Genomic DNA, 71261 nt, shown 5'->3' with positions numbered 1-71261 from the left:
ATTATTAAAATTACCCTAAAATTTGAAATTCTCGTGAAAAGAATGAAAACAGAAATGTTCGAATCTCAATTTCAAAGAAACGAACAACAATTAATCTGAATCGGAGAGAAATTGGGCAAAGAAAAATAAAAGAGAATAAAGAGAAAATATCCGATACAGAGAAATAGCTGGTGGTAGTGTTTAAAAATGGAAGGATAAGAAAATGCAGGATTGTTTATATAATACCTGGCGGACCCGAAACAGGTTGTTTAGATCTAATTGAGCGTTTAGGCTTTCATGTCCGGGTTCGGTCATTGCGAAGGGCCACGTCAGCTTCCTCATAGTGGGCCCGCAACAGAAAACTTCTGGGGCCACCGTACTGAAAGTTTAGGGGGGACACGTCAGCAGAGTAGCCGACTTTTTGAGATCAGTGCTAACGTGCGCAGCGGAAGGGAAGGTTAGCAAATTTATATTATACATAATTAAATAAATTATGCGTCGCTATTAAAATTATAATTGATTAATTTTTATATTTTTAAAATTAAATATTTAAATTTTTTTTATAATTAATTCATTTAAATTAGAGCTCTTTCATTCAATTTTTACTTTTAAAAATATTAAAATATTTTTATTACTCTTTTAAACAAATAAATTATATTTTAATTTTTAAATTTTAATATAATTAATAAATAATTTTTATATTTTTAAAATTAAATATTTAAATTTCATAATTTAATTTTTTCATTTATTTTTTACAATTAAAAATATAAAAATATTTTTATTATTTTTTTTAAATTAAAAATATTAATTTAATCATTTCATTCCTTTTTTACAATTAAAAACATAAAAATATTTTTATTATATCATTTTTAAATTAAAAATATTAAAGAATTAGATTTCATTTTTTATCATTTATTTTTTATTTCTAAATCTCCATTAATTTTTGTCCCGAATATCCATTCAACTAATTTTTAATATTTTTATTTTTTAATTTATATCCATCAAAATATTTTAACACTGAATAACTTTAAAATTTTAAAAAAAAATTATGACTTTAGCTATTTTTAAGTATGATTTAAACTTTAAAAAATAGTATTTTAAAAAATTATACTTTTAAAAATTTGATTATTTACTAATTTTGGATTAATATTCATAATGAATGAAACAACGATAGTTTTAAAAATTATATTTTTAAGTAATTTATCTTTCATTTTAATATATTATTTTTTAATATTTATTAATTATAAAATTTTCATACTAATATAAAATTTAATATATATTAATAAGTTATTTATATTTATAAAATAAATATAAATATTATAAAAACAACTATAATAATTATAATATTTTTATTTTTATATAATAAAAATGCAAGATTTACTTAAAAAATATTTTATTAACCGTCATATTATAATTATTAATTTTATACCTACTTTAATAATAAAAATATATAATATATATTTTTATTCGTCATTTTATACCCTAACAACAATAAATTTATGAAATATTTCAAGTTTCAGTTGCAATTGACAATCAATTATTAGTGATCAACTATTAATTATCAGATATATTTAACTTTTAAATTAAACGAACTCTAAATTTGAATGTAATTTAAAAATATTAAATTTATTTTTTGATTTAAATTTTTTTAAATAATTATTAAAAATTCACATAAAACAACTAAGATAATATATGAAGTTATAAGATATGCTAATTTTATTTGACATTTTAATTTTAAGTCTTATTTGGTTGGATAAGTAAACTAAGCACTTCTTAGAGAGTGCAAACAAAGTTTAAGGTTTTGTATGTTTCATCAGCATTTTTTTTATTTTTTGAAAAATCAAAATTATTTTTTTTTATTTACTAATCCAGTTGAGTTATTTTAAGTGAAATTTTAGAAAGTAACTCATTTAAATTAAATAATGTCGTAAACTTGAATAAAAAAATAAAATTTAATATTTTTAATATGTTGTATAGTTTATAAATAAATTTAATTTTTTTAATTAAAAAATAATGGATATAAAAATATAATCCAATAACACTAATTCATTCTTAAAACTAAGAATTTTGAGTTAAAACTGAATAAATGAAACAAAATAAGTGGATTTTGCCGAATTGGAGTGAGTTTTGCTGATATAACTATTTCAAGGATGGAAGGGACCGTTTGTTTTAAGAGTTTGAGAACTGAATTATTGGTGTGGTCATGTAGGGGGTATGATTTGCTTATTGTACTAACTCTTATTTTGGAAAAAAAAAATTGAGGAAATGGGTTATGAATAAATATAATGGACAATGATGTCATATTGCAATCAAGTCTAAAAATTAATTAAACAAATTGATAGGAGATAATTAATATTGAGAGATGTGACCATCGACTCGAGATGAGAAGGCTGAGCTTGCTCGCAGCTCAAAAAAGGTTAAATTACGGGATGACATGACTGAGGAGGCTTCTACGTCTTCTTTTGTGAAAGGGTTTGCTCCTGATTGATTGGATGTCGATGGGCGACATAAGTTGTCCTTCAAGGATGCTTTGCAAAACCAGCCAATCTTAGATTTGGTTATGAGGGATTTGGATGATGGACTAGCTGATCTATCTGACGATGAATTTGACTGCGAGGACGATGATTCTGTTCATAATAATTGTCTCACCAATAGGGTTTTCAAATATGAAAAGCTGCTGCGATGTCCGTGACAATTTTTCCTAATTATTAAATTGCTTGGCTAGTCCATTGGTTTCAACTACCTTCAAAAGCGATTGCCCGCTGTTGTGGGCGCTTAAATCTCCCATTGATTTAGTTGATATTGTGAATGGTTTCTTCATAATGTGGTTTACTAATGAATCAGAGTATAGAAGATACTATTGGATGGTCCCTAGGTAATTAGGATCATTATCTGACTGTGGCCAATGGCAACCCAATTTTGATCCTGAGACTACTACTATTGACAAAGCTTTAGTATGGGTTTGTATAATTAATCTCCCAATTGATACTATGATAAAGGCTTCCTCCTATGTGTGGGTAGTAAGATTGGTCGCCCGGTTAAGGTGGATGAGGCTACTTTGCAAGCTGCTCGTGGAAAATATGCTCATATTTATGTGGAGGTTGATTTCTCTAAGCCTTTATTATCTAAATTTCGTTTGGGTAAGCAAGGTTCAACGTATTAAGTATGAAAGCATTCATTTAATTTGTTTTTCCTGTGGATGTTATGGTCACATAGTTGACAATTGCCCTAGTAAGGAAACAACAAGTAGTGGGGCTATACCAGATGGTGTTAAGCATGATTCTGCTCATGGTGTGATTCCAATGAATATGAGTGGGGTTTTTGTCCCTAGTCCATCTCCTTCCCCATAAGGATAGTGTAACAGCCAGGCCCTTTCACCGGCACTGTTACCGTTCACAGCCCAGGGCTATCCCTCACCTGGCCTCGTGCCACCTCGGGCTTTCCACTGGCGTCGTGAACAGCTTTTAACATCCATTCACCCTCACAGGTTCCTGGCAGGATTTGTCCCCTTGGGTTCTTGCATCGCATCCTTCCCCAAGTGGATTTGGCCCAAATTTCCCTTTGGAAATTAAGTCGCCTCCCCCACTACTCGAACCCTTTACCTCCCACTTTAAGGGAATAGTCTGGTGAGAGTGAGTACCAATTGTTCCCATTTCATGGCTTTTCATATACTAGTGACTGTGTGTTGGCAGAGGTTCTTGATCGTTTTGGGCCTTGGATGCTGACTAAGAAATTACTCGATCTATTCCCCGTATCTGTGGTGGTCCAATGGTTATAAAACTTGTTGGGTTAGCTACTATAGGTGCTCAAAATTACAGTCAATCCCATGTTTCTACCCTGCAGGTAACCGGTTTACTGTGTTAAATAATACTCAATTAGATGGTGATTTTAGCAAAATGGTTGATGGTTTGCCTATGCCTATGATTCCTCTCATGGAGAGTCCCCCTCATTTCAAATCTCCAGATGGTTTATCTCCCGTTGGTAATGTTGCGGTACAACAGGCGCCTTCTCCACCCATTTCTGGCATGTGTTCTTATGTTCATGTGGCTCCTATGGAGCCGATTTTGGTTGATACTAGTTCTACTACGACGTTTATTGATACTTTGGTTTCCATTCATCAGGGTAGGAAGTCTATTTTGGCTACTGCAATGGATGATCATATGGTGGTAGTTGGTAAGGCTGGTATTGGGCCTCTAGTATACCGAAGGGTGACTAATAAACCTCTACTTGATGATCCGAGTGATTGTGTCCTTCCTTCCTATGATTCAAGGATTTTAAGGGAAATCTCAAATTTTCCAGCAACTTCTTTTGGTGTTTGTACTCAGATTGGTCATCCTACTCCATTGGATCCATGTGTGCTGGAGGTTGCCAAGGATTCTAATCAGAGTTCTTTATAACTATTGCTTTTTGCTGTCTGGGTATAGTTTGTGAGTTGTTTGCAACTTTTCTTCTTTTCTTATCTTTTATTGGGTTATGTCCATTATTATCTAAAATGTATATAGGATATTAAGGGCAAGAAAAGCCAGCGTATCCTTTGTAATTTATGTTTTCATTATCGGCCTACCATTCTGATGCTAGTGGAGACAAGGGGTAGTGGTTTTCAAGCTGATGTAATCTACCACAACTTAGGGTTTGATCATTGGATTCAAGTGGAAGCAACTGGTTCAGTGGTGGTATATGGATTTTTTGGAATACTTCGATTGGGATGGTTTCGATTTTGTCTACACATCCGCAGTTTATGTATTGCCAGGTAGATAGACAGGGTGGTGGATCTTGGTGTTTTACTACTGTGTATGGTAGCCCAAAAGACCACTTACGGCATAAATTGTTTTCAGGTTTGTCTCCTATGCACGTCTCTCCCAATACTCCTTGGCTTCTTTTGGGGGATTTCAACTGTGTGTTGGCTTTAGATGAAACTACTAGTGTTTGTCTGATTATTGCTGCTAAATGCGATAGATTTTGATCCTGGATAGGTTTGCTTGGTCTTATGGATCTGGGTTTTGTTGGATCCAAAAACACTTGGTGGCGTGGGCGTTCTATGAAAAATGCCCATGCAGCTCAATTGAATAGAGGTTTATGTAATGCCTCTTGACATCTCTTATTTTCGCATGCTGGTATCAAACATTTGGAAAGAGTTTCATTTGACCATTGCCCTCTTTTGCTTACATTTAATGCTTCTCAATAGTTTTTTAATTGTGATTGATTTAGGTTTCAGGCTGCTTGGCTTAAGCATTTGGGTTTTCTATCTTGTGTTTCATAGACCTGGCTTTCTCATAGATCTGTTTGTGACAATCTTCATGCTTTATGTGATAATTAATAGATATGAAAGCGGCAAATATTTGAGAATATTTAAGTTAAGAAGAGAAGACTCTTGGCTCGTATTAGTGGCATTCGGCGCTCGCTTACCACTAATCCTTATATGGGGTCATTTCATCTTGAACATAATTTGAGAAGGGAACTGGATATGGTTTTGGATCAAGAAGAATTACTTTAGTTTCAGAAGTCAATGGAGAAGTGGATTATGGATGGAGACAGAAACACGAGATACTATCATGCGTATGTGATCCTTAAAGGTAATAAAAGCACAATTTAATGCCTTAAGGATGCAAATGGGGTTTGGTGTTGGGATCAGATTGAGCTGGTAAGTATGGCTTTGTCTTTTTATAAACATCTATATATTGATGATGTAACGACCCCAAAATGGACCGTCACCGGCGCTAGGATTCAGGTCGGCTTAAGGCCGCCAGAACCCGTAGCAAGCCTGCTATATTCTCTGTGTACCTGTAAATCTCATACATGATCATACATATTCTGTGAAAATAAAAACTCTTTTCTAAACCAAGGCTTAACCTGTGCATGCACTATCTCTGTACTCTGTACTCTGTACCCCTGACTAGAGCTTGCTCTAGATGGGTTAACTCATACCTGTTAAGCCTGGTTTTTCACATACTCGGGTCTCACCTCAGAAAGGGAAAGAAAACGGCAAGCCTTATCCTTTCAACCGACTGATGGCCTTTTATAGGTGGCTGGCCAGACCACCTTCGACGGCCACACGTGAAACCGAAAGCCATGCATGTTCGGCGGCCGAATGTCACCTTCGGCGGCCGAACCTGGCTTTTCTGCCTTGGTTCTTTTCTTGCAAAAACTCTTTTTAGTTTAGCGTAAAAACATTAAAACATATGACATTACTTTAGAAAAACATAAAGCTTACCCTTCTAGAGATTTCCGACATCCTGGATTTCACCGGACGATAGGAATTCCGATGCCGGACTCTAGCCGGGTATTACAGATGATTCTACTTCTGGCTCTTTTACTTCTTTGGTTAATCTATTTCCCACTTTGTCTTTGGAAAATAAAGAGTTGCTTGATTCTCCATTTAGTGCTGATGATGTCAAATCTGCTTTTTTTTGCCATGGATCCATTTAAAACTCTTGGTCTTGATGGATATCCAGCATGTTTTTACCAGAAGACATGGGGAGTGGTTGCTAATTCGATGGTAGCCCTGGTTCTTGATGTTCTTCGTGGTAAGCCAATTCCTAATGATATTTGTGATATTCTCGTTACTTTACTTCCAAAAGTTCAAGGTCTTGAGTTGATTTCTCAATTTCGTCCCATTAGCTTGTGTAATGTTGCTTATAAAGCTATCACAAAAGTACTCGCGAGTCGTATGAAGTGGGTGTTGCCTTTCCTCATTTTGTCGACCCAATGCAGTTTCATTCCTGGGAGGTAGCTTCATGATAATGTGATCATTCTTCTAAGAAGGGGTTCACTCATTAAGGAGGCTTTCAACTGGTGATGGTTAGATGATTTTGAAGATTGATTTGGAAAAGGCTTATGATAAACTTCGATGGGACTTTATCTTTGAATCTCTGTTATTGGCAGGTTTCCCGAATAGCTAGGTGACAATTATTTATCATTTCTTGTCTTCTTGTTCTATGTGGGTTCTTTGGAATAATAAGTCTTCTCCTAGTTTTTAGCCTTCTAAAAGAGTTCATCAGGGGGACCCGGTCTCACCATATTTGTTTGTGTTAGACATGAAAAGGTTTGGGTTATCTTATTGCTCATACTGTTTCAGAGGGGCATTAGCTTCTTATTTATTTATCTTGTCACTACCCTCCTTTGTTTCACCTCCTTTTTTCTTATGATCTCCTGTTATTTGCCAAGACTTCTATTGAGTAGATTACTTTGATTAAACAATGTTTTGATGATTTTGGTGCAATGTCTAGGCAAAAAGTTAATAATTCCAAGTCTCAAGTACTCTTCTCGTCGAATGTGGAACTTAGGTTACAATAGAGCATTTGTGAGATTGTTGATATGTTTGTTACTTATGATATTGGTAAGTATTTGGATGTGTCGATTATTCATGGACGTCCACACAAACACCTCTTTGCACCATTGTTTTAGAATATGGATGTTGCTCTTGCTAGTTTAAAAACACATATGCTCTCCTTCTCGGGTATGGTTGTTCTTGCTAAATCTGTGTTAAATGCTTTGCCAATTTATGTTATGCAACTTATTTATCTACCTCGGGCAGTTTGTGACCAGTTGATAAACAAATTCAGATTTTATCTAAGTTAATCAGGTTAGTAGATAGTATGTACATGCAATAAATTGGGATATAGTCACTCTGCCAATGGACCGAGGTGGCTTAGGAATTCACAATTATCGAGATATGAACATTGCCTTACTTGCTAAATTAGATTAGCGTCTTCTTCATGATAATAATAGTATGTGGAGTCTCATTTTATAAGATAAGTATGGTGTAACTTGTTAGTGACTTGATACATTCTCACCAAAGATCAATTCCTCTATTGTTTGGTAAAGTCTTGTTCAAAGTGTTCCCTTGCTTTGGAAGGGGTTGTCCTCTTTTGTTTATAATGGTGTATTGACCAGTTTTTGAAATGATTATTGGATTGGTACTTGTCCTTTAATATCTTTAACTACTAATACTGTCCCTACATCCATTCGATTTGACATGATTGATCAAATGTGGACACTGGAGGGACGAAATTGCGATTTAATAAGATATTTTATTACTGAGGATGCTTGCCTGTTATTAGAATCTATCACTCTTGTGCAAGATGCAAATGATTGTGATGTGGTTGCTTGGAGATACACACCTTCTAGTCTGTTTTACGTTAAATCTGCCTATGAGTTGGCCGATAAGTTTGCCTTTAGGCCTAGGGACGACCTTTGAAAAACGGTTTGGAAGATTAAAGTGCCACAATGGTATCGTATGTTTTACTGGCTGGTTGTCCATGGTAAGATAATGACTAATACGGAAAGGTTTAGACGTAATTTTACTAACAATCCGGCCTGTAGTATTTGTGGGTCTTGTGAGAAATCTGTTAGCCATGTGTTATGAGATTTCCTTTTTCGCTTTGGTGCTAGTTTTGACTCTTTTTTGTCAATTAGTTGCCACCCCTTAGAGATATTATGTATTACTATGTGGTGGATTTGATGTTGGCAATATGCCATGATTTTTCAATAGGTTCATGATGGTGTTTCTCTTGCTGAAAAACTATGTTCTCTAGTATATTATCTTCGGTGTAATAAGGATGCTTGGCTAAAGGGGTCCAATACGCCTTGTAAGCATGGACAGACTGTTATCTCTATTTCTTGGTAGCCTCCAGTTAGCGATTGGGTCAAGTTTAACTGTGATAGTGCAAATAAAGGGAATCTTGGACATAGTGGAGCTGATGGTGTGATTCATAATCATCTCAGAGCTGGCTTGTTAGCTTTTATATTTGTTTGGGAGTGTGTAATGCACTAGTAGCTGAATTAAAGGGGCTAATCCATGGGTTGACATATGCATGGGAGCATGACTTTCGACAGGCAAAAGTGAATGTTGACTTTCGCCCGGTATTAGATCTGCTGAATCAAGGGATGACATGGAATTATCAATTACAGGATTTAATTTTGCAATATCAAGCCTTACTAAGAAGGGTCTGGAGAATTCAGCTGGTTCATTATTTTCAGAAAGCCAATAGTGTGGCAGATTATTTTTGCTAATTTTGCTATTTCTACGTTTGTTGGTTGTCATTCGCTTGACTCTCTATCCAAAAAACATACTTGATTCTTTACGCCGGAACAGAGAAAGTATAGAATGGCTTAGAGTACTCCTTTTGTCCAGTTAGTTTTCTTGTTTCTTTTGGAATTTTTCCACTTCAACTATAATAAAAAAAATATTGCAATCAAGTCTATTGAATTTTTCATTTTCATTAAGAGAAATTTATATATTGCAATCAAGTGGATTGAGTTTTTCATTTTCATTAGGAAAATTTTATTATTTAATTTATATCATACAAATAATTTTATCAGATGATATCTCGACTTTAAGAAATAAATAAAATTATATGTAAAATTTTAAAATTTCCTATTTAATTAAATAACATTTTAAAAAAATTATAAAAATATTAAAAATGTTGCTTATAAAATTTTCAAATTTACATTCTCTCCCTAATGCGTAAATTTTTCAGATCTTTCAATAGTATGTAAATTTTTCGACTTCAAATGTAAGTAGGGGTGAATATTTTGAATAAATTAAAAATTAAAATTTTAGTATTATAAAAATTAAATTAAATTAATTTTAAGTATAAATTGATTGAATTGAATTGATTTTATTCGATTCAGTTTAATTGGTTTAATTTTTTAATAAATTTTTTATTTTTTACCCTCTATTTTTTATTTTTAATTTTATAAAATTTAATTAAAATATTTTAATTTTAATTATAATTTAATCTCTCCCTATTATCAAATGATAAAATACTATTGATAAATTTAATTTAATTTAATTTTATTAATTTTTTATTAATTAAAATCAAATTAAATGGAAATAGTTTAATTTTTTAAAAATAAAAATTAAATCTAATTAAAAAAATAAACAATGAAATTGAATTTATAAATTAATTTGTTTGAATGACCTTAAAGTACCACTTAATTTTGATTATAAATTTAAAGCTAAAAATTGATAGAAAAAAATAGTTGAATTTAATTTTAAAAATTCAAAAAGTGAGTTGATTAAACTTTCCAAACATTCGAGATTATAATTAAAGATTTTAATTTAAACTTAAAATATAATTATTATTTTTTGTTTGTAATTATTATTTTTCTATTTCTCAAATTCTTAATCTCCATTTTAAAAGAAAAAAATCACGCAAATCAAATGGTATAATATTCAAATATAATTTGTCAAATTATTTGAATATAAACATAATTTCATTAAAAAAATTTTAAATATTTTGATAATAATTTAAAAAATTATTATTTAAACAAAAAAAAAAAGAAAATGAGATATTAAACTGTTAAATCTAAAATTTTCTAATGTATAACTAAATCCGCAAATGCGAGAAATGTATATACAATTCGAGATATCACAAAAATTTTTTTTTTTGAACGATAAATAAAAGTTTAATGTACAAATAAATTATATAATTAGTGGTAATTTTCTTTCTTTGGAAAAATAAATATCTTATAAATAAAAAGATTCAAATTTTAAATCTCACGCACTCTAACGGCGAAGAAGATCACCTAATTCTAATGGGCATCTTATTTCTTATTGTGTAGGCTCCACATGTGTTTTTTTTTTTTTAAATATTTTTTAAAGATAGAATATTCATCTGTCTCAAATAGAGCCGTACAATTATTATTATTATTTTTTATTGAAAAAAATACAACTGCAATTATTTGCAAGTGGGTCCTTTTACAATTTTTATTAATCAAGTGGGTCCTTTTGCATTTATTTATAAGTTTTCCCGAAGATAAATGAATAGCAATTTGCGAAGGAAATAAAATAGCCAATGGCATATTCCAAAATTCCATATGCGGGACCCATTTAAGGGAAAGTAGACATCAAATTCTCAACCATGGAGATTCTTGATCAAAATCTATAGGTGAGGAATAATTAATCTTCAACTCATAAATTGATTACTAAAAAAATAATAATAATTTTACAAGGTGATAGGTAGGTTAATATTAGCCCCGAATTATTAAAATAAAAATAACATAACGAACAGTTTTGATATTTAAAGAAGAAGTAATCACAAACTTTTTTAAAATAATTTTTTTTATAGACCATAAACAATAATAATAATGAAAAAGACTAGCATAATTTGATCATTACTTTCTGATGTGGAAGATCTAAACTCCAAAAACTTTCAAATTTTCAAAACTCCTGTTTAAGTTTCAAAACTTTAAAATAAGGGTAGAATTCATGAAAAACTTAAAATGATGGATAGAGAAAGTGTGAAAACGACCAAATGAGTACAAAAACTTGCCAGTGACAAATTTTTCCATGAAATTAAATACCTCAGTGAATCAATAGTTGCCATCATTCTTTTACAGAATATGGAGAGAGCCGTTGATATTTATAAGCATTGACATATTGGTGGTGTTAAAAAAAAAGAATTTACGAAATGGTATTGGACAAGAAATAAATTACAAAATGGTGGTAAAAATTAATAAAGCACTATTTCAATCTGGGGTTTGCATTTTTTCGGAAAGGAAAAAAAAGTCCCTCTAATTCTGCAGATGCATCTTTAAGACAGTTGCATCTGCAAGTCGAACATGAGTTGATTCAGGTCCTACTTGTTGGATGCGTTGTATCAGCAAGCTGCATTCGGCTTTCAATCGCATCTCGTGCTTATATTTGCGACTTTCAATGGCATCTTGCGCTTACTTTTGCGCCTCTTTCACTTTCGACAATTTTCAGACTCTTTTAGTTACCAACCCAATAGCATCAACCTGATTTGATACTCTTAACATATGCGATGACTCTGTAATCGTGAATCAGTAACGTGAATTACTCTAGTTAGGACAGTTTCAATTCAAAATTCAGGGGACTAAATTTTGAACTACTACAATCCATCAATTCAAATTTAACGGTTGCAATTTTTAAATTACTTTCTTTAAAATGAATTTTAGAAAATGGTTTCAACCCAAAACTAGAATGAACCGACCAGTTCCAATTCAGACCAAAACTGACTTCAATCAATCCGATTTTGATGAACCATAGCCGAGTCTTAATTCCAATGTAACAGAAGCAGAAAGAATAAGGCATAGATCAGCCTGAATTCTTCGCCAAACAAATGGAGTGAGTATATTTGTTGAAAATGACATACTGAAATTATCCCAGTTGAGCATCAATCAAGGTGTATACCAGTAGCCAATATAAGACTTGGACATACCTTGTGCCTTCCAACAGAAGACAAAGCCATTGCTTTCCAAGAGGCAACACCATATGAATGACATTAACAGGTCTAATCCAAAATACTCGTGAAGTCGATGTTCATTTAGTTTGGTTCAAAAATTTTTTAAGAGAATAATCATAATTGCAAGGAGCATCCATCTCAAATCTCAATTTGCTAACTTTCTTTCTGTCTAACCATTGAACTATCAAACAATTTAAGGGGAGCAGCTCACTTGTTTTTCTTTGGTTCTCCTGCATAATCATTTATTAGAGCTTCAACATCTTTCCAGAACAAACCTTCCACTAAAACTCCATCCTTGGTGAACCTGCAAACAATTTGAAAGGTCAGAAATGCATGTCATCGCGCTAGTGCACTTCATAAATCAAAAGGCTGGATTTGCACGTGCATGCATAACTTTGTGTGTGTGCTTGTGACTTGTGTATGCATGAGTTTGTGTGTGTGTGCAAGGGGATGGGGGAGAGACAGACCACTGGGTGACGCTCTTGGTAAACTGCACTGGTTTTCCTGCAGAAATTGATTTCGGATCTGCACTTGCTATGCTAAGTGTGTAATCATCAGAAAATCTGGGCAATTTGGAAGAGACCACCAAACCAGTGCTGGTGTAAGATCCCTGCATTTTAAAAAAAAATCATTAATAAAGCTGTCTTCTGTGAACCTATGTCTGAAAGCATAATAGGAATCATCTGTCGTTAGAAGAAGAAGGAGAAAAAAAAAACAGTGAATAAACAGAGGATCAACCAGATTTTTTACATCATCCAATGGGCTAAACTCTTATCGCTGATAATAAAATTGGCATTTTTCTGTAATATGCACCTTTTAAGAATATGATTAGAAAAGAATTTCAAAAATATGGTTCATGCTTTACACATGATAGACATATATAGAGAACATACAACTATGTCCCTCTTTCACAACAAGCTTGCATCCATTAAGTGCCAATCAGGCTATCAACTAAATAGATCATTTTTGGGAGACCAAAAACTCTAGAGGACAGACTATGCATGCGTAGGGCTGTGCAATCGGTCGGTTCGGTTCCGAACCGAACCGAACCGATAAAACCGAAAACCGATTTGTTAAAATTTGTAAAACCGAAAAAACCGATTATGAAGGTATAACCGAACCGAATCGAACCGATAAAATTCGGTTCGGTTCGGTTCGGTTCGGTTCAAACCGAAATTTGTATTTTTTTTAATTTTTTATCTCAAAAAATAAAATTAATAAACAATTAAGAAATAAAATTAATAAACAATTAAAATGGGTTGTCCCCTTTCTCTTCTTCGCATCTTTCAGACATGGCTACGCTCAATAAGAACCCAGAATAGCGAAGTTGCAGTGAGCAGGACCTCTCTTTCTTTCACCAAAGGTGATCCTAACCCATACTCAACCCAAGACAAACAAATATTAAAAGTAACACAAATTGCCAAACTGCAAAACCATATTCAAATCCACTGGTACAAAAAGAAAAAAGAAAGAAAGAAAGAAAACACAGGGAGGAAGAAAAAGAAACCATATTCAAATCCACTGGTACAAAAAGAAAAAAGAAAGAAAGAAAACACAGAGAGGAAGAAAAAGAGAGACCTGAACGGGATTGCAACGGTGAACAAAAACGAGAAGCTGAACGAAGTCGCTGATGTGAGAAGTTACTTTGGAGAGATCGATGAGCGGTCCATACTAGTATCTCTGCTCTCAAGAGATCAGTCCACGGAGTCGACGGGAAAGAGGTTGATGGTCGACGGTCGGCGGTCGACGAGAAAAAGATTGACGATCGGGGGGAATCGGGATTGAGGAGAACAGGGGTTCGGGGGGGGGGGAATCGGGAGATTGGAGAATGGGATTGAGGGGTTCGGCGAAAGGGATGGACTCAGAGAGTGCTGGGTTGGGTTGGGTATAATAGGTCTCACAGAGTGCTGGGTTGGGTTGGGCAACTAAATCGGTTTTTTCGGTTTGATCGGTTATTTAACATGTTTAAACCGAACCGAACCGAAAACCGAATAATTTTAAATATACTAACCGAACCAAACCGATCATCTCGATTAACCGAACCGAAAAACCGAAATTAATCGGTTCGGTTCGGTTTTTCGGTTTAAACCGAAATCTGCACAGGCCTATGCATGCGAAGTTTACGGGGCAAATTCCACATGGAACACCCATAAAAAATTTTCAGCTCCAAAAAGAAATTCAACTAAGGGCCAAAGTCCAGCAGCACTCAAATCATTTGAGGGAAAGAGAGAAGAAAATATGCTTTAGAGTTTAGTTTCATATCAAGTCCAGCAGCACTCAGATCCTGTCCACTATTATCGCAGGTTTTGATGATGTGGTTCTTCCTGTCATCTATTTCAGCAAGCATCAGGAGTTGTACGAGTTGCTGGTATAGATTCTTTCTGACGGGCACAGAACCATGAAATCCTCTCTATGAAGGACAATGGCTTCATCCCATTGAATGAGTAGTCTCCAACTCAACCTTGATATGGAAAATCATATGCTCCTTTCTGTTTTGAGTGATGTCTGGTTTTAGTGTGATTAAGGCTTTTCCTTACTTTAGAATTTAGATGGTTCCAAGGATGGAGGACTGGCTGTGAAAACATACTAACTTGATTGGGGACTAGCCCCACAAGTTCATAAGATGTAAGCTTCTAAGAATCCAAGATTCTATCAGCAACATCAGGCATTGCTTGTGCAATTGCCAAGCGTAAGCATTCACTTCTTATACGACTCGGAGTAGAGATTGATCAGATGCAACCATGAAAATCAATATTTTTAAAGGACTGAAAACTCTTCAAGTGAGTTCTTTTCTCGTATGCATAAGCTAGCAAAAAACATATCCTTGATTTAAGCTCATGCATAAGAGCTTCTTCTCCAATGTCCTATGTTGTTTTTCCTATTTACTTTGTTGTTTAATTTAAGCTACAATCTTTCCTTCTGTGACCTTAGGACATAAAGGAAAACACTTTACATTGTTGTCCTGATATCTCCAACTCCAAATGGATGAAAATATTTGACAGCACATAGAAGGGCAATAAAAAAATATTTATGTGAAATTTGATAAGCCCGTCAGACCCCAGCTAGTCTATAGTCATGTAAGTTTCTCCCCGTCTGTGACATAATATCAGGCTGTCAGGGAGATTACAAGTTGGAAACATACACCAAACCTTCAACGGATGAGGTTTTGTTAATTCTTACGATATATGGACTGAAATTATCTTTTTATTTTCATCGATTCTTCCAGACAGAATGGAATTGAAAAGAAGCATCTTACCCAGATCATATGAAAATTCAAAGGTGATATAGTTTGTAGGACTGTTCTAGAAGCACTACCGAAAGGGCAAGATGGTAAAAAGAAAGTTGTGATATCATAACTCAAAACAACTACAGTGACAAGGAGAGAATAGGGCCTGCAAAAAATGTCCCTTTAACTCATCAAGATATAGAGGGGACCATATATAGACAAATACACACAGACAGAGATTATATGCGGATATTTGTTCTGAACAAAATTAAAAATAACATATTAACTTGAATAACCATCAACCAAGAGAATGTGAGATTTGAACCAGTATACACATATGCATCCAGGTGCATGGTGATATCAACGATGAAAGAGAAAGATATAAAGAACAGGCAGCAATGCAGAAGGTATAGACCATAGAACTCCAAGAGTTAATATGAAAAAACAGAACACCCTAAATCCCCATAAACCCACCCTAATCTGGAGATGAGAAACCCTGCAACATTAATGAGGACAATGCTAAGAGTTGGAAGAAGATTATGAAGAATGGAAAGGATAAACAGAAAACCTGTGATACCAACAGCTATTGGCATCAAATAAAGTAACACCAGAAAAGCAACTTGTCAAACAGAAATTCGAGCTTCGTTGATGGCACATGAAAAAATATTTACTTATCCAAATCCAAAGAGAATGAACACACCAGGCGACTGCTTTCAGATTCTGTCTAACAGCATCCCAACCAACATATTCCTGTGTGACAGCAACTACCCAAGAAATGCACAATTTCGCTTACACTCACAAAAATATTAGCTCTTAAACCTTAATTTAGATGGATGAGATTCTTTTACATCCAATATCTGTAGTTGCTGGGATGTGGCAAAAATATTAATGCCGCTTCAATTGATAACAGTTGTGATTGCAGTGGAATAACATGCCTAAATAAGCACATTGAGGTATAACTTTCTAATATACAAAAAGTTACCAGGTTAACCCATCACTTAGTGGTGCAAGATACATTAACATAATAATATACCAGTACTACCACACAAATACCGGTTACAATTGCCAAATGAATCCCATTTCAGAACTGAAGAACTTACATGAGGAGGATATGTGAACATGATTGCATTCTTCTCTTTTGTGTAAGTAATCAGCTGCAACAATCCATTGAAGACTATATACTTGCCAGAGTCAAAGATTAACAAAATCTGTCTTTAACTTGCAAGTATTTCCTTCAAACACTGAAAGAAAAATAAGTGGGCAAAACCAAATTTCAAATAATTTTCTCACGCTCAAGTTAACCAAAACCTGAATTAGGATTGGCCCATATAACTGCAACTTTCACATTCAAGGGAGAGGAGGAAAAAAGAGGCCGATCAAAAAATACTCTCTTTCCTGATATATAATTTCAAATCTCACAATCTATGTCATTTTGGCTATGAAACTGACAAGTTGACCTGCTGGAGCTCATATGAGCAAAGAATCTTATATCCTCACCTCATAAAAGCTGATAATTCATTAAATAAAACTCAAACAAAAAAAATCAACGACCCACAACCGACAAGCAAACTGAGACAAGCTTGCAGGACCTTGCAATCATTCATCTAAGAAAAATTAAAACCCAATCAATGAAAGTGTGCGAAGCAAATAGAATAATCAAATTGAAGAAAAAAAAACGTTTCAAAGGATATAATACGATACAAGCGATCAAAAAGTCCCTGTTCTCAGGAAACTTCTTCTTGTAGAACTGAGCAACAAGCGCAATAACTATGATAATGATCCCAATCAATAATCTTATATTGCTTGTCCTGAAATCTTCCACATATCCGCGACTGGTAACAATCTGGAAATTGAAAAAAATAAAATAAAATAAAACTGAAACCGATCAATTGATCTAGAGAGAGAAGAAGGAGGATTTAGGGCTTTTTGTGCGTCACCTCAGAGACAGACTCGTCGAGAATGTGCTTGATAGAGTGGTGATCTAAGAGATTAGCCTTCTTTTGGTTCTTGTTTGCCATCTGTGGTTCTGTTCTTGCAATTGAAATTGATTTTCAGACGTTGAGAGATTTGGGAGAGAGTATCTGTTTGTCTGTGTTACGGGGGATGAAGATTTCCGCTTGGAGGCTTTGTGATTTGTCAGGTAAGCGAAAGATAAACGACACCGTTTCTACTTAGTCGCTGGTATCACAATGAAGACACCTGTTAACCCAACTTTTGAACGCTTAAGCAGGCACATAAACTTTTTTCTTGTTTTCAGAAGAAAAGAAGAACAACGAGGATCTGGTATGTCAAATAGTAGTGATATTTTCAGAATAAATATTCTAATTTAAAATTTCTCACTTTTAAACCAAGCCATATAAATTTGTATTAACTATTAATCCAAATAATCATTAGGTTTTTGTTGATTCATATATATATATATACTAAATTTTTAATTTTGTATAATTTAATTTAATTTTTAATATTTTTCACAATTTTAAATAAAAATCTAAATTAATTTAGACTAAAATATGAGATTCGTTTATTATCCTACTCGGTATATTTATTATTTTTAATTATATTTTTGACTTACTACTTATAAATAGTCTAAAATTTTAAAAAATTCATATTATATTTCAATATTTTAATTTTAAATAATTAAAAATAAAATTGTTAAAATATCTAGAAAATCAGCAATAACATTCTTAACTAAAGCATCAATAAATTGTTCAATAACTTTTTTTCTCAACTTTAGTTGTATTGAAAATAATTAAAAATAAAATATTAAAATATCTAGAAAATCAGCAATAACATTCTTAATTAAAGCATTGATAAATTATTTAATAACTTTTTTTCTCAACTTTAGTTGTATTGGAATGATATAATCTAAACAAATAAAAATAAGAAAGAAATAGTGAGTATAGAAATTAACATTTGAAAAGTTAAAATATTAAATATTTGAAATTTCATTTCAATCTATCTTTTAACTTTAATTATTAGTGCAAATTTTAAATTTGAAATTAAGAAAATATAAAACATTTGAAATTTTATTAGTGGAATCAGTTTTATTAAACAAAAAAACTGACGGTGACTTTTTTAAAAGTAACCTTTTGGCCTTCAGACCACAATCCCAAATAAAGATCCAAAGAAGTATCTAAGAAGGTCCTTTGAATATACAATAACAACAGCATCTCTGTCTAAACATACATTGTGCCTGTGGTTTACACGAAATATCCATGAAGTAAAGAGCCTTCAAAAGAATTCACTGGGTATACTAATAAATACTAATCCATATGCAAATCCTAATACATCCCTCTTATTTCAAGGAACATGCCTTAAAATGCTGGCATAAATTTTAAATTAAACTTTGCCAAATTCAAGAAATAACAGGAGGGAAGTAGAGAAGCACAGATTAAGCAGTGGTCAAGGAGGCTTTGATCTCACTGTATTCACACCTCCCTTAGTAAGCAACAACCGAGCACCTCTGACAAGTTCTTCCTTAACCATAAACAAAACAGCAGCTGCAAGAACACTTTGTACGATTTTTGTGCTCATACCTTTGTAAAACCCATAGAACCCTTCATAGCGAATCATCTTGAGGATGGCATCCAAAGTACCTAAATTTTGAAGGAATTGGAAAAAAAAAAAAAAATTTAAAATTTTGGAAAATAGAATCAGCTAGTCAAGAAAATAATTCAAATGAATTCTTGTAAAATCAGCAAAATTTCTACTTATTTTAAAATGGAATTTTTTTTTAAATTAAAAAAAATAATTGAATTTTTTCATTTCAAACAACAAGATTGTTATAAAAGAAATCAATTGAATTAAATTCTCATAAAATTATTGATTCCAAATAGAGTGTTAACAAAGCATTTGCATGATATCCACCTCAAAGGGTGCAGTGATCAATCATAATGGCCAAAGTATACAGCATGCAGCTATTGCATCTTTGTTCCAGTAAATTTCTAATATAGAAGGACCATTAGAAGGAAAATACAATTATTAGATGGTTGCATATACTGTTTAATATGCAAAAGTTATGCTATAAGCACAACCTGGAAGCTAGTGCTTCCATTCATTATATTATGAAGTACATCAAAATATTTCAAACCTTCGTAATGGTGCCTTATGTCTCCAGTTTTAAGCTGTTTTGCTTGAAGCCTCGACTGTCAAAGTAAGCAAGTCAATCAGGAAGCTAAAACAGTAACCATAGCAAGATTAAAACAGATCTAAAGGATTGTCTTCTGCACATCAATCTTTCTATGTAAGGCTAAAGATTTTTTCAACTAAATTGAGGACATCCAGTATAATGTTCCTGTTCATTTTTCTACATCTCCCCTGTTATAGGTTATAGGAAATAAATATTGATGGATGGATCAGTTGCTTAATCTTAGGATTGTATAATCATAGATTTGATTTTCCTTTCTGTTTAGATATCGTATCTTATGTATAAATAGGTTGTAATCTCTATCGTGAAATACAACAAACAAAATATTAAATTTCTATATGGTATCAGAGCCACCCTGGGTCAAATAAATTGTGCGTAACTAGTGGGCCTGCGAGGAAAGGGCTATCCGTGTGAGACGAGGTGGAGCCGCCCAAGGTACTAGCGAACCACAATACCCGAAGGTCTAGTATTGGTTTAGCAATTGTATTCAATTCAGTTGCGACGAGAACGTCACAAATTAATTTAGCAGGAATTAATTTAGCAGGGGAGAGTGTGATGTCCACCTGCTAGCATGTGGATTTCTTCCAATATTGGATTATCGATAAAGGGTAACATTTGGAGACTTAAAGCTCTGTTCATTTGGGTTACCCATAAAGGGTAACGACTCTGTTCATTTGGATTACCCATAAAAGGTAACGACTCTGTTCATTTGGATTATCCATAAAGGGTAACATTTGAAGATTTAGAGTTCTGTTAATCGGGTTAACCATAAAGGGTAACATTTAGAGACTTAAGGCTTCATTTGGGTTACCCACAAATAGTAACATTTGGAGACCTAGGACTTTGTTTATTGGGTTACCCATAAAGGGTAGCATTTGGAGATTTAGAATTCTGTTCATTTGGGTTACCTATAAAGGGTAACATTTGGAGACCTAGGGTATGTTCATTTGGGTTACCCATAAATGGTAACATTTGGAGACTCAGGGCTCTGTTCATTTTGGTTACCCACAAATGGTAACATTTGGAAACTTAGGGCTCTGTTCATTTTGGATTACCCATAAAGGGTAACATTTGGAAACTTAAGGAAACTTAAGATTATGTTCATTTGGGTACTTAGGACTCTGTTCATTTGGGTTACCCATAAAGGGTAACATTTAGAGATATCGGGTTACCCATAAAGGGTAACATTTAGAGATATCGGGCATGGTTCATCGGGTACTGTTCACAGTATTGTTCACGGATACTGTTCATCGATTACTGTTCATGAATATTGTTCACAGGTTCTGTTCTTCTAATCTTTTGTTTATTTTGATTGTTTTGGATTAGTTGTCCATATAGCTGAAATTGATTATATATGTAACAAGTTGGACATGATTAACATTTATGCTCCAACTTGAGGTGGAGTGTTATAGGTTATAGGAAGTAAATATGTTAATATAGAAAGTAAATATTGATGGATGGATCAGTTGCTTAATCTTAGGATTGTATAATCATAGATTTGATTTTTCTTCCTGTTTAGATATCGTCTCTTATGTATAAATAGGTTGTAATCTCTATCGTGAAATACAACAAACAAAATATTATATTTCTACATCCCCGGTACCAATTAGTCTATACCAAAGTTTGTGCTATGATGGTTTAATCCTGTCCTTCAATGCTGCCACTTCCAAGCACGGATTTTTGCTGCAGTTTTTTTTTTAACATTTTATTTGATAGCATACTTGATGCTTTTAACTTGAAGTAATTTCCAATTCCAAAGCTATATTTAGCTCCTAGCTTGTCCATATATGCCAAGATTTCTTTCAGAATGGGGGGATGGTTTCTCACCCAAGTAAAGCTTTTTTTGCAACCTATTCCTATCTTTCACTCTTAAAAGGATTTTTTTTTTTTTTTTGAAATAAAGAAATAAAGGTTACGTTGCTGGATAAGCATTTTATGCACCTTTACAACAAGAAGAGGATATGTTATGACGGTAGCTCCAAGCTTTGCTGATGCTCCAAGAAGAAATATCTAGCAAAATTAAGGCAATTGCTTTAACCATTAAAATAAGCAGAAAATCAAATGGTCGGGCAATGCCATGAAAATATTTGAATAGGAGATTTGAGGATAGATAACAACAAAGTTCCAGAGCTGAAAAAGCAAAAACAAACCTCCAAAGCGGTGATCACATTGTCGCCCTTCTTACTCGACGCACGTTGTTTTTTCAGCTTCTTCAACATGGTTTCATAAAGCATGAATTGCATGGAAGGATTGCTCACCTTTAAGCAAATTGTAGAAGGATCAGTAATAATCCTTGACAGATTTAAGAGTCAATCATCACGTACCATGATCAATGTTGGGATTACACCATTCCAAAAGCCCCTAACTCCAGCTTCATTATAAACCTCTAGAATCTGTATAAATTTTTCTGCCATTAAAAACCATAAAGGAAAAGCTCTACCACTGTGACTCACAGCAACAAGGTAACACGCTTAAACCACAAACACACTGTTTTTACAGGAAAACTTATGACAAAGCATCCAAGTTCTGAGAATTTCCACAAAAAAGAAAATCACCAAGAAAATCCTACAAATTAGCAGCCCAAATATGTGTTATAATTATCTGCAATCATCGCATATTGAGAAATATAAAGAAGTCCAACAACACTCTGAACTGACAGCCAACTTTTTTTACGACAGGATTTTTCTATTCTCCCTTCTCCTCATTCATCCCCACCCCATTAACACTTCTTTTAATACTTGCAGTGAGGCAATCAAACAACGCCTATTTTCTTATTAATATTCAGCAATCACCAATAAATCAATGAGAACCAGTTTGGTTCTGGACTTATAAATATTGGCATTCAAATTTCGCTGGTGTTATCTTCAATGTTTGATATCAGAAAAGGTCTTGTAAATCGGCACAATGACAATTAAGATCCATTTCATTATCCATTTATTGCAGCCCTTAAAGATCAGTCCAGTGCAATCTTGCAAGCCATTTCTCATACATCATAAATATATAGCCAGTTACAAACTTAATACACATACCAAATTTTCTCAACACCTGGAGAAAACGTTTCCAGCTGTGATTGCCAAAAATTTTTCACACAAAATTAACTTTCTTAATATTGCCTTCAGAAGAAATTCTCTGAAACTTATGCGGTTATGTCAAGAGAAAATTACACAAGAACCATAAAAATGAACATTTGACTGAACATACCACACGGTTAGTTCCATATGAAGGAGGCTCATTTGCATCTAGAACAGTCTCGTCTGCAGCAACCAACAATGAATTATTTGGCTGGGATTTCTTTGACACTTTTGTATGAGTCTGCAGGATAAAGTAGTGTGAAACATGAAACTAAGAGAGCAACAAAGCTCATCCATTAGGCCCATAGAAATAGGACATATGCATATAGGCACACACACAGCAAAGGAGAGGAGACATATGCATATAGGTTAAAGTTGCATAGATTAGGCTAAGTAGAAGATAAGCAGATGGCTGGCACTTTTGTGTTTTGGAATATATTTCAGGGGGAAAATACACCAGTGTTCTTAAAGGCTTAGTAGGTCAGCAAAAGAACATGAGATGTCAACTAGCTTTTACCTGCATCCTTGTAACAACTACCCAAATGGGATTCGTCAACAGCACATTTACACAGCTGCAGAAAGAATGCATCAAATGTTTTTAACTATCAAATCACAAGAATCTCAAAGGTCAAAGGAAGTAAAAAGCTAATGATAATAACAGGTTGGTAGAAGTTCAAGAGAAAGTTTAAGCTAATTTGACTTGATCATGTACAAATGCTATCTACAGTGAGTGAAACCAAATTTTCTTCCATAAATATGTTCCTGCTAAAGTTAGGACCTGTTGAATTTGAACTGATAAAACACTGAGGAAAGGGAACATATGAAACTATTATTATTATAATTATATATTCAAACATTCCGCTCTAGACACTAGCATACTATATTTGCTAGAAAATATTTGCAATGTTGACTACCAGTTGAAAATTTTTTTAAAATGAAGACTGGGCTAGAAGATAGAGCGAAAGGATTTATTTATTTTATGCAGCAAGAGTAAATCAAATATTACTACATTACTGTAAATATTTTTCTTTCACCATATCAGAGAAAAAGCTTTTAGTTTTGTGCCACTATGTTGGCCCCCAAATCCAGATTAACAAATTTGAAAAATATTAGCCAAAGAAAAAAAACCATGTTCAGGGTGAAAAAGCCTTTGAATAGCTGCAAATTGAGGCACACTCAAAAACCAACATTTGCTAATTATAATTGTAGAAGGTCACCAGAGAGCCTGGTTACTTCAGTTGATTTTGGGAAGAGTTTTTATGAGCATCTATTCATAAGATTTGACACAGAACATTTGAAAACAAAATACTAGTCAAATTCTCAAGAGGAGGACATGATACAAAGAGATGACAGTTATGTGGTCCTCCAGTGTATTTAGCATTTTCAGATATAATAAACAGGGTTCTCTAAAAATAGAACAAAGTAAAATTACCCAGACAAAGCAGCCACCACAAGTGATGAGAACATCCCAACTGACCCATCACCAAATCCTTTTCTTTTATGTTCAAGCGCAACAGCTTCAGCTTTGTCCCTGAATATTTGATAGAAATAATAGTAAACACCCTGTATCATAAAAGAATGCCAAGCATTATAAGAAATCACAAAAAGCGGAGTAAACTTACACCACACACTATTGAGAACTTCTTTATGATTATGCAAAGTTGCAAACCATGGTTAGCAAGCAGAACTAAGGCATTCAACCTAGGAAAATGAAAAGCAAATGTTCAACACAGCAAAAGCTCTGAGCTAGAACTAGAAAACATCTTGACATATCCCAATAATATCATACTACCTCCATGAATAAAGAATATAAGTTTGACCTCTCGTCAGTGCTATCTTCAAAAAATTTGTAATTCACCATAGCTATGGTTGTCATTTGAACAGAAAATCTAACCTCGGAGGAAAATAAAAGCAAATGTTCAAAACAACATATATAGCTCTGAGCTAGATCTGGAATACATCTTGACATATCCCAATAATATCATATTACCTCCATGAATAAAGAATATAACTTTGACCTCTCGTCAATACTATCTTAAAAAAAATTTGTAATTCACCATGGCTATGGTTGTCATTTGAACAGTAAATCTAACATCAGAGTCCAGAAATAGAACAAACTTAAGAGGTCATCTCTTCTAATTCTTTACCCTCGTTATTAGGAACAGAGTTATAAAACAAAGTGAATCAGGAAAAATGTCACAGAATTGAGTGCACAGATTTTACTATCCTCAGGAGACGATACCAATTTCATTGAAAATCCCAATACATCTACCTACAACCAAACCATGCCATGCTATGCCAAGTTGCACTATAATTGAACACATTCATGAATCTGCTAAACCACCTTTCAGTTTCTCCTGTTAAACAAATTAAACCTATAGCAATCCATACTATCATATTCATCAGTAACTAAACAAAATTATTAACATCTTACTTTTCCAACAAAAAAAAAAAAACAAATAAGATTGAAAATTATAAGCAGCAGTTAAAAAAAATTCTCACTTGAGATGCAGCTGTTCCTACAAGAGATGGCATTAATCCCCCATACAGCCGTTCCCATCCTTCGTGTTTTACAACCTACAAATCATCCAATCCGAAAACAAACAGCAAAACCACAAAACTAAGAGCCCATAATTCTCAGCATTCCAAAATCTTAACAAAAAATAGCTATAAAATAAATAGAGAGAACCTGACACATTTGCTCTATGGCACCAAGCTTCCTCTTCACTTTCTTCGGATCACGGTCCGTTTGTTGCCGAGTATTAACCTGCAAGATCAAGCCACTGTTTAAACCAAAAGAAAAAAGAAAAAACAGTTCCAGAACAAGCATAGAGATCACTTAATATCCTACAGTTTGAAGAGGATATGTGATGAGTTGAGCGATGATCCCGCCGCCAGCTCCGGCGAGTCCATTGATCAAAGCGTCTGACATGTGAAATGTTCTCGGGAAAATCTCCAACGTAAGCTCTTACTTTCTCGGGATAGTGCCGAGAAAATGAAAAACAAAAACACACAGAGAATATATGTGGGATCGGCGGTGGCGGAGTAAATTACAGAAGGAGACGAAGGCACTCGCTTTCAGAGGACTTTGATGCCGTCTTCTTCCATCACTCCTCTCTCTGATAGTTGTTCCGTTCAAGAAAGCTGGAAGCTGTACAATTACGTTGGTTGTTGGGTAGACTACATAATTACCATATTGTCCTTATGTGTCCTCTTCAAGCCTATCAACTTTTTTCCAATTCCCAAGAACAAGAAGCGAAATCCAATTCTTCATTATTTTTCTAAAAATAAATAAATAAACAAAATATTAAATTTGTAAAGAGATATTAAAAATAATATTTATATCCTAAATTTTATTTTTTTAATAAAAACTCAAAACTTAAAAATTTTAGTTGAATTTGATATTTAAAATTTTATTTATTAATAAATATACATTTAAAAAATTATATTAAAATTATATTTTTATTTATCATTATTAAATTTACTCATATTATTTTTATTCCCCATTTATTAGTTAGCAATCGATATTCATTTCGAATTAAATTTAAAAGTTTTATACGTTAATCTACCTTTTTTAATTGGAACTTCTTTAATATAATAATAAAATCATAAATATTTTTTTTAAAATAAATTGTGAAATTAATTTCTAATTAAATTTTAAATATTAAATTTTTATTAATAAATACTAAAATATTATAATAATTTTGATTTTTAATAGTATTAAAAGTTTTGAACTCTAAAAATTTATGTAGATTATTTTCAATATTATCGAGTATCAATAATATAATTTGTTAATAATTTAATTAAAATATTTACGCCTAATATTGCATATTTAATAATATTAACAACTATACACATAAATTTAAAGAGTTAAAAAGAAGTTTTAAATATTATTAAGATTAATTTACAAATATTATATTTATTATTTTAATATATGGTAATAAAAAATTAATTATGATAGATTTAATTTAAATTTAATTTTTATAAATTTTAATTATTAAGGAGAAAAAATAATATACTTAAAAAATGATATTGTCAAATTTAATATATAATTAAAATTAATAACATTTGAGACAATCAAAAAATTAATAACAAAAAATATTAATTAAGTTATTTTCTATCGTGGAGAATCTTATTAATACATCTCTATATAAAATTATTAATATATTTTATTATTTAAATTAAATTAAAAAAATTATTTTAGTGAAAAATTATTTTCAATGGAAGAAATTTTCAACAAAATATTTTATGTAAGAAAATATTTTCCAAGTTCTGCCAACACATAAAGTCTAAATAACTTTAGACACGTTAAAGATGTGCTTATTAAATCTATATTTTTTTCCGCAAGGAAATAATTTTTAAAAAAATATCTTCCTCATTTTAAGACTATTGAAGCATAAAATATTTTTCATGAATAAAATTGATATTTTATATTTTTTGAATTAAAATAAAATAAAAATTATTTTTTCAAAATATATTTCACATACAAAAGCATTCTCCACATAAAACGTTTACATCTAATTTAATTATCATATAAATAAATAATCCTAAAATAATTGATCTTTTCTCAACTAAATTAATTAAATTAACTAAAGATTATTATCTATTTTCAGATCATACGATAATATTTTAATTAATTTTTCTAATTAATTTCAGAATCAATGATTATTTACTCCTAATTTAAATCTTTATTTCCAATTCAATTAATAATTCTATAATATTTAATTACCAATTCAATCTTAAAACACCACCCTCCACCTTTCCCTAGATATAATTATTGAAATATATTGTGTATTAAAAATATTAATTTCAAAAATTAAATAATAAATAAATAAATAAAATCAACTCAAATAATTTATCCAAATTCCATCGAGTCTCCTTGCAAAGACGAGCGCAGAAGAAAAAATATCCTAGCAAAAACGGGCACAAAGGAAAAACAATGATGATGTAAATATTTATACCCCTTGAGATTCCTAACAGGCACAAAGGAAAAAAATATGAAAGAATTAGAACTTTTTGATAAAAACATTTTTATTCTAAGAGAAACATGGGGTAGAAAGTCAAAACACAAAGTAGAGGCAGAAATACAAGAGTACCCCATATTTTTATCTATTTCTTTAAAATCTCCCCAAATTTTCTCAGATTTATTTTTAAAGTGTCTCCTCTGTTTCTTAACTTATTTTGACATGTAAAACCACTCAAATGAAGTGAAAATATAAAATAACAAACTAAAATTAAAAACCCGAAAATTAAACATAAAAATCTAATAAGGCTAATGAAATTCAATCAAAATAGGTGGATGTATTTTCCAAACTATATGAGTACATGGGTAAAATTTCACTAAATCAAACATCTTACATGAGCAAATTATTTTCCGCAAACAAATGGAGAAATAGCTAAACAAAGACTATATATATACACACTTCCAATAGATATGAAAGCTGTTCATATATAATTATGAAACAAGTATTTCCATGTACATAATAGATGAGCTTTCACCTTAATTTGCCAACCTCACAGACTTGATTTCTGTAAGTTCTCCATACCCATCAGACATCTGATAGGCAAGTGTTTTATTGGAGGAATAGAGTCCGCACTACAATTTCTTCTCATAAGCTTCAGCCAAAACACCTTCCACTTGAAGCACACACAATCCTGATGAATTTTTAAACCAAGAAGAACATGCATATATTTCATCTATAAAGAACTCAGGTGCATGCAAATGCATAGCATATATGCATAAAGGCACAAACAATTCTTGCAATAAGTTTTTCCCGGCGGTAGTGCTCAAGTTTGTGCAAGTCTTAGGTTCTGTTTATTTCAGAGAAAATAACTTGTGTGAGTTGAAATATTTTCTAATTAAATAATTTATTTTCTATATTTGATTGCAATGTTAAAAAATAAAGAATGTCATTAAATTTATGTAATGAAGATTTAGGCTTCATCTGGAACAAATTTTGTAAAAACAGAATCCAACATGAATCTGCATGATTTCTATATCTTTTAAAGTGAATTCTTTTTTAGTTAAAACAAGAGACTAATTGGGTTAATATGATTTTCAAAATCCACAAAATAAATTTTTGTTCTTGAAAATGGATTAATTTTCTCTTTGACTAGAAACTATTTTCCTTTGATCAATTTTTCTATCTGCTCCAAACATCAAAAAATGCAGAAAATATGAAAAATATTTTCCAGCAACAAATGAAACTTGGTTCTTTTAATTATCATCCAGCTCTAATCACAGAAAGCACACAAGAAAGCATAAACTCTGCACCGTTAAATCTAAGAGGCCTAGTAATGGAAGGCTTTGGTGCCACATAGACATCCTGTTTCTTCCCCATTGAGACAGAATTGAGAAGCAAGCTAAAGCACCTAACTGTAAGTATTTAAATCATAGTTGTCAAATGGAGATTCAAATCAAGAATGAAAATCTTCCTTTTGTGATTCAGGAATCAAACATACAATCTAACCATAAGATCCAGCATGAATTTTACAAACTGATTAACAATAATAGATAGCTGTGTAGAACAAGCCGAATACAATATTTTTTCATCACGAGTCAACTTATAGGTCTTTCTGCTGAAGTAAAGTGGTTTGAAGTCTAGAACTAATGGCTAATCTAAACTAAATTCTAATTATATATATGTGTGTGTATGTTTGTATGTATGTATGTATGTATAGATCTATGTATATGGTCGGAAAACTTAAAGAGCCACATCACATGGTCAGGAAATTAAGGTGAAAATGACATCGGCAGTTGAATGAATGCTAATGCTAGGCAGGAAACAAAGTCTTCTATTTGCAAGCAGTAAACAAGTCTTCTACTTGCAACCAAACTTGCCAATATATTTACAGTAAAGAAGATGCTATTCCAAAATATAAAGTGTTAATTTGCAGAAAGGGGTGATGACCGATTAGCATGCAAAATATTGAACTCACTTCAACGTGAAGGGAAAAAGAAGACCGAATAGAGAAAAACTTCAGCTAATCAAACATTACACCTAAATCCTACCTATACAAACCACTCAATATGTTGGTTGGTTGTGTGACCTTTGAGGTCTTAAAGAACGTGCATACAGAACCAAACGGCTACTCTGAACAATCAATCCTCAATAGTCATCAGTTGATTTGGTTCCATTATACTTCAGTCTTTACTTGATCAACCTCAACAACCCCATACCCCAAAAATTCCCCTTTTTTTCCCTCCATATATGCATACGAGCCTAAAAATGCCATTCATGAGCTACAACTGCCATGCCATTGGATACTAAATAATCACTATTAACTAAAAGACAACTAAGCAAGGTAAACGATAAGTTATTTGTTTATAGGCTAAAAAACTCAGAAAAGTCGCACACTTTTAATACTATTCTTAAAAGCATAAGAAGTTGGCTGTAATGATTTTACTTCTTGGTACCTTAGCTTCAACACGTATGAGCATTTACATTTTATTTGCTCATAAAATGTACTGTACACATAAGAATAGAATATCTTATTCTTGTAATTATCTTAATCTCTACGTAATTACCTATTGTTATCACATAGGAACTCCAATTATATTAAATAGGATTGTTGGGTTTCCCTATGTGTTGTGTGTGTGTGCATGCGCAGGTGCACACGTAAATGCAACTCTTTCAACCTCTTATTCTAATTTCTCTCTGTCCTCTTTATTACCTATTTTAGCTTTCTAAATCAGTAAAAAACTCGTAAGGCTTAGAGGTGCACAGAGGTCAACCAACCTAATCCAACCAAATTGAATCAAATCAATTCAATCTAGAACAAAGTTCATGGTTTCTTATCTCTATGGTAGGATTTGGTTTGGTGACATGGAAATCTAATAAAACCAAACCAAATGAAATAATGTTGCATACAAAGTTTGAACTTTTATGGGCCTTTCTTGTTATTTTGGCCCCCCAACTCATATAGTTTAACAACATGCCATAATGATATGTTATTATAAAAGATCAAATGTTATTTCAAAAGGTGTTACGCATTGTTTTCATAGATAATAAGAACTAACCAAAGGTAAATGGCTTGGGGTTAGTCCTCACTGAAGAGTCAGTCCTCTTACCATTTCCCAATTCGAATAAAAGATATTGGGTTATTCTGATGTGAGCCACAAATTGAATGTTTTCGTAAGTGATAATGATTCCCAGTCTAAGTAGGAATATAGTCAGTAATTCCTATTTTTCATCTAAATAGGAAGAATGAGACATTCCTTGTAATATGTAAGAAAGAGCAGCCTATGAACAAAATTATAAGAATTATTTTTCACCAAAAGGCTTGAGTCCTTACAACTCCTAGGACTAGGGTTCTCACTATGGATTTACATCGTGGTTGCGGCCATGTTTACGGTTGCAAATGCTGGTAATGAAAACAGGCTTGCAAGACCATTTTTTTTAAAAAAATTGCATAACACACGAAATAGTCATTTAAATATATGAGTACAACTAAGATACCCAATCAAATAATAAGCATCAATGTATCAAAGAAAACATTCAATCTATCATTATTAAACATCTTTAACAATAATCACTTTATAGCTAAAATAACAATGTAGATAATATACATAATAAAGAATAATTCTTCATATCCAAATTTGACAAACAAAACTTGGCATCCAATATTATTTTCTTTAACAAATAAGTAAAAAAGAAAAACTAAAACAAATATAAATAACTCAAATTTTATAAGGGACAGATGTGTAGAATTCGAAAGATAGTTAATAATCTTAATTTAAGAGAAAAGAAGTGAGATATTTGTAGATATATAATTAACACACAACAAAATAAAACTTCCCAATCTAAAAGAGAATAAGTTGCTTCCCCCATTTCCCTTAAAAAAAAGTGAGGTAACGGACCATTACTATTACTTAACAGTAAATAACAGTCGTTACAAGAACAAATTTTCCTCAGCCTTAAATAACGGATCTAATGGTAACGGGAGGGTCAAAAACCTATAAAAAATAGTCATTATGTCTTTAAGCAAAATAATGGTTCTCACTAACAGGCCCAACTTCTTTCACCATAGGCCAAAAAAATGAAAGAGCAAAAGTTCTCAATCCTTTTATTCAGTCCACTGGTCCATAATCAGTAACTCAATCTCAGACTTGGGGACCATATCATAGTCCTTGTGACGAGCTACATAAACAAATCTGTCTGAACTCAAAATCAATTTAGTAATTAAACAAATCTACCAAGAAAAGGAAATGATTTAATCTACGCGTAGAACTAAATATTCATAAACTCAAATAAAAAAAACCTTCAACTTTATCTTAACGCCATTAAAAGACAAGTGTCATCTAGAAACAATTGTCTTTTATATGTGACAAACTAGTCAACATTGCCAATATAAGAAATAAAATTCAAGCAGATACACACAACTAAAACCATTTATTACTGGGGATTTGCTTGCCTTTTTTTGCACTAAACTGAAAATATTTACTATGATAGTTACCTAATATCATTTTAAGTTTATTTATTCATTATGCTTATATTCATTTTTCAATTTTTAGAGATGTCAATCTCATTAGAATAGCTTAGGCATTGTTAACACACTTTTAAAAAGAAGCCATGTCTATTTTTCTTTTTTAGCTGTTGTTTTCTCCAAATGTCATTAATATGGTATTTGGTTCATAGATTTACTGTTCCAATAGAAATCTCCTCTCATTAATTCCATTCTGATCATTACCAATTTTAGCTTATAAACACACTTAAAATAAGGCCCTTATTAGTCACCTTCCAATTACACAGACTACTAGATTATAAATACCCTTGACAAAACAACTATTTCACCCCTCTCATCGTCTTTCTTCTTTATCAAATTATTTTGTGCTTGATACACCGGTGTAAGGTTCTTCTATGTCAATTCTGTAGTTCTATCAAAATAAGAATATAAAATTCTCCCTCTCTATTAATGTAGTTTATTTTCCTGCAGACAGGCTGAAATGGAAAGCATAGAAAGTACTGATTGGGAGAGTATTGGAAGCAATCAAAAAGAAAGTGTTGGAAGCAATTTTGCGGACAGTTATAATTCAGGAGTGGAGGAAAATAAAAGAACAGATGAAGATGATCACAAGATTTTTTTACTTCTAACCATCTTCCATGCTCAGGGGATAGACCGTCCCAAGAGCAATACTGCTAGGATTTACAAGGTTGAATCTTGGGTAGAAGGAATTAGATTCCTGTGCATGACACCAGAAGTTTTTGGATTACCAGACCCTAAATGGGACTGGCAATTTTGCATCCCATTGGAAAATCCAAAGGATTGTAAGTTTTTGCACCTGGAGGTAATTAGGACCTATCCCAAGACTGATCCGGGAACCTCCACTGGCGAGGCCTTGGTGGGCAAAATACAGCTGGCTCTGCCCACACTCTCAACAAAAATAGAGGGGCTCTTTGGACTAATGAGGCCTGAAGGGCCATACTACAAGGCTGAGGGGCACATCTATCTCTCTATGCAACTGATTAAGTTTCAATATATGCCTAACCAGTTGGGTTAATTTCAATCTTTGTTTTCAGCAGCTTTTAGATCCCTTTAATTAATTAGAAATCTGTATTTCCTTTCTGAGTTGAATGAGAATATATATGTTTGATTTCAAATTTCAGCTTACTTTGGTTTTCATTATCTTATCTCCTTCTAAATCTCCTGCAATCATGTGCAGAAATGTCTCTATTTTTTATTCATCACAATGCAGTTAGAGGAGAAAAAAAATATGGACTTGATTGACAAGCCAATCCACATTACCCTAAACTATTAGGTGAAAGGCCATCCACAAACCTACTCTACTCCTGAGATGACCCCAAAAAAAAAATATATATATATATATATATATAAAGAGAAGCTAAGAGGCCCATAAATTTTTTGATCAAAATAAATCCAATAACTTGAAAATAATTTAATTTTTGGTAATTAGAAATTGCAAACAAGAAAATCTAGTCCTTTTCACTTTTGGTCTTCATTTTTAAAATTTAACAATAATATGCAAAGACTACACCCACAAAGAAAAATAGCCAAAAAAAAAAAACCTCAAAAAATCTGGAAGAGTGATGAATGACTCAACCTGATTATCTCTACTTAAATTCATAACTGTGTAATTATAGCCAAAGGACGAATCAATAAAAGAATTCTTATATAAATCTTCAGAAGAATCCATATGAACAATGAATCATATAAACCCAATACAGTATACATTACCCCCTTCCAATTACAATTGCTTTTTTATTTCCTCATGCTCACAGTACACTGTTCTTGTGCTAAGAAGCCTAATCTAACATCAGACAAGGAAAATTTCCTGCACAACTTACTAGACTCCATCAAACCCAACACGTCTGCCTTAACAGATTTCTTCAGCTTTTCTCTAATATAGTTTTGCTAAATTATACATACAAAGATACGTAAGCTATTATTACCTTTTCAACGACTTGTCTGAAGGTAATTGACCACTATTTTTATGGATAAATGCTTGATCTTTCAGTAGACCATGAAAGAAGCCAACTAAGACTCGTTGAGAAAAAGACATGAAACAAAATTTTATATAAGAATAAAAAACACAAAAAGACAAATAGATCTAAAGAACTAGAAAAAAAGTTGAAGATCCATATACTCGTAAAAAATCCAGAAAAACAAGTTCCACATATAGCAAAAGCAAATTAGCAAAGAATAATGTACACTAGCACATGCATGCATAAACAATCAAACAAGAATAACAACTTATTCAAGTAGGGGATACAATGGCAGCACAAAAAGCAATATATATCCAAGCAGGCAGTCAATATGAGGCCTGTGAGTAAAGCTCAACTTATTCATAATCCATAAATATGCTATTAAGACAAACCAGTGGAAATGGTCCTTCAGTAATATAATTGGATCATAGATTGTATTGAATTTGTACTATCCTGAAACTTCATTTAGATAACTGCTAATTTGCACAAGAAAAATTTTCTCTTTATGAACAAAATAGAGTAAGAATAACATAGTTCCTCAATGCAAAGTGTTACATTCTTTCATTGAAACAACATAACGTCTAAAAAAGAAACACTCAGAATAAGTAGTTGGAAAAATACATACTTGAGGGAGGAAGCTCCATGGAGGACACAAGAATTGATTAAGGGATTTCAGTCAAAGTGAGCTTCTCTTCTAATTGAGCACCAAATATTCGCAAAAGAAAAGAAAAATGATTTGAAAACCACATTTATAGTCATTGAAAGAGAGGAAATAAAAAATAAAAAAAAACCATCTAGCTCAATCAACCATAAAGGGTGACCTAGTGCATGAAGTATCCCACCCCCTGCTTAGCAGAGAGGCTTTTTTTGGCTCGAACCTGTCATATTTTATCTAAATATGATTTTATTTATTTTTGTGATTAGTAAAACAGCACAATATATATTTATAGCATTATAAGGACCACATATGAAGCGAAAAGAACAGCACTCTGAATCAATAATTCCACGGGTGACTAATATGATTTAACACTGGGTAAAAAGCTATTCAAATTGCAACGCAACTACATAAGCTATTGAGACAATCAACATAAGTATGCAACTGATATATTATGCAACTGACAAGCTAAAAGATTATCTAGCTGGCAAACAACTCGACTAGTAATGGTTTTCAGCCTAGAAATTGTACTAATGAACGACATGCGCAATATCAAGATAGGTATTGATTGAAAGCTTCTGAATATGTTGCTTGACATTTTCCGAATAATGAACAAAAGTGAAAATTCCAAATGACTTCACAAATTTCATTTAAAGTGCCAATCTAAATATAGATCCATTTTTCCACTTTTTTTTGGTTGTTGATTTGGGTAGAGCACTTGGTACCCCCACATCACTAACTAACATAGGGTCTGGTAGCATTCAGCTTTTCATGCATGTTTGTAAAATTTTAAATATCTCAGAAGATAAAAAAAAAAAAAGAAGCACTAATGTGGTACTGTAATACACTTCATATTCAAAACTTCTTCCTAGGGGAATTTGAGGCATGAGTTACTCATTTATTCTTAAATAATTGTACATCTACTTAGCTTGCTGCTATTTCATCTTCATTTTTCATTTTCCTTTTCTTTTACAATAACCAAAAGGCAAGGATGCACTCCTTAACAAGTTAACCAACTGATGCCTTAATTGATCTTCCAAAGAGTCATTACTGCATCACATAAAATTCTGTGATACATGTCTAATGCAGTGGTAAGTTAGACTCCAAACCCGCAGTTAACTGTATATCCTCCACTTCCTCTATCCAACGTAAAATTATTTATGTTACTCAACTCTGTGAATGCTCAGACACACAGCAGATAAGGGAGGTCTATTTCACACATGTAGGTGGGTTTATTTACATGTCTTTTAAGTGAGATCGTTGATGTTAAATGTTGTTTTAGCTATAAGTCTGCGAATGTGGTTGCCCATTTGTTAGCAACGGGTATCCATTCCGAGTCAGGCTTGGGAGTTTGGTACGTTAATCGACCTCCTTTTGTTGTGACTTCTTTAATGCGATAATAAAACCACAAATGTTTCTTTTCAAAAAAATTTACATGTTTACTACGAACTTGCCACTATTTTTTTCACTTAATCTCTTATAGATTCCATAGAAGGTGAAATGTACTAATGCACTTTAGATGTCATAGCAGCCAAATAGAGCTCTCTCCCTTCCTCCACAATTCACCAACTCCAGTATCCATGTCACAAGCATCTCAACGTTTATTAATAACTGCTCAAATCCTCGTTTATATTTCACTTACTGCATCAACATTTAATTTAGCAACTTTATATATCATGTGTCCTTGAAAAACTACACAGGCCATCACCAAGCCGATCCCTGGGAAATTGTACTAGACTCCTAGGAGGGTGATTTGAATGTTATAACCATCAAACAGCTCAAAGAGAAAATCAGCTTTCAAGATGCGATCTTTTACGCTTGTAGCCGGAAGTTCTATGTTTCCACTATATAAATTTTCCATTTTACGAGTTATTCAGTCCATATCTTTTAGTCAACTTAGCCATCATAGTAAACATGAATAATCATTATCAACAATTATTTATGTATATTATCATTCATTAGTAAACACCAATGAGTGAAATAACGAGGTTAAAACCTCTGATCCCAAATATACCACCAGAAAAAGTCTATAACCAAAGCAGTCATTTCATCCAATCAATGGGAAACAAACCATGTAAGCTCATCTGATCCCTTCACAAGTTATGCCATAGTCCAAAGCAAATTTATCAAGAAAAGTAAAGGGAAAAATATCCTTCCCGCTAATTTAACTCATTCCACAAATTTCAAATGAAATCAAACACCAAACAGAATGAGTAAACATCAAAAAAAAAAAAAAAAAAAAAAAAAAAAAAAAAAAAGAAGAAATAATAAAACCTGAAATGAACCCACCACGGTCTTCACTTCAAATACCATCGACCACTATTTGCATCTTCTCCAAGCCAAAAAGCCCAGTGAGCTTGGACAACAACCCAATATTTACGAAGTCAGAATTCGTTCCAAAAAGTACTGGGAAACCTTCTTCATACTCTGCATATTATACGGCGGCCGGATCAGATTCAAGATGAGGTAAGTTTTCTGCAATTTTAAAATCATATTTTTTTCCTTATATATTATTTTCTAAAACGGTGGGAGATTTAATAGTGATGAAAATATATGAGTTTAACAATGCAAAAATCATATATATGAAAATAATATATATATATATATGAAAAAATCATATTATTTTCTAAAGCGGTGTGAGATTTTATTATTATAGGCTTAATTTAGATTTTTTCTAAGATTGCATTTATCAAGGCTTTTAAAGGCAAGAGTATAGAGAGAATTAAGATTAACATACAACTCGAAGAAAACCAGACAAAAACTTCAATCCGAATAAGAAGAACAGACCAAAACCAACCATAGATAACTCAAAATCATGACTCAGCGCAACCCAAACCATTCAGCCCAATCCAATCCAAACCATTCACATGAAAATGAGGCACCGCTTGAAACTGATACACAGGTGCACCGCTAGGAATCGTCGTCATCATCACCGATCAAAGCAATCTACGCTACGGTATCGCCGATGAAAACAGATTGACAATCACCTGGACGGGCAGCACCAGAACCAACAATGCTAACAACAACCTTCGAGCACAAACTAGCCATGCAAGCCACCTCTGAAAACTTCAGGAATAAGACATATTAAAGGCAACCCATATCAAACCATGGTGTGCGAGAAGGAGACGCCGCCGAGCCCAACGAGAGCGTGAACTCCGGATGTAGTGGGGCGATCCTAAGATACCGGGGTCACAGCAATCCTCAGCAGTCGAAAGTGAGCCATCAACCCCATCAAGTCCAAAAAACCAGTCCTCCTTCACAAAAAAATCATTTCAGACCTTCAAAGTAAAAATAACAGGAAAAAAAAAAATCTAAAACAAGCCGGCACTGCCATCTCTAGTGAGAAAAATCAAACAAAGAGAAGACTACGTCGAAATTTGTCGTCCATTGGAACTCCTTCCTTGCAAAACTACAAATATTTGCTTGTATCTCACCATTTTCTCCTTTACCCAAGAGGATTTCCTCTCTCTTTTCTCTCTCCTTTTTCACTCTCTTGATCCTTCTCTATTTCTCTTCAATTTGGACTTGGTTTAAGAAGCTAATTGAACTTTATTATAATAAAAAATAATACTCATTTTGTCACATAGATATTTTAAATTAAGTTTCACCAAATATTTACAAAGAATTTGTAATTAATTTCTATGGTGTAAAAATATTAATAAGTTAATTTCTTTGTTTCTAAAAATATATTAAAATATTTTTTATAATTTTAAAAGTATATTAAAATATTTTTATTTTATAATTTAAAAAAATATATAAAAATATTTTTACTGTTAATTTAAAATATCGTTAAACATTATTTTTAATTTAAAATATGAAATAATTTATTTCTTTATTATTTTTAACCTTAAAAACTGCGAATATTTTAAATATTTTATATTTTTATTGATGAATAAACTTTTTAATAAATTTTTAAAAATATTATGAAATAAAGATATATATATTTTAATTCATCCCTAGCCACCTCAACCCCCATTATTATCACTATTAGTTGTGGTCTTCGTGGAGGGTAAAACAGTCATTTCATCTTTTCCTTCATTGCTTTCACGCTACTCCCGAAACCCACAAAGCCACACCGTCACTCCCCAAACTCCACATCGCTTCTCTCTTCTTATCCGGCGTACAGTCTGCACGTCTGCTTCATGGCCTCTTGTCGCCCGCCACCGGCGAAGCCTCTCGATCTCGAACTCACCATAGTCTCCGCCAAGCACCTCAAGAACGTCAACTGGAAAAACGGCGACCTCAAAGCCTACGCCGTCTTCTGGGTGTATCCTGACCGGAGGCTGTCTACCAAGTCCGACGACTCCGGTTCTACACGACCCGTTTGGAACGAGCGCTTCACGCTTCCTCTACCTCTTTCTCCACAGGAATCCTATCTTACACTAGAGATATTCCACTCTAAGCCCAGTGAAACCCCCAAACCACTCGTCGGCACCCTCCGGCTGCCCTTGAAGGAACTCTCGGACCCAGATGACTCGACCAGAATTCGAACGTTTGAGCTGACCCGCCCATCTGGTCGTCCTCAAGGTAAGATCAGGGTAAAGCTCGGTTTCCGTGAGCGCCCTCTGCCACCACCGCCACCGCCGCCAGTGGTTTCTGATTACCACCATAGTATCCCTCCACAGAACTATTACTACAGCACTGCTCCTATGCCGCCACCTCCTGCGCCACGTGATTACAGATTCGGGCCCACAATTCCGCCTCCTCTTTCGCCGTCACCGCCACCTCCGCCTCCTCCATACTCTTCTTATCACGATGGCTACCATCCGTATTATTCGGGATATTACTCCTCGGCCCCACCCCCGCCAAGGCCCTTCTTTGATCGCACGGGCACTTACGGTGGGCCTTCTGCGCCGGTTGATTATTCAGCGTATGATCAGAGACAGAAAGGAGGGAAGATGGGGTTTGGTACAGGACTGGCTGTGGGCGCGGTTACTGGGGCTCTTGGTGGTCTAGCATTGGAAGAAGGATTGAAATATGAAGAGAAGAGCGCAGAGAGGGTAGAGAATGACCTTGCAGGGCGTGATGATTATAGTGAGTATCGCGTGGACTATTGATGGATAAATTGCTGGTTTGGTGAGGCTTTTAAGTGGTAACTTGTGCTTATTTGTTTGTGATTTCTATGGTACATATGTGTATATACACAATCTATGTGGGATGGAATGCCACTTGGTGTTTGATAATCTTAATCGAAAGGAAATAAATTCTGGTTCTAATACCTCTTCTTCATGGTTGCACTTTAATGCTTGGTTTAAGATCAAATGAATACCTTATTCATAGAATAGAACTTTATCAATTTGGAAAGAAAAAAAAAAATAAAGTCTTGGAGCTGTGTTCTTGCACCATTTACTATTCAGTTATGATATATCTAGCTTGACGGATAGATATTACACTTTCTAATTGGAATGCTCCCTGGAGATGAAAGGGAGAAGGATTTAATTTACTTGGGACTCGCACATAGACATTAGTATTTCACTCGTTATCTTGTTGATACAGTGTAAGGTTTCTAAGAGCTTCTCAAATTTCTATTGGCAACTTCCTAGCTTGAATTAGTTTCATGCTCTACTGGTCTTCATTTTAGGTGGTCAGATGAGGCAGTATCTTGTCCTGATTCATTTCTCATGTTTTACTTACTGCAAAGCAAGTGTTTCCTGGTGCACATTTGCAGTGTGCAAGTCTAGTGTACTCGTTTGAAATCTTAATCTGCCAAATGTTTTCTCGTATGTACCTTAGCTTAGCTTGAAATGGTGGTGCCAATTTCTAAGCTAATATTGATTTATAATCTAAAAGAGTTTTTGTGGGATTTGATTTATATTTGTATTACATTAATTTTTTACTAAAGTTAGGTGCTTAAGTTAGCTGTTGTCTACAAATTCTTGCTCTCTTGGCTCTTTCGCAATATGCTAGCTTCTGTCTGTCTGTTGGGTCTAAAATTCATCCTTCTCGGTTGTTCTTTTCATTGCTATCAGAACAATTAATCCTACTTGCTTATTTATTTTGTTGTATATTTTTCTTCAACGGGCTAGTTGTTGGTAAACAACAACTAATCTTGGATATTGATGCGGACATGGTTTCCAACAGTCCAAATGGTGAAAAGAATTTAAGTCGTTGCCGCTGTTGTTTTTGTTACTTGCTAGGCTAGCTGTTGGTGAACATGCAAGTGTTAATATGTGTTGTTTGAGGCAGAACCTGTTCTGCAAGTTTTCATACGTAAGCAGTAATTTAGTTTCCTATATGATGTAGTGGGGGAAGTTCTTAATTATCATCATCATCATCGTCTTGTTGGACAGTGACGTGCTCTGAGTGTTGTTTTGTCTTATAGAGCGTTGCGTTTAATTGAAATCCGACATCAGACAGCAGAAATTTGAATAGAGTTGCATTTCGGAACTCTTGAAACTTGGTATGAAAAATTTTAACTAGTATTAAGCTCTCTCTCTTGTAAGCACGTGATGCAAGTACTCTTGCCTGTTCATTTCCAGCCGAGTAACCACAGAAGTAGAGGTTCAGAAATGTGGAGTAGCGAGACTTTTGGTGTATTTTTCTTTTAACTTGGGAGGAATCCCAATAACTATACTTTCTCTTACCACTTCATAATCAGACCCTTTTTGTTTGGAGAAGGGTTTCTATCATGAGCGAATGGGAATTCGTTTGGCTTTATTGTTTATAGTTCTGCAAACATCTGAAGCCCCTTCTTGCATATAATGCACCCAATTTCTTGTTTCTGAACTCTCTGTATTTGGGGGAAAAGGTGAATGAAATATAAAAGTAAGGTTGTTCATAATTTGGTTTGATGAAAGACACTGTTTATAAGTAGGTGAAGGTTTGTAGAAGATAGCCGAACTAACCTTGTCATGTTGGTTTTTGGGGGAAAAGGTGAATGAAATATATTAAGAAATCAGTGAACAGATTAACTGTGTTTGGAAGAAGATGGAGTAAAGTAAGTTTTTGTAAATTATGGTTTTATAAAAGTAAGGTTGTTCATGATTTTTAAGTCTTAATAATCTTTTATTATCTGGGAGAAAAGAGAGTTTTTAAAGGTATTTGAGGCTTCAATGAGAAAATTTTTGGTGGATTGAAATTGGAGGCTTGGAAGTTTTTAACAATCTCTAAAAATCCTAGATTAGAAAACTATAATGCACAGGTAAAGCAGATACAGCTTCAGCTTCTGTAAGAGTTTAGCATTAACTTCAATTAACCTTCTTCGTTGTCATCCGGCTAAACTGACTTCTCAAAAATCCGCATCCATAATTATCCCATCCATACTACGAGTGAGTCTTTTTGATGGAATTCTATAAGCTACCAGAACTCCATCTACATCCTTTGAAAAATATAATGTACACCCAGATATCTTTTTACTAGTTGATGTAATATCTGAGGTAAGAGTTCGAGGAATCGTTGAGAAACCCAATACTTGGGAAGCCACTTCATGTATATCACTCTTTCTCTGCAAACTATTATTAAATTGTAGCCATAAATCATGTTTGAAAGCTCTATCCAACGGGATAAAAACTGTAGAAGCAAGTTCTTCTGCCAACATTGCGATCATTCCTCTCTTCATCCTTGAAAACCTTTCTCCTGTTAACAGTCTTGTAAAGCTTCATTGCTTCATTTCCTAGAATGCCCAGGGACAAGAAGTCCAAAATATGAATCATGATCACCAACAAGCAGTAAACAGTGAAAAAATCTGTTAAAAAAGATTCCAAGTATCTCTATAATTTATGTCAGAAAATCTGTGAATTAATGCGTTCATGTTCTGCACGAGTTTTTATTTTGTATCAGATCGAATATATGGAATTTCTGCCCTCCATCTATTTTAGCTGATGTATTGTTGCATGATTCTATCAATGCATGAGTAACTCCCTTTACTTTCAAAAATTTAAAAAATAAAAAGCAGCAAACAAAAACCACCAAACCCACAAAAGCAATTGGGTTCTTCAAAAGTAGCCTCCTCTCATTTTCTTTATCAACTGCATCACTGACAATGTGTCGTATCCCTAAAATCTCAGCATCTACATTTTCAGAAATTCACTGTCGTTAACCCATTCATGACAATTTAACAAGAAAAATCATCATGCAAAAGCTTTGTAAATTCCCTTTCAAAGCTTATCGAGCACTTTTCCGTATCCAATATAGCTCAAGACTTTTAGTCAAGTGAAAAGTGACACGTGCATTCCATCTCACTGCTAAAATTCATCATCTTCAACATCTTCTCGTCATCTTCAAAACTGAACATAATAGAGCAGCATGATGATGATAAAATCTCAGGATTTGAAGAGCTTGCCCATTCTTAGTGGTCCCATGCATTTTGCAAGAGAGCTGACACTGGTTGTGTGGAGAAGAAGCAAATGGAGCAGCCAAGTTGTTCATGGATGATCAACAACTTGAGTTCTCACGATGAATCTGGATTTGCTCTCCTCATATTTGTAGATTTATTCTGATAGTAATTGGTAAAGACTCATATTTACATCATACTCTTATTATTTTAATAATAAAAAAGGTAAAAATAAAATTTTGAATAAATAAAAAATATATTAATTATTAATTATGGTTTATTGAATAAATAAAAAAATATATCAAAGTGGAGCTTTATATTTTATAAGATAAGTATTTATATTTATTATGATAAATATATATTTTTTTAAATAGGAATTAAAGATTAGGGTAGAACTCGAGACATCTCAAATTTATTCAGATGCATTTAATATCAAATTAAATCTATGAGTGCGATAAATATATTTTACGACATTATTAGAAAGTACCGTATTAATAACTCTTTTTTAACACTAACCACAATTTTATTATAAAATATCTATATGTTCATAATTTGAGAGAAAGACCAAGCGATGAAGTTTTGCCTGCGGAGGAGAGGTTTCTGTTTTCGGATTTCCTTTCCGTCCGCCTGTTTCTATTATTCCGAATAATCTGCTTATTTAAGTGATGAGTAAACTTTTTTTTAAAAATGATTTTAGTTCTCAATTTCGTAAATTATGTAAATTTAAATATCTTCAAAATTTATATAATTAAAAAATAATATAAATATTATTTTAAATGAATAAATTAAAAAATATAACTACTACTACAACATACATTTTTAGTGAACTACTAAAAGATTGTACAATCGTCAATGGCCGGCCGATCAAAAAGCAGAGTGTTCAAAGAACTTTACAATGAGAATCCATGCCATTGCCAACGTTGCAAAATTAATCAAGATACATGAACCAGCACATTAGCTCTACTAACTACGTAGACTCATACTATAGTTTATTATATATGATGTCAAACCTTTGACTTATATAGTCATGTCTACCGTATAAAAAATGTATTGTTATTATTATTGATATTGTCTAAAATTTATTTTTTTGATCGAGTATTCTTCTGTCGACTCGATCAAGCCATAAATTTATAAAAAAAATAAAAGTGAAATAATTAGCGTTTACTTTTAATATATAATTTATTATATATTTTTTATAAAATATTTATAATAAACTAATCTTTAATTTTAAAAGGATGTTATCGTTTCGAATCGGATGTAGATGAGTTATATCTATTATTGTTGTTACGAATAAAATTGACCCATGAGAGACATATAAGCATTAGGTACCATGAATGATTTAATTATTTTTTTTTTAATTTTTGGAGTACAAGATTCATTGGTATTTAGTCTTATATTCATTTGATAATTGAAGTTGTAAAGTCAATATATATGGTTGTTAATTTAATTGGCGGCAGCAATGGAATAAATTCTTTGAATTTAATGTTTCTTTTTCGACATCTACATTTAATTATATGTCCACAGAAAATGACCTATGTTTTATTTTTATTTTCTTATTTTTAATGAAATTTTAAACATAGAATTACATATATCACATAAATAATGTAACAAATAACTCAAGATCACATTTTTAAACATTAAAGTCAAACGATATAAATTAGATAAGGAAATTTTCTTTATATTATAAAGATTAAATAATAATTTTTTAATTATTTATTTAATATAAATTAATGTGATTGTATAAAAAAATTTATTTATTAAATTAATTTCAGGTGATTAATTCCATATCGAAATAATTAACAATAAAATTGATGTTTTGAAATTTATAAAATAGGATTCACAGTGGTTGTGTAAGTTTAAATGGACATAAAGACGTTCTCCCTTTTATCATTTTTCTTTTATCCGCTAGTGACATTTAACTGTTTTTCTGCTACAGTACTATTTGTTTCTGTCACTTAGGTCCGTACATACAGATGTGTCAGAATCGCTCTCCACATCAAACGGTCATTTAATTTATCCGGCGCTCACGCGGGCATGGTTGCGAAGTGACCAATCATGTTCTCATTCTTCTGGTCACATCACCAGACTGAACTTCCTTCAAAAAGGTCCGCGTGTGAGGTCTGTCCGGCCTGATTCTCTGACTGAATGGTTAAAACGCGTAATCTATATTGGTTTACTTCAAGAAAGATTCGGTGGACTTCGGACTTATTTTCCTCATCCGGACCCGGCCTTTCCCATCGAAAATCATTTCATAAAATATTATTTTATTCTAAAATTTTGCATTTTTTATCATTTCAAGTCAAAATATTAATTTCCTAAAACATATAATCTAAAATGAAATTTTACTCATCAAATTTAAATTGATATAATAAATTTAGGAAAATTTATTTTAATTAAGTCAAATCATATACACCATCAAGTTAATTTTTTAATTTAAAGATAAAATAAATTTAAAATTGAATAAATAAATTACAAATTGGGTAGGTTAAGAATTGCCACCTCTAATATGCATGGATCCAGACTAAAAAACCTGTGCAGGAAATTAACACCCAATACCCAAGAATTAAAGGTGAAGAACTTAAAAATTTTCAATTTTCATGGTTGTTCTTGAACTGTCATGTAACTATAAATCTTGTCAAGGTTCAGTGCAACTTTACTAGTCACTTGCTCTTGCTTTTGGGTCCTAGTACTTAGACACCATGCATTAATTCCAACACCAATAACAAATTTAATTAATTAATATTAATATAATATTTTAGGACCAATCAGATGCTTCTTACATACTTAGTTGTTCTTGAACTGTCCCACATGTTGCAGATGTCAACCAATATAACTTCCACTGGGGTCCTCGCACTTAGACACTTCACTTATTTAAAAGAATAAATAAATAAATAAAAATTGAGAATCAAGTCAAATAATTTAATATAAATCCAAATGTGGGTATATAGTTGATATAAAAAAAAATTAATTTATTTTTTTTTCTCTTACAGAAATTGTCAGGCGCCGACAAATCAGAAATGGCGGTTGTAAGAAGATTCTTATGAATAAACCGACCATAGAAATCATGTAGTAATAATAAGAATATGAATCTGAAGAAGCAAAATACAGTTAAGGATTAGCTTTATACTAATGACAGTTTAGATTCTAATTAAGTTAGCCGACCTTTCTTGGCATTGCAAGAATGACGACCATATTAATCATTTGCCATGCAAATCTTTATTTTAAATTTAAATTATTTTTATTCTATTGAAAGTTCATATGCATGCATGATTTATACATACATTTTTGTAAGTGCTATAGTTTTTTTTATTTACTCAATTTCTATAAAAATTCAATTATCTTTTCAAATATTTTTTTAAGTACCGATGATTATTGAACTTTCTGTATCGAAAAAATAGATCGAGATTTAAAAAAATATATATATTAAAAGTCTATCAAGCCATTTTCAAGTAGATCAATTCAATATCTCAAACCTTAATTCGAATATTTAGAATAGACCGGATCAATCAGGAGCACAAACTCAACAGAAAATAATACAGTCCAGTGATATGATGTAAGAAGAATAGTTGATTCAGTCACTTCACAGTTTTATCAGCATGCGTGCCAAAAGAATTAAATAGCCGTCTGATATGGAGGGGTGCTCTGATGTATCCGTACGTATGAGTTTGAATGACAAAAATATGTGACACTGTACTAAATAAACGGTTATAACTAACAGGAAGAAAAAAAGAAATTAAAAAAAAAGAAACATTAGATGCATTCTCGAACTTGAGTCGTATTTTTAACTATTTAATTTTGGATATCTGTTTGTGTGGGTTAATAAATGAAGCAGACACAAAATCTGAGGGTTAACGAGGATGGGCAATTTGATGCTGTGCATATCTTGTAGATACGGGCTTTGGTGTGATCTCAAGGTAGACATGAGTTGATACTCCTGAGATTTGAAGGGAAAATCTCACTACGATGTCCTCTTTTTTCTATTTTTATTTTTTATCCTCAAATCATGAAACAGAATCTCATTATCTTACAAAAAAATCTCACATCAGATTCAAAAATCTAGTGCCCAATTTTTTTGTTTTTAAGATTTATATATATAATTAAATACATATGTCAACAAGTCAAATTATAAAATATATTTTTCATAATTAAATATTTGAAAGATTAACAAAAATTAATAATTAAATAAATACAAATTTAAAATTTTTTAATTAAGTTACCCGAAAAAAAGGGTTAAATTTACACCCATGTATTGTAAGAAATTTCTCAAATGAAAAGCATTCTTCCATCTTTAATAGCATTGAAGGACAATCTGGTCATAAACATCTAGCACTTAAACACAGAAACTCAGTGTAACGTTTGGCAACTGGATTTTGCAGGAGAAAGATACACCTGTAATATTTATTATTAAAATCCCATCAATAATTAATTAATTAATAAATAAAATAAAATAAAAACAAAATCAAAACCTCTTGTGTCTTGACCTCACTAATTTAAATGACAAAAGCTAATATAGAAAATCCCAATGTTCCAAGTTCATGAACCCAATCCAATGACCCTTCCCTATAAATACCCATATCCACTTCTTCTTCCATGCATCCTCTCTTCTTACTTGCCAATTTCTCATACAGTCAGTCAAGCAAGCAAGCCAAAGCCAGACATTCAAAGAAGGAAAATGCCGCCATCTCCGTCGTCTCTTACTCTTGTCTCCAAATGCACTGTCTTCCCTGATCAGAAATCCGCCATGGAAGACCTCAAGCTTTCTGTTTCTGACCTCCCTATGCTCTCTTGCCATTATATTCAAAAGGGTGGTCTCTTCACTCGTCCTCCTATTCCAATTGATTCCCTTGTTTCCCTTCTTAAGAATTCTCTTTCTCAAACACTTTCTTGTTTCCCTCCTCTCGCTGGTCGCTTGAGAACCGACTCCAATGGCTACGTATACATAACCTGCAATGATGCTGGGGTTGATTTTTTGCACGCCAGCGCTACCCATCTCTCCATTCGCGATATTCTTTCTCCTGTTCATGTCCCGGAGTGTGTCAAGAGCTTCTTTGCTTTTGATCGGACGGTTAGTTATGATGGACATTACAAGCCAATCTTGGCTGTTCAGGTGACTGAGCTAGCTGACGGAGTTTTCATTGGCTGTGCCTTGAACCACTCTGTCACTGATGGAACTTCTTTCTGGAACTTCTTTAACACTTTCGCTGAGCTTTCAAGAGGAATCAAGAAAATCTCGCGGCGGCTGCAGCCTGATTTTTCGAGAAACTCGGTGCTGATTTCCCCGGAGGTGCTTCAAGTCCCCGAGGGTGGACCGAAGGTGACGTTTAATGAAAACGAGCCATTGAGTGAAAGAATCTTTAGCTTTAGCAGAGAATCCATTTTGAAGCTAAAAGCCAGAGCTAACAACAGGAAATGGATTGAAAATTCAGGCATTGACGCTGTGGAATTAATGGGTAAACAAAGTAACGATCCTTATCATCATCAAATCAATGAAAAATCGACGATGACTGCAATTCTTGAAAACTGGTTCAAGAATGCCGTTTCGAAACCTCAAGAAATGGAGTCCAGCAACAGTTCTTCAGCGTCGGTGGAGATTTCTTCTTTTCAATCTCTGTGCGCGCTGCTGTGGAAGGCTGTGACGCGGGCGAGGAAGCTGAGCCCAACTAAAACGACAACGTTCAGAATGGCGGTGAATTGCCGGCACCGGTTGAACCCGAAACTGGATCCACTTTATTTCGGAAACGCAATTCAAAGCATTCCGACGTACGCAACAGCCGGCGACGTGTTGTCTCAAGATCTGCGATGGTGCGCCGAACAATTAAATAAGAACGTTATGGCTCACAAAGACACAATGGTGCGTCGTTTCGTGGAGAATTGGGAGGAAAATCCAAAGTGTTTCCCGCTGGGGAACTTTGATGGCGCATCAATGACAATGGGTAGCTCACCTAGATTTCCAATGTATGATAATGATTTTGGGTGGGGCCGACCTTTGGCCGTTAGGAGTGGTGCGGCCAACAAGTTTGACGGCAAGATCTCTGCCTTCCCAGGGCGGGAAGGCGGCGGAAGCGTTGATCTGGAGGTGGTTTTGGCGCCTGAAACAATGGCTGAGATCGAGTCTGATTATGAATTCATGCAATATGTATCTAACTGAGCTGATGCTGAATCAACGGTGATGATGATGTTTTCTTGTTGGGGCTTTTTTCTAGGGTGAGGACAATACCAGGGACGTCTTCATCTTTTTGTAATTTTGTGACATATTTTTTCTTGTAATTTTGTTGCTTATTCTAATATTTCGCAAATTGGTATTTTTTTTATGTCTGAATTTCTTTTTTTTTTAATTTTTATTGATTTTAATGAAATTTACCCCAAAAAAAGCTTATATCATATTTATTAATAAATCAAATTAATTATTAAAAAATATTTAATTTAATTATTGGATGGATGTATATAATAGTTGATGAGTATCCTAGTAATTATGGAGACTGTTTTTATGGTAATATAAATTAATAGTGAGTGGACAAATGGACCACTCAGCACAAATATAGCAAAACGTAACGGCAGACACAGAAAATAATGTAAGAAGAAAACAAAAAGGAGGCAAAGTAACATATGAACGTTTTAAATATAGTTCATGGCTGGTTGCATGTAATAAAAACTCCTTCCTCTTAGGGTATAGGGTTGGAGGTGAAAGTCAAAATATTAGTATTTTCAAATTGAAAAAATAATTAATTCATTCGTTACATAATTTTTATTTATTTTTTATTATTTTAAAATTATTATTTATTTTTTAAATTATAATAATATAAAAATTAATTATTATAATTTTATTTCTTAAAAAAACTGCTTACCATTTGATTTGTGGACCACTTTATTATTTTAATATTTAGGATAAATATATTAATTTTTCTTGTGATCTAATTGCATTTGTAGGATTTATAAGGATTATTTTTTTATTAACTAATTTGGTTGGATTTCGGATTAGGTATCAATTATTGAAATATTTAGGTATATATGAAAAAATAAGTATTTTTGAAATTAATTGAAAAATAGTTTAATCAATTAATGAAATATTAATTAAACGACCCACTTGTGTAATAAAAAAAGAAAATCAATGCAACCCAATAAGCATATAATTTTGTCATGCACAAACTAATTAAATCCATTTGTGAAAGTGACTAAAGTAACCTTATCACTTTGAGACTGTGGGCCACATGCTCAACTAGCATATCCCTATCTCAAGTATTGGAGAAAGTCTTTATCTATAAATATTAATGATCTTCAAGCATTATCTTTGATACATAATAATTCATGTAAATATGAAAACTTAGAATAACCTCATAAATAAAGCCAATTAGATTAATATTGTAGTAAATTTCATGGACAGTATGATAATTAATGAATTTCCTTTTTGTCAGATAATTATTTAGAAAATATCTAAATAATTTGGTATGATGTTGTTAGGGGTGAGCAGTATTAGGTTCAAATCGAAAAAATCGATCGAACTGAACTAATTTAAAAATTTAATTCGATTTTTTTATATATTTTGGTTCAGTTCGATTTTTAATTTCAAAAATTTCGATTATTTCAGTTCAGTTCGATTTTAATTAGAAAAAAATCAAAAAAACCGAACCAAATCAATTTGTGATAATAATATGTTTTTTCAATTATATAGAGAAATTAAATCGATTAAAATATTTTAATTAAATTTTAAAATATTACAAATAAAGTGTAAAAAATAAAAAAAATTATTAAAAATCGAAACCGATCAAATCAAACCGAATCAAAACCGAATCAGACCGGTTTGGTTCGATTCGATTTCTGACCAAAATCAATTCGATTTGATTTTCATAAACACTAAAATTTCGTTTTTTGGTTTATTCAGTTCAATTCGATTTAAAACCGAACCGACCGTATGCTCACCCTAGATGTTGCTAACTTTTCTACAATTTTGAGACTTGGGAGGAGTTTTGCTAATAAGTTGGGAGAGAACTATGGATTAATTGCCTGGATGGATAAGAGTGAAGAACTGCGGCATCTGAACCATTCATCGATGTTTATGGGGTGAAATCCCCCATCAGTTGACGGTCCAGATTGCAGAGTCACCTTGTAGATCGAAGGAAATGCAATTCTTTATATAGAATAGGATGAAGAGTACCTATCTCATAAGACAAAATTATATGGAAATTCTGATGCCAAAGAATGAGTTTGCATTTACCCTTGACATAGCATTTTGCAAATATCCATTAGGACAACAACTTTAATCAATCACAAGAAACGCAAATTGGGGGAATGTTTTACACTAAACCCTCATCCTTCCACTTGTCTTTTTAAGAAAACACAAGATTCTCCATGGCTGGAAGGACAGGAGAGAGAGAGAGAGAGAGAGAGTATGCAACCACAGAGAAAACTGAGGGCCAACAAAATCTCCATCTCTAGCTGCCAGCAGCTGCAGGTACAGCAACCGTCTTCGTGTCTTCTGCTTTCTCATGCTCTTTGTTAAGCATCTGAAATCAGATAACAAATTCATAATGTCTTCATTTTGTCCAGGAACAATCAATTGTATGGCTAATGCTCAACATAACGCATATAACACTGGATCCACAAGAAGTCACAGACAAACATGCTTAACAAATCAGACCCAACTAAAATAGCTGAAGAGCAAGCCAGATAAGCTAGAGCAAAATAAAGGCATGCATCAAGTTTGCCAGCATTATGAAATCATGACGGGTCTTAATAGTAAAGATAATTATTAATATCTCTTTGCTCGGCAGAGAAGCTTTTTCAAAGTGAAGAACAGATGCTTTGAGACAAGGAATTTATGCCCTGAACAATAATCTACAGAGATTTGTAGGTGCATCGATCCTTGGGAGACTGGAAAGGGGGGTAGAGACTGTTAAAGATATAACAGTTAAGGCGGAAGACAATGAAAGCTACATTTGTCCATTATGAAGCTCTCCAGAGTCCAGAATATAACCAGGATCTACTAGCACCTGATGTTTTAGCATTTATCAGACCATTTCAACTAAACCATTATTGTGTCACGTGGAACAATCATAAAATCATAATAACAGAATGAAAATTTCATGCAGGCTTGAACTTTAGAAAAACCTGAAAGAAGCAACTTATGATAGCAATGTTTGGACCACTATCTATTATTGATTGGACCAGGATAAAGATACTTTAAAAGCTAGACAGAATTTGAATAACTACTCCGATGAGTATTAATAAAAATGTACTCACCTTGTTGTTGATCAAGTTATGGAGAGCAATTACACTTCGGATAAGGGAAGAAAGATAGATAACCAACATCATATCATTGGTTTTCACTGCACATGTTGGAAATATATAAATAATCTAACAAAAAAAAAGAAGAAAAATAAAGATAATAAAGAAGGTAGAAGTTATAAACACTTTTAAATTTCCATACCAGCAAAAGCCTTGATTAAATCAGCTACATTTAGATTTGGGAGTAGATTGAATACGTCCTACAACATGTAAAGAACAAAAAAGTCAAAGGGAGATGATAACTCTTCACAATTATAAAAGAAGAATCGAGGTAAGCATAATATGAAGGTTGACAAACACTTGGGAGGAAAGATGGTCTTAAAGATGGGCTCAAGCTCATAATGCGTTTGCTTTGGTTACACAAATAATTGTTCCGATGAAACCTTCTCTTTTCCCGGAGATTAGACGTTGATATACGATCCAAACAAAATAGAATGGGAGGTAGATAGTAGATAACTAAGTTGACGACAATATTTCTTCAGAAAAAAATTGTTTATTTAAATTTTAATATTGTATGATTTGCAATTTACAAAGCATAAGAACAATGAAGCATGTACTATCTTGCAAGCCCATGCTTAAAAACAAGTCCATTGACATCAGCCATTCGAAATTCAAATCTGAACAGACCAACCAAGCAACGACTGTAGAAGATAAATGTGGAAACAGTCAAAGCCAAAGAAAATTCCCAAAATTCTGGATGAATCAACATCAACTTGTAAGAGTACAAAGTCCATAATTTTGGAAGCTTGTTTCAAATCTAATAATCCTCTTTTCTGCAATGCAGAGATAGAGAGGAGAATCTTGACATTTGAGTTTCTGTAATAGTGATCAAGCAAAGAAAAGACTCCATCAATTCAAAGCGAACTCCAAAAGCCTCAGTGAAAACATCAAACACAATTTCAGATTCCTCACTAGAGTTAGAATGAAAGTCTTAAATTTTGCTTCCTTTTTTCAGTTGAGATTGAACCGACACCTTTATGCATAACATGTGTTTATGAGTGTGCAGTGCGCACAGGAAAAATAGGCCAGAAAATAGGAAAATTTAGAAGATTCATAATAAAACCTGTAAATGGTACAGAATCTCATGGTTTAGCGGCAGCTTTCCATCAATGACAAGGTCAAGATAACCACGTATTTCTCGAAGTCGAGCATCCAATCCTTTCAAAGCAGTAAGTTTCCCAGACACCTGCATAGACAAACTGAAAACTCAGTTCCTTCTTCTATAGTGATAGAGAGGAGAAAAACCTGAGAATAATCAGAAGCAAAACCTCAGTTGCAAGGGTGCTAATTGTAGTGTCCTTCACATCCCTTAACAAGTGTTCCACACCTGTAAAATTGGAACAATAAACAATCAAACCAGACACAAAATAGCAAGTTGATCCGGCAAAAGGAATTCACTTTTATGCATGCAATAGAAACCTATTTAGAATAAACAATATTTTACAAACAAGAAAATACTGGCTTCAAAAGGCGTACCAATTTCCTCAACTTCATGAGCAGCAATTTCTGATGGCACATGCACAAACACCTTCTGGCTTTTCTGGGTGGCATTCTGTAACCATACATAACCATCAGCTAAACATACCATCATTTAACCTTTAAGCATACATGATACATGGAGGCAGCATTACAATAAAGACCAGCTACAGAATCCATTTAACCTGCCTCTAGTCTACATATAACTATAGGCCACTCATATAACATGACAAAACAATTAGATAATTTTGGCTTTCATTTCAGAACTGATATCCTTACCTCTTTCACCTCTTCAACTGCGCAATAAGCTTTCGTGGGTATTCCCAGCTCTACTGGTTGAACATCTATTATGACCAAGACAGGATTTGGAACATAACTGTAATATCAGATAAAAACTTATTAATAACACAGAAAACTAAGGCAAACCTGAGAAGAAAAGATCAACGAAAGGTTCAATTATTTTGCGAAGCAGCAGATAGTCCAAGTCAAAGGTAGTTTATTTCAATCAAAAAACAGAAGAAAGAACTTAGCAATAACAGGTGATGATCTTACTCAGTAAATAGTCCATGAATATCCAGGTCATTTTCCCTAAGTTTTGGACCTGTGCTGTACCAACCCACCACATGCTCCTTGGCTGGAAAAGCAAATTATCTTAATAGTATCAAAATCTCCAGAAAGAAGAAGGCATTATAAGCAATAGTGTCCGAGACAGTACCATTTATTCTTTTGAACATAGAAAACATTGACTCATGGTAATTGTGGTCAAGAAACCATATGCTTGGGTCCTTATCTTCTTCTTCAAATGGCACTGAGGAATAACAATTCAAACATCATATGAGCTTTCAAACAAAGCATTTGGTCTAGAACCCAAAGGGGAAAGAAATCACATCCTAGTTTGAACAGCAAGATCATCACCATCAATATCTAACATTAACAAAACCCAATTCCTCTATTCACCTATAATGATCTATAACATATAATAATCTATAACACGAATATATTGAAGGATCACAAGCAAAATAGATCTAGAAATTGAACAGAGAGAAGGGAGAAAGAACTGGACCTGCATAGCTGTTGGTGACGTCGACGGTGCCTTTGAAAGAAGAACCAAGCAAGACACCAACGACGCGTTTACGAGTGTCCTTAGCGACTCTGCTGTAGTTATCGACAATACTCAGAAGAACCAGTGGGTGCACTATTACCTTCTCTATAGGTCTCGCGGATATTTGCTGCGTCTTTATCACATCCATTTCTACTTCTCGCTCGCTGATTCAGCTTCCCAAATTCAAGGTTTCAATACCCTTTTTCCTTCTCCTTCCAATTCTTTGGATTTCTGGTTCTGGGTTTTAGAGATCGGTTGCTTCTTCCCTAGGAAATCTTGATTTTATATGTGATTTTCAGCTTCCAGCTTTCGCTTTTTTGCTTGCTTCTCTTCTGCGATTCGGCTGTTGTTCGTTTGTGATTGCTTGGCCCAAGCTTTGATGATTTGGGCTTTATATGGATCCGAATTTAGGACCGGTCCAGCATGTTTGGGCCGAAGTTAAAGCCCATTATTCACCATTCAACATTGGGCCCTATGGGCCTGATTAGAAAATTTTGTTCTGTGAACTAAGATGAAATTGCAATGGAGGGAAGCTTTTCTTTTTGTCATGGTTTGTTTGAATGGAATAATTTGTAATTGGTTTTTTATTATTTTTTTAATATGATTTTATTTTATTATTTTTAATTTTTAAATAAATTTAAAATAATAATAAAAAGCTAAAACCACACATGCTTTATTCAAGAGCTAAGCATGTTTATGAAGTTAAAAGACTAGAGAATTAATTAGTAAGATGTTAGGCATTCCACCATTATGTGTTGGATTTGCTTTTTCTTTCTTGACTAAGGACTGAGAAGGGATCAAAAACATGGATTTTAAAGATGGAAGCAAACCCTAGGCATCAAAAACAATGTAAAATAAACATATTTATTTAATTTTATAAGCATTTCAAGAAGACATTTCTCATAAGAACAAGTGAAAAATTCCAATTTCCAAGCACTTATAGTCATAGAAATCCAAAAAATTCCAACAGAGTAAACACAGAGAGATAAAACAATGTCTTTATGAACATGCAGATAGGAATGTTCAAGCTTTTCTAATATTTTAAAATAAAAATCAATGGTTTTAATTGCTTAATTCTGAAATCGTCTTTAAAATTAAGTTCTCGAATTCAAAGAAAAATATAAAACAACAATTAAACAATCAAGATTAACCCTAGCTGAAACATACTTATATCTTACAATTCCTTCATGATAACCCTAGCTAAAACATTCTTCCTACCCATTAACTCCAAGATCTCTTGTTTTACAGAAAGCTTAATCGCAGATCCAATGGTGGATGATCCATTTCTGCACCAAACCTGTAGGAAAAAGATGTGGGTTCTTTGCATTCATTTTCTTGAAATCTAAGCTTCTCTGATTCTCCTTCATTGAATGAGTTTAATGGGAAAAGTTGCAGTGTTTCAATCACTCTTTCTGGCACAGAAACATTACTTATCTCAGAAAAATCTGCAGAAAAAGATTATGAAAAAAGGGTTTAGAACTTCTGTTATCACTTTTCTCAGCAGAAAGAAAAGAAAAGAAAAGAAAAGAAAGCTGTTACATCTTGCAGAAGCTGCTGAAAGACTATCATCTCTACGAATGATGATCTCCTTCTCATCTACAGAAACCCTACGCCGCTTCTGTCTTTCTCTAGCTTTATGATTTTGAAACCAGTAAAATACGTTCTTGCTCTCGATCTTGCCGTAGAAACTAAGCTGAGAGGAGATTTTCTGGATCTGATCAGTGCTCGGAGTTCGAAGTCCGGACTTGAACAACTCAGTCAGAACTTTAACTTGTTCAGAAGTAGGGTTCCAACGCCCACACTTTGTTCCGGAACCGCAATTATTACCATCATCACTACTTGCACGAATACCATTTCGTGCTTTTGCTTTTGTACAACAAAAGCTTGATGTTCTCTCTGCCATAATATCTCTCAACTCAAAAATGTTAATAACTTTGATGTCTGTAGAAGTCTCTAAACTTTCTTTCTGAGCTTCTGAACTCAAAAGATAAGGACTCGTGTGCATATATATAATAGAATACAAGCCCCTCATTTTCTCTCGCATTTCTCTATTTTTTTTTCATGAAAATCTACGGCAATCGGAGGTTAGAACTTGAAATTTCTCATATTTACTCGAATATACTTAAATTTCTTTTAAAATTTAATTTTATTGTATCATAAGCTATTCTACATAAAGTACTCCAAGCTTTATTTTAGATTTTGATAGACTACACAAAATTTCAAATTTTAAGTGTAATTTTGGGATTATGGTTCAATAATAGACTTGGCTATAATAAGGCCAAAGCAAATAAGACAGTGAATAATCCAAGATTTGATTTTTAAACAAGGGTTTACCATAGTGAACAACAAGGGAATAGTTCAAAATTTTTTATAGAATATTATTTCAATGGTTAATTAAGAAGATTGATACAAGTGAAAAGTCAAAGTTAATGTTGTCTGATTAGAGTTGGAGGGTTGTGATCTGAAAGAAGAGACAAAGATATACTGAAGTTAGTTGACTGTTTGATAGAGAGATGAGCCATGAAATGAAGTTGGGTAATAATAAAAGCTTCTTTTAAGGACATGGGTACAGAAACTACAAGACAATAAAGCCACCAATTTGAGATTTGGGAGAGACAACTTATGACCAGCAAAAAGGGAAGAAGCTTTGTGTTTTCTTTCGTAATATGGCTTCTCTGTCTTAGCCAACTATATGTCCTTTTTTATATTTTAGTCGTCTGTTTTTTTCTAAAAATTAAAAAAAAATAAATTTACTCATAAACAATACAGCAGAATAAAAATATTATATTTTATTTTTAATAAATAATTGAAATAAAGTATTGGGTTTTTGGTCCCCTCTTGACCTTTAAATGTATTCTTATATGATAATTTAGTGGATTTTATTTCATGGAAAAATAGCAAAAAAATGAATTTAACACCATAGAATTAGAAATTTATATTTACACTCAAATATTTATAATTTATTAATATATTTTTTAATTAATTACCTTTTTTTTCATTCTGGTTTTCTGTTGCAAAAGGGAAATAGGGGTGGTGGTGGAAGTTCCACCTCAGAAATGCAGCCACTTCCTTAATTCAATTCCCGAGGATGTTCCACCCACTATTTTACATGAATTTGTCTCTTACCACTTTGGCTCTATGTTGTTTCTAACTCCTAGGTTTTTTTTTTTTTTAAATTACTTGAACAATCTCTGCTTGTCTTCTTTTGTTTATTTACCCTAATCCCTCAATTATTTGAAAACTACTACTGCTATTACCACTTTCTCTTGTACAAATCTTTCCTTTCTTGACTTGCAATTCATTAACAAGAAAGGTTATCATTCTTTAAAGATTTAATGAAAGGCAAAAAATATATTCTTCCTTTTATTTTATTTATATATATATATTAAAAAAATTATTTAAATATTATTGAAAAAAATAGTTTAAAAAATATTTTATTATTTTAATGTTTCTATAACGAAATTGTGCCATACTCGGCCACTGTACACACCCCAGATTTTTTTTTTTTAGTTATTTTTTGTGGTTTTCCACCAATTATTGTTCTAAATCTTAATTTGTTAATGTAAAATATAAAATGGGAAGATGGCCAAACGCAGCCCGGAGATGGTGGGAGAAAGAACCAATCATGGAAGACCACCAAGAACGGAAAACATTCTGCAGGTTGAGAATGAGAGGCTTTCTTCTCCCATGCAAATCTCACTGCAACAAATTGTGGGACCTGTTTCTCTAGTGGACATCATTTCTGGGGAGCAGCTTGCTTAATTTCTAAGGTCTGGATGTCCCCATTACAGTGATAATTTATTTATAATATATAATATATATATATATATAAGTATCATTGTGCCATTGCTATTTATGTTTTTTTATATAATGAATTAGATAATAATTGTTAGTAAAATATATTATCATAAATAAAAGGCATATGTCATAAATTAAAATTATTAAAATATGTTAAACTCTTTTGATATAACTATAAACTCATCATATTATATATTGGGGTGAGAATATTCAATTTAAAATTAAAAAATCAATTGAATTAAATTAATTTAAAATTTTAATTTATTTTTATTTATTTTTAATAAAAAAATTAATAAAATCAAATCAAACTGATTAATTACAATAGTATATTATTTCTTATAATATAGAGATATTACATCATAATTAATGTTAAAATACTTCAATTAAATTTAAAATACTACAAATAAGATAAAAAATATAAAACAACCATTAAAAAGTCTGATCGATCAACCAAATTAAATTGAATCGAATCAAACCAATTTAATTCAAATTGATTTTTACTTAAAATTGATTCAATTTAATTTTATAAATACTAAAATTTTGATTTTCAATGTATTTAAACTGAACGGATGGAATATTTAGTCATATACATTACATATATTCTCTTCCACATTATCCAAATAGCATAAGCAAATGACATTGAAAACGTTTAACAATTCTGTCACATTTTCTTTACATAATATGAAATTATATTATTTTCTTTCTGAAAATGAACATATCTAACAATTACCATTTAATATAGAATTTTGATATTGTACAAGGTTGGAATCTACTGGTTGAGGCAGAATAGTTTATGAGAGGGGACAGTTGCCTTGCTCCACTAGTTTTTTTTTTTTTTTTTCTGCTAAAGATGAGATATTTATTAGATAGAAAGAAGCCCAATACATGAAGAGGGTAGAACCCAAGATACAAGGCCGAGCAAATCCAACATATAAAAAAGCTAAGCCCAATACAGAGAGGCCCAAACCTACTAACAACAAATTCTAGGGCTAGTAAACGGGTCCAACCAACCCGGAAAAGGACCCGCATAACATGAAGGAAACTCTAGGTTGCAAACTACCTGCCTTGGATGACCACCAGCTCTAAGTAGAAGGAGCAACTGATAATGAGAGGCTGATTACTCAAGCTGGGCTTTGTTCGGCAACTATTAAAACAATTAGTATTGTCGAATAAGACATGATGCAATACAAATGGTCAAAACATTCAACATTATAATTGTTTTGACCCATCAATCCAAAAAATGCATAAAAGAAATCAGAGGATCAGAGGACTTACCATTCAACATTCAACGTTAGCCGTGTCCTCGTGAGCTTGATAAATATAGGAAGAGCAGATGGTCCTGTAGGAACCAAGAGAAAGTAAAAGCCAGAAAAGATAAAAAGCCCACGGTCAGATAAAAAGCCACTGATGTCAAAGTAACCACAAAGCTACAGAAAGAAATTCAAGAATATGATTGAATCAGATCAACCTAAACATCGAATGATAAGTCCAACAATTTTCTACACTATGAAGATATCCATTAAGATCTACGGTTAATAAAATGGTATAGAGTTCGCTACTGATATAATCAATTTATAAACTTCACACCAGGTGATCTGAGAGCGATACATCACCTGAAGACCGTCGTTCACAAGCTTATCAAAGGTTGATGGCAAAAGTTTGGGAAGGAAGCAACAGTTTCTGATATAAGCCGGCCTATGCTACTATATGATGCAGCAAGCCCTTCCTGAGAAAAACAATCACATTATGCCATATGGCAAAAAAGTAACCAATTAGATGAGACTGACAATTTTACTCACCGCACAACATCATCAACATATCTGAAGACATTGTCATTTAGCGCTAGTAACTGCTGCATTGAGGCTTCCATTACTTCTAAATCACTTGGGATTTTGTCAACCATTGTTGTCATAAGGACATCAACTACAATTATGGACAAAAAGGGCGGCCAAATCATATTGCATGAGACACTCTGACTCAGTACAATCTTATTAATACCACACTAAAAAATCTCGGCTTAACCAACATACAAGCGTACAAAACTCCAAAAATCTAAAAGAGGATATGAAAATAATACTGAAGAAAAGGAAATGAGATGTAAAATATATGGAGCACACCAAATCTAGTTTGCTCACACAAGAATAGGTCACCTTGAGATGGATATGAAGTGGAGATATCTGAATTTAATATTTAGTTTAAATTACTTGAATGAGGTTGTGGTCGATGGGATCCAAAATGGATGAAACTTGTTTTACGAAGAATCAAAAATCTATCAAAAGGATTCATTTTAAATTTTTACATGTACAATTGACAAGACATTAAATTCACATCATTAGTTTCAAGTTATCTATCCAAATGTAACTTGATCTTATCAACTGCAAATCCAGTAACTGTTGCACCAGAATAATATCTCAACGTTAAGCAAGATAAATGTTTCTTACTAAAAAGCAACAAAGTCAAGAATAGTGACTAATTTTTCTTTTCAATTAACAAAAAGAGCCTGCCGCATGCCACCTAGGGAAAGGAAAAATAACAAGATAAACAGTCACTTTAATTTCACAGAGGCCATTATCAACTAGGCCTGCAGATGTAGTTTTCATAATTTTGAAGGCACTATCTGAAACAAAGTTCTACAAGGATTACCAACATCAATCCTTACCACAACTATAAATTATATTCTTACCACCTATAAAAGGAAAAAGTAATCACACAAGAAAGTAGAGGTGGGGGGAAAACAATCAAGACTGTATCGGATAGCTCTCAGATACCGCATGAAAAAACCAATCCAGGATTGCTCTAAATTCATCATGAAACAATCCAGGATTGACTTGCTTTAAATTGTAAAAGGACAAAGATTAGTAAAGATCCTATTAGAACAATGAAGTTTTCAGAATATACGTACATCCAACTTGCTCATCTTCAACCATTCAAAGATCGACAGGAATTTCTTGAAATTGTAAAGCAAGCTGATGGTCTCCGAGAAACAAATTAACAGAAACATAGGCTTTAATAGTACCCGCTCCATTCCTGAATCCAGCATCCACCGTTAGATGAATAGGATTGGGAACTTCTCTAGAATAGAATTCATGAATCAATGCACTTCCACCAGTGACTCGTAACACAGTGGAATACCTGGACATAACTACAAAAACAGAATGTCCATACAAAATTACTTCCCTTAACATATAATTCAAAGAATTTCAGATTTTATGGAAGATGCAAAGCCATTTAGCTCGGTGGCTTCATAGAGGTATTTTCTAACCTCCTCAAGCGCACAGATTCAAACAAAACATATTACAGCAAAATTGAATAAACCAATATATATTTCATTACTATACTAAACAGACAACCAGAACCTTCTATTGCAGTTTATTAAAAATGAATATAGAAGCCAAAAAAAATATAACAAAATGAAACTTACCATCCAACAATAACTTCCTTTGGATTCACTTTTTGGTGAGACAACAACGTATTATGATGGTAATCAATACCCAGAGCAACCTGCAGCCTTTACAAAGGGAACATATAATTTAACGACCGCATAATTGAAAATTAAGTGAAAGAGGGGAAGAAAACGTTAGGAGAAACTCAACCTCAAATGAGCTCCAATCTTTTTCAAAGTGTCAAATCAAATGTAAGTGGATTCCACAGGTAACTGAAAAATCAGTAGTTTAAAGTTTCCCTTTTCTTTTTCATTATCCAAATGCTAAAAAATGAACTCAAGCTTTCCACACACTACTCCAACTTTCACTCTATGTAAGGAACAATGATAGTAGCAGTTTATTAGTGAGACAGTTGACAATTACAGAAGTTAATTACAATTGCTGTACATTATATACAGAAATGGATTAATGGAATTGATTAAAAGATATAACCATGAGCTAGTTTGTGAATTAGAAAATCTTAGAAAAGCTTCTACAATCCTCTATCTTTAATTTATTTTTTTTCACTCAAAACTGCTATTTTTATTTCCCTTTCCTTCTCTTTCTCAAACATTCTCAGCTGACAAACAATCTCAATTATCCAGAGAAGAATAAGAAAGCTTCAATAAGAAATAAGCAAAAAGATCTGGAGGGAATATCAGTTTGAAGTGGTTACAAGGGGTTGTTAGTTAGTTATTTGTTACAGAACAGCCAGAATTTTTCAGTCAATATATAGAGTGGTGTCATTTAGGATGTTAATCAGTTGTGAAAAATGATGAGACTCTCTTCTCTTTTCTAGATCCTTCTTCTCTCTCTGAATTCTCCCTTATTTTCTCAATCAACAAACACTAGTTGCAGATATCCACAGCAACACTCCCATTAGTTTAGTCCATCCATGACTGCATTCAGCGAGACTTTAACAAAATTCCTTAAATAGGAAATCTTTTCACTGCTTACTAAACTAGCAACTCTTACAGTTTCCTGCTAAGCATGTAACACCACTGTGGTTTCAATCGTTAATCTGACTCTCTAAACTAATGTTGAACAAGTACAAGCAATGACGGAAACTCCCCGGGAAACACAAATTACAACTCCATTTCAATATTACAATAGTCGTGTTTTCAATTAGAAAATCATCATAAGAAGTTCACTTTAACCATTGCGCATAAAAATTTGAGTAAAAATTTCATAAATCGCCAGAATAATAAATTCTCAGTAACGAAGGACTGCAGACCAGGTCGGAGGATTCATTTTGAGGGACGGCGTAAGAATTACGAATGTCGACGGTGCCATCGGGTAGGACGGAGCCGAGAAGCGCGCCTCACATAGCTATCGCAAATGTTGAAGATCAACAAAGAGTGCACCTTCGCCGACAGGCTTGACGATGATGATGCTGGCACGACTTCAGGGCAGTGCGCTCGCTCGCAACCACTCTCCGATCTCTATCGAGCTGGAAGATTGATCATTGGCAAAAATTTAAATAAACTCCACAACTTTCTATTACTTGTCAAATAAGCCCAAATAGCATTGTAATAACAATTAGATTGAATCCATTAAAAAAGAAAAATACAATTGGATCGAAAGAACACAAATAGCATTATTCATTTATTTTGAATTAAACGTTAAGTTAATTTAATTATTTACTGTCTTAACAGAATAATTAGTTTACGTATTAGTTCCACTATTTAATATATATCTCTTAGTATTTTATATAATATTTTAAATTATGATTTTTTCCAATTTTTTCTATTTAATATTTTAGATTCTAGAATAAATGTTTAACACTTTAGATTTTAAAATAAATGTTTTGGAAAATTTAATAGCTTGAGTTGGTATGAATCTGATTCGATTAACTTTTTATGCTTTATTAATAAAAAAATATTTGATTAAAAAAATTATTAATTTATCATAACATAAATATGCAAAGGCCACATAATATCAAATTTAATTTCACAACTTTCTTTAAATTACAAAGAAAATTTTTAAATAAATTTGATGATTTCGGATTTTGATGTTGGAACTAAAATCGAATTTATGAAAAAGAAAATATGTCCAAAATCTAAGTAGAATTCACTGAGTAGGCTAAACTATCAATGCCTAGTCCGTGATTAAAGCAGTTCGGACTGGCCTAAAACTTGAATTCATCCGGAGAGTCTAGTACATGTAATGTGACGAAAAGTAGAAGAGCATATATCTACGTCACAGTCCTACCAACATGCACGCCGAAAGAAAATTAAATGACCACCTGACGAAAAGAAATAAGTAAGTACGTTCATACGTATAAATTTACTTGATAAAAATAAATGTAATTGAGCGGTTATGCATCAAGATGAATTAAAAATATATATATAAAAGGGTGAATACATGCCTCACTAAATTTACACACACTTATAAATACTATTTCCTTTAGATTTCATAGGAATCATGTATTATTTTATAAAAATTTATTTAATTTTTTTTTATAAAATAAATTTTATTAAATGGAAGGTAAGCATGTCAGACGAAAGAAAGGAGGACTGAAAATGAAGAAGACAGGACGAACGAAGAAGAGGCCAAAGATGATGAAAAAGACATATAACAAAAGAAGAAGAGAACCGAAAGTGAGGAAGAAGGCAAGACATTTTTCATTTTGGTTGGATTTGATTTTGAGTTTTAACTTGTTGTTTTAATTAAATAGAACAAGATTTTTGTTTAATTAGTTATTTTTATTTTAGTTAAAAAATTTATGAATTTAAGTATTTAAATATAAAAATTATTTTTATTATATTTATTTTCATTAAATATTTATAATATAAACTTAAACTAAAAGTTGTAGTTTATTTTATTTGTCTAAAAAATAATCCTAAAAACTAAAATAGGACGATTCAGATGGTATTGAGTATCGGTTCGAACCATAAAACGTACAATTACTCTTTTTTTGAACCAGCAGGGCGCCCATGTAAATCCAAAGGCTGTGATGAACTGGAAATTAAAGTATATTATTATCTAGATTACTTGCAATGCCAAACCTTATCTCTAAGCTAGGGATTAGAAACAAAGAAATTCAATATTCTTAGAGGAGGGAAAGGACAAAATGGAAGGAAACAGGACCTTACCATCAAGGGATACCGAATCCCACACCTCACACAAACATTAATAATTATAGAGATAGAGGTGGAAAAAATGGCAAGTTGGCACTTGTCTATTATTTTACTTTTAGAGCATGACCTACGAAAGTAGGTTTTTGGTCGGTGACAAAGACAACGACATCGCAGAAATGGAATCACAACCATACACATAATTACAATCATACGAATACACACAGCCAGATGGGCCCACCTTGCAACCCATGACCCCACCTTGCTTCCCTTCCAAAAATGAAAAAAGATAGGATCTTGACAAGGACAACATGATTCTATTATTACATGGTGCTCATATAGATACAGGTACACAGTAAATCAAACAGAGAGAAAAGCTAACAAACTGAGCTTCAGCTTGAGCTTGAGCTTGATCTTGATCTTGAAACATATGCATCAATCATGATGATCACTTCTTGAAAGGCATGGCTCTGATCACAACTTGGTGGTACAGAGCTGCAAGTGCTGCTCCAATAAATGGACCCACCCAGAAAATCCACTGAACATGCACAAGAAAGCAAACCCAATTGCAGAAGTCAATAATGGGCAGTGCACTAGTAAGAATTTAGTAAATAAAGTGGTGAGAAATTTGATGACTTACATGATCATCCCAGCCTTTGTCATTGTTGAAGATGATTGCTGCACCGAGACTACGAGCTGGGTTGATACCAGTTCCTGTAATTGGGATAGTTGCCAAGTGCACCAAGAACACAGCGAAGCCAATTGGCAAAGGTGCCAAAATCTGACCATAAATTTCAACAATCATCAGATTCTTTCTTTACAATTTATCATAGAGACACTGAATTGCAGAAGAAATCAAAGAGCGAGAGGCAACTTACCGGAACATGGGAGTCTCTGGCATTACGTTTGGCATCAGTGGCGGAGAAGACAGTGTAGACAAGAACAAAAGTGCCAACAATTTCAGCACCGAGCCCGTCGCCTTTGGTGTAACCTGGGTTCACACTATTGGCACCACCGCCCAACAAAGTATACTGTTTACGCCCTTCAAATCCTTTCACTACACCAGCACCACATATGGCTCCAAGACACTGCATCACCATGTAGTACAAAGCCCTTGTCAAGGACAGTTTCCTTGCCAAAAACAGCCCAAATGTCACCGCCGGATTTATGTGACCTCCTGCACACCACCACCACCATAATTTCTAGCTATTAGTTTCAGGAATGAAATCAATAAAAAAGAAAAATTCAAGTTTAGATATGTTTTAGGACAATATGCGAACCTGAAATGCCAGCAGTACAGTAGACAAGAGCGAAGATCATCCCACCAAAGGCCCAAGCGATCCCTTGAATCCCCACGGTCGAACACTTGGTGGGTGCCTTAACCACACCCATAACAGTTAAAACAGAAATGTATAAGAACAAGAAAGTGGCTATGAATTCTGCAATTCCAGCCCTGTAAAAGGACCAAGAAGTGAGCTCCGATGGCTCGAACAGCGGCGCTGGTGGTGGCTCAGTGTAGTCCTTGTCATCTTGGGTCTGAGCCGCCGTACCGATGGGCTGCGTCTCCCTGTACTTGTTAGCTCCCAATCTAACATCTTCTTCCTTGCCCTCCATTGCTGTTTAGCTACAAAGAAAAATGCCAAGATACTGAAAGTTGATAATCAGAGGCTTGCTAGGGACCGTTTGATTTTGATCAGTGGAGAGTGTGGTGATGTGTTTTATAGGGGAAAAGGTGGGGCCTAGTTAACGTATTTATTGAAATTTTAAGTTATTTTATGACCGACCAAACATTTCCATTCTTGAGTTTTTTATCTATAATTTAAATATTTTCATATTAATTTATGTGCATAAAAAATGTTTTTATATTCTCTTTACGTTAAATATTGGCTTATTTTTCATTTTTAGTTATTTTAAATTATATATAATTTATGATTAGCTGTAAATTTTAGTTTTGAAAATAAGATTAGTTGATGAATATTAATAAATTAATATAAAGTTTATTAATTTTATAACATCAATTACTTTTTTAGTTTATGTAAAAAAACTCTCTATCTTGTACTGATTTAATTAATTATTTTATATTAATTTAATATATTTAAAATGTTTGTGTGTTTTTATAATTTAATTATTATTAGAAAAAATAATTTTTTCAAAAGAAAAAAAGTCAATTAAACTAAGTTGATTGAATTTTATGATTTTATTTTGGGGAATAAAGAAAATGCCAAAGAAATGTTTGGTGAAAACGACATGGTATAGTGTGTTTCATAGTTGGCAAAAGGGCGGCCACATGTTAGTATTATATGATGAATTGATGATGTTGATGAATCCACCGTCCATTTCTAAATAATGGAGAGATTGAGGGAGAAGTTTGTAGACACACAGCAAGAAAAATGGAGATTAAATTGTAAAATTGGAATTTTTCAAATTTTATTTTTTCATATTTGATGTGATTGGTGGGAAAGTAATAGGATTTGTTGATTTGTAAGGCAAAACTATCTAAATATTTAATTTTAGTTTATTGCGAATTTATTGATTTAATTAAATTGATCATTTTTATTGAAAAATATTTCAGCCATTTGGTTTCATAAACTTTAAAAAATAAATAAATAAATTATAAAAACCTTCCCCTAAAAGAAGGAAAAAATATGAATTGTTAGGGAAAAAATTATTAATGTGTAGTATATTTTTTAAATGTAAAATATCCAAATTGAGTTGGAGGCTCGGAACTCGTTCGTTCCTACTCTCAACTTCCTACTTCCATGTCCGCCGTCGCCTTTTCTCGCCTCTGCAATGTGCTGCGGCGCGTCACATGGGACTCGTGCTTATTTACAGGACGCGTGGCAGACAAGAATTGCACCACTGTCTGACCACAGAACCGTTGCCACGTCAGTGATTCTTTAAGGACAGGATTTAGCTGGATAATCTTTCTGAAAACGTTTTCTAAACACGATTTACTTCTACTGCGATCGATTGATTGCAAGTGAAAATGTCTAATTGAGAATCCTTTCATTATTTGCCTACTAAAATATTTTACTATATTTAGTATTTTCAGAAAATAAAAAAAATGATATGCCCGTCAAAAAAATATTATAAAAAAATTTATTTGATATAGAAAAACCATTAATTAATTTTTTAATTTTAAAAAATATATTAAAAATTTAAAAGAACAATTAATAAAATTTTTAAATTATAAATATTAAATAATAAAATATTTAACAGTAAAATCAATAAAAAAATTAATTAATAAATTTTTTTATTATAATAGTTAACTAGTTATTTTTTAAAATATTATTTATTTTTTAGAGATATTGTGATGGGCATCTTCACTTTTACATTATATTTAGATAATTTGAAGGGAGGAAGGAGGAAAAATAATAAGGAAAAAATAGTTTTTATTTTCTCCTTTTTATTTTCTTAATCATATGTTTAAATTGGAAGAAAGTAAAAAAAAATTTCACTTGTTTGAAAAGATAAAAAAGTGATATAAAAATAATATTGTTTTCTTAAAATTACTATTTTTTTATTATTTATTTCAAAATAAAGTTAAAAAATTAAAGGATATAAATGTAATTTTATCTGTTTTATTTTTAATATATATTAAAAAACTAATTTTTTATTAATTTTTCAATTATATTTAGTAATATATTAAATATTAAAAAATATTTTACAAAATAATTTTTAATTTCAAAATAAAAAATTACAAATTTAAATATCTACTTTTATGATTTTATTGTATAATCTATTGTACTTATTTCATATGAGACATGATTATTTCAAATAATAATAAAATTATTATTAAAAGAATAGATGAAACAGTTGACATTAAATTATGGATAAAGAGAATGGAATGACATCAATAACTTATCCGTTTTATTGTTTATGTAATTAGGAGCCAACGATGATCCTTTTGCCAGGTTGGATTTGGACAATAATGGAGGATTTGTGATTATGATCACTCTAATAATAATAATATAATAATAATAATATTTTTTTTAATTTTCATATAAAGGCGCATCATAAATTATTTTAAAAAAATCAAATTAAACATTGAAAAATACCACATAAATATCTATCCCAAAATCAACAATTAAATCAACTTTATATATATAATTTTGAATTAAGAATTTCATAAGGAAGGTGGCAAATTAGGTTTGCAATCAATCATTAAATAATTAATTTAATGATTGATTCAAAATGATTACAAAAATTAATTATAATTAAAAGTATGCTTTTTCTTCGTAGATTTGTGTATATGTAGGACAACTACTTTTGGTCCTAAACTACTAAACTAATGTATCATTGTCTTATCTTTAGTTTTCCCTTTTAATTTTAACGGCTATGAGGCTGAATGGATGATATTTATCATATATGTTGTAGGGGATTAGATTTTGGTTTTTATTAAAAGCACACATTTTCAATTCAATTTATTTAATTCATTACAAAATTAAATTAAATTAAATAAATTTTTATTTGGGTTATTGCCAAAAACCTACAAACATTATTAGATCTGTATAAATTTATGATGTAAAATTATAATAAATTTTTATATATTTATATTATAAATAAATTTGGTGAAGATAAAAGTTGTTTTATTTTTATGTAATAATTTTACGATTTATAAGCTTGTGATTATGGAATAGTATTTTCTCTACGCACTTGTATCCAGAGTGGGTATTCAACCGGTTCGATTTAAAATTGAATCGAATTAAATAAATTAAAAATCAAAATTTTAGTATTTATAGAAATTAAACCAAACTGATTTTGATTAGAAATCGAATTGAATCGAACCAGTTTGATTCAATTTGAATTTTTGATAAATTTTTTATTTTTAATATTTTAATTTTAATTATAATCTAATATCTCTATATTATTAAAAATAATATATTATTATCACTAATCGGTTTGATTTAATTTTTTTTATTTTTTTATTAAAACTGAAATAAATTAAAATAAAAGAAATTTTTTAAATTAAAAGTTAAACTAAATTGAAATAAATACAAATAAATTCAATTTTTAAATTAATTTAATTTGATTAATTTTGAATTTAAATTGAATATTTATGGTAAATTTTTTTATTATGAGAAATTTATTAATTTATTATTTAATTTTAAAAATTACATTAAAAATATTTTTATTTTTTAAATATTTATTAATTAATTATTAAGTATTTTAAAAAATATAAAATACCTTTAATAAAAAATTAATTAATTAGTGATTTTTTATAAAATTAAATAAAAAATTAATGATTTTTTTTAAATATAAAAAATTAAATAATAAAATATTTAATAACTAAAAAAATCCTAGAGTAATAGACTAATGGTGTGTGCTATGCAGCCGCCCATTGCATCAAGGCCACTTATTATTAATTTTTTTTACAATTATATTTTCTCCAATATTATTATAGATGATGTCTGTGGTTGGGACCCACTTAACCAAAATTAGGTAAGCAATCCCAGGTTATTGAATTGGTTTATTTGAAAATAAAAATTGAAATAATTAAATATAAATTTTGAAATTAACACTTTAGAGGATGTGGAGGTAAAATAAAGTTTTTTTAAGTATGTTTTTATAATTTAAAATTTTTCTTATTTTTAAATAATTTTAATCTAGTAAATTAATGGATTGAAATTAAATATTTTTAAAAAAAATTAAAAACTTTCAAAAATATTATTTTATAAATATTTTAAATTGATGTGAAATTTAATAAAAATTAATTATTTTTTAAGAAATTTTTAATAAATAATTTAATATATTTTTAAAAATAACTATAAGTGAGAAAAATATTTTCAAATGAATTTGGATTGAATCAATAAGTTTGATTTTAATTTTAATTAATTTATTTATTTTTCGTATGAAATTTAATTTAATTTTAATATCATTTCAAGTTTAATTTCAATTATGGTTAATAGTTTCATAATTCATATCTAAATAATTTGAAATGTAATTAATGAACAAAATTACTTTTTTAATCCAACTGAATTGAATAAATTATTTCTTTAATTGTAAACAAAAGTAAATTAATTTTAGAAAAGTCAAATTAATTTTATTTTTTCCGAAATGAAAGTGATTTAATCATTTTTTAAAAATTAATCTAACACCCT

The 71261-nt window shown here is 32.3% G+C and overlaps 8 protein-coding genes and 2 long non-coding RNA genes across 16 annotated transcripts in view; 2 read left to right on the top strand and 8 right to left on the bottom strand.

Annotated features, from left to right (window-relative positions):
• LOC110624400 overlaps nt 1-192 on the bottom strand; it is a 5399-nt gene extending 5207 nt beyond the window's left edge. The window contains exon 1 of the mRNA XM_021769517.2: nt 1-192. This exon is cut by the window's left edge and continues 398 nt beyond it. The gene's annotated coding sequence lies outside the window, so the exon portion shown is untranslated.
• An 11861-nt stretch (nt 193-12053) lies between these two features.
• Nucleotides 12054-17561, bottom strand: LOC110624724 (probable signal peptidase complex subunit 2). The gene is made up of 5 exons (XM_021769988.2): nt 17352-17561; nt 17106-17257; nt 16515-16596; nt 12656-12798; nt 12054-12492 (listed from the first exon to the last, which is right to left on the bottom strand). The coding sequence occupies exons 1-5, from the start codon at nt 17430-17432 to the stop codon at nt 12396-12398; spliced, it is 555 nt and encodes a 184-aa protein (XP_021625680.1). The 5' UTR covers nt 17433-17561; the 3' UTR covers nt 12054-12395.
• Nucleotides 17562-18542: 981 nt separating this feature from the next.
• Nucleotides 18543-25881, bottom strand: LOC110624723 (peroxisomal nicotinamide adenine dinucleotide carrier). 2 transcript variants are annotated; one of them, XM_021769987.2, is made up of 11 exons: nt 25484-25869; nt 25322-25399; nt 25135-25209; nt 24065-24195; nt 23150-23204; nt 22763-22873; nt 21886-21954; nt 21712-21819; nt 21503-21571; nt 19505-19559; nt 18543-19010 (listed from the first exon to the last, which is right to left on the bottom strand). In XM_021769987.2, exons 1-11 carry the CDS (start codon nt 25562-25564, stop codon nt 18817-18819), a joined length of 1026 nt encoding a protein of 341 aa, XP_021625679.1. In that variant the 5' UTR covers nt 25565-25869; the 3' UTR covers nt 18543-18816. The 2 variants fall into 2 exon arrangements, with proteins under 2 accessions (XP_021625679.1, XP_043817041.1); XM_043961106.1 differs by lacking the exons at nt 18543-19010; nt 19505-19559 and adding an exon at nt 21161-21345 and having other exon boundaries at nt 21391-21571; nt 25484-25881.
• Nucleotides 25882-27910: 2029 nt separating this feature from the next.
• Nucleotides 27911-38301, bottom strand: LOC110623890. Its single transcript, XR_006352336.1, has 2 exons — nt 37529-38301; nt 27911-37158 (listed from the first exon to the last, which is right to left on the bottom strand). It is a non-coding gene; the product is annotated as an uncharacterized LOC110623890 (long non-coding RNA).
• Nucleotides 38302-38707: 406 nt separating this feature from the next.
• Nucleotides 38708-39949, top strand: LOC110625175 (protein SRC2). Its single transcript, XM_021770726.2, has one exon. It carries the CDS (start codon nt 38874-38876, stop codon nt 39786-39788), a length of 915 nt encoding a protein of 304 aa, XP_021626418.1. The 5' UTR covers nt 38708-38873; the 3' UTR covers nt 39789-39949.
• A 7535-nt stretch (nt 39950-47484) lies between these two features.
• Nucleotides 47485-49312, top strand: LOC110625174 (protein ENHANCED PSEUDOMONAS SUSCEPTIBILITY 1). The gene has a single exon (XM_021770725.2). It carries the CDS (start codon nt 47526-47528, stop codon nt 49149-49151), a length of 1626 nt encoding a protein of 541 aa, XP_021626417.1. The 5' UTR covers nt 47485-47525; the 3' UTR covers nt 49152-49312.
• Nucleotides 49313-51190: 1878 nt separating this feature from the next.
• Nucleotides 51191-55189, bottom strand: LOC110623979 (26S proteasome non-ATPase regulatory subunit 7 homolog A). The gene is made up of 10 exons (XM_021769015.2): nt 54825-55189; nt 54477-54569; nt 54314-54395; nt 54041-54137; nt 53762-53837; nt 53554-53612; nt 53349-53471; nt 52428-52485; nt 52241-52326; nt 51191-51504 (listed from the first exon to the last, which is right to left on the bottom strand). The coding sequence occupies exons 1-10, from the start codon at nt 55009-55011 to the stop codon at nt 51433-51435; spliced, it is 933 nt and encodes a 310-aa protein (XP_021624707.1). The 5' UTR covers nt 55012-55189; the 3' UTR covers nt 51191-51432.
• A 739-nt stretch (nt 55190-55928) lies between these two features.
• Nucleotides 55929-56897, bottom strand: LOC110623981 (WUSCHEL-related homeobox 5). Its single transcript, XM_021769018.2, has 2 exons — nt 56403-56897; nt 55929-56308 (listed from the first exon to the last, which is right to left on the bottom strand). Exons 1-2 carry the CDS (start codon nt 56893-56895, stop codon nt 56106-56108), a joined length of 696 nt encoding a protein of 231 aa, XP_021624710.1. The 5' UTR covers nt 56896-56897; the 3' UTR covers nt 55929-56105.
• A 2374-nt stretch (nt 56898-59271) lies between these two features.
• On the bottom strand, nt 59272-63645 carry LOC110623982. Of its 6 annotated transcripts, XR_002489376.2 has the most exons (6): nt 63318-63643; nt 62255-62316; nt 62083-62169; nt 60461-61803; nt 60275-60387; nt 59272-60000 (listed from the first exon to the last, which is right to left on the bottom strand). It is a non-coding gene; the product is annotated as an uncharacterized LOC110623982 (long non-coding RNA). The 6 variants fall into 6 exon arrangements; XR_002489378.2 differs by having other exon boundaries at nt 59272-59805; nt 59937-60000; nt 62083-63645; XR_002489373.2 differs by having other exon boundaries at nt 62255-63644.
• A 1592-nt stretch (nt 63646-65237) lies between these two features.
• Nucleotides 65238-66867, bottom strand: LOC110623980 (probable aquaporin PIP1-2). Its single transcript, XM_021769016.1, has 4 exons — nt 66441-66867; nt 66039-66337; nt 65801-65941; nt 65238-65698 (listed from the first exon to the last, which is right to left on the bottom strand). Exons 1-4 carry the CDS (start codon nt 66772-66774, stop codon nt 65609-65611), a joined length of 864 nt encoding a protein of 287 aa, XP_021624708.1. The 5' UTR covers nt 66775-66867; the 3' UTR covers nt 65238-65608.
• Nucleotides 66868-71261: the final 4394 nt, after the last annotated feature.

Source organism: Manihot esculenta, chromosome 10 (genome assembly GCF_001659605.2).
Source record: "Manihot esculenta cultivar AM560-2 chromosome 10, M.esculenta_v8, whole genome shotgun sequence".
Classification (NCBI taxonomy): Eukaryota; Viridiplantae; Streptophyta; class Magnoliopsida; order Malpighiales; family Euphorbiaceae; genus Manihot; species Manihot esculenta.
The sequence above is the reverse complement of the archived record's forward strand: the minus strand, read 5'-3'. Positions and strand labels throughout refer to the sequence as shown.

Coding starts and splice junctions, on each gene's coding strand:
- LOC110623979 (XM_021769015.2), bottom strand. CDS start 55,011: ATGGATGTGATAAAGACGCAGCAAATATCCGCGAGACCTATAGAGAAG. Junction 53,613..53,761: donor TCATGAAGTTGAGGAAATTG/GTACGCCTTTTG, acceptor CCAATTTTACAG/GTGTGGAACACTTGTTAAGG. Junction 52,486..53,348: donor AGATTCTGTACCATTTACAG/GTTTTATTATGA, acceptor TACATGTTGTAG/GACGTATTCAATCTACTCCC.
- LOC110623980 (XM_021769016.1), bottom strand. CDS start 66,774: ATGGAGGGCAAGGAAGAAGATGTTAGATTGGGAGCTAACAAGTACAGG. Junction 66,338..66,440: donor CTGTACTGCTGGCATTTCAG/GTTCGCATATTG, acceptor GGTGGTGTGCAG/GAGGTCACATAAATCCGGCG. Junction 65,699..65,800: donor ACAAAGGCTGGGATGATCAT/GTAAGTCATCAA, acceptor GTGCATGTTCAG/TGGATTTTCTGGGTGGGTCC.
- LOC110624724 (XM_021769988.2), bottom strand. CDS start 17,432: ATGGCAAACAAGAACCAAAAGAAGGCTAATCTCTTAGATCACCACTCT. Junction 16,597..17,105: donor TTGATCGCTTGTATCGTATT/ATATCCTTTGAA, acceptor TGACTCTGGCAA/GTATATAGTCTTCAATGGAT. Junction 12,799..16,514: donor TGTTCACATATCCTCCTCAT/GTAAGTTCTTCA, acceptor TTTAAAATGCAG/GGATCTTACACCAGCACTGG.
- LOC110624723 (XM_021769987.2), bottom strand. CDS start 25,564: ATGTCAGACGCTTTGATCAATGGACTCGCCGGAGCTGGCGGCGGGATC. Junction 23,205..24,064: donor GTGGTGGCTGCTTTGTCTGG/GTAATTTTACTT, acceptor TTCTTTCTGCAG/CTGTGTAAATGTGCTGTTGA. Junction 19,560..21,502: donor ATCCTCTTCTTGTTGTAAAG/GTGCATAAAATG, acceptor TTACTTTGACAG/TCGAGGCTTCAAGCAAAACA.
- LOC110625174 (XM_021770725.2), top strand. CDS start 47,526: ATGTTCCAAGTTCATGAACCCAATCCAATGACCCTTCCCTATAAATAC.
- LOC110623981 (XM_021769018.2), bottom strand. CDS start 56,895: ATGAGGGGCTTGTATTCTATTATATATATGCACACGAGTCCTTATCTT. Junction 56,309..56,402: donor TTCAGCAGCTTCTGCAAGAT/GTAACAGCTTTC, acceptor CTTTTTCTGCAG/ATTTTTCTGAGATAAGTAAT.
- LOC110625175 (XM_021770726.2), top strand. CDS start 38,874: ATGGCCTCTTGTCGCCCGCCACCGGCGAAGCCTCTCGATCTCGAACTC.